The sequence below is a fragment of the Cupressus sempervirens genome, chromosome 6 (assembly GCF_028749045.1).
Source record: "Cupressus sempervirens isolate cs-2001-9-10 chromosome 6, ASM2874904v1, whole genome shotgun sequence".
NCBI lineage: Eukaryota > Viridiplantae > Streptophyta > Pinopsida > Cupressales > Cupressaceae > Cupressus > Cupressus sempervirens.
In genome coordinates this window covers 63,855,754-63,927,842 of record NC_143123.1, presented here as the reverse complement: position 1 = coordinate 63,927,842, position 72,089 = coordinate 63,855,754, and the positions used below count along the sequence as shown (strand labels likewise).

Sequence of the window (72,089 nt, the reverse complement as noted above, 5' to 3'; positions counted from 1 at the left end):
CTCTGGTTGATCTGACTGCTACTCAAGTTCTTCAAACTTGATAGGCATAGGCTCGGTAGCATCTGAATGTGACTCGAGTTCCTGCAACAAGGTTTGAACTTCTTGCAACTCGGTGACTGAAGATTCGAGAGTGGAAGTTTCCTAATTGACAGATGTATCTGGCACTATATTAGGTTCAATGAAAATAAAGCTCCTATAATCTTCTGGTTCCTTTTTGTTTTCTTCAGTCCTTTCTACAAACTCATCAACTTTCACATGTGCACTTTCTATGACTTTGAGAGTAGACTAATTCAAACATCTATATGTCTTACTTTTGCAAGAATATCCCAAAAATATTCCTTCATCACCCTTCACATCAAATTTACCTTTTCTAAATTCTTTCAAGATATAACATTTGCTTCCAAATACTTTTAAGCAACTTACATTGGGTTTATAGCCATACCATAACTCATAGGAGGTTTTGAATGAGTCATTATTCAACTATACTCAATTCAAGTTATGAACTATAGTGCTAATAGCTTCCTTCCAGTATTTCATAGCAATGTTCTTCTCAATCATTAGAGTCCTTGCACAATCCATAATAGATATGTTCCTTCTTTCAGCTATTCCATTCTGCTCAGGAGTTCCAAGGGCTGATACCTATTTTTTTATTCCTCTTTCAATGCAAAAGTAATTGAATTCATGGGAGATGAATTCATCACCTCTATCTAATCTCAAACATTTTAGTCTTTTCCCTATTTCCTTTTCTACTCTAGCCAAATCCCATTTGAACTTCTCAAATGCTTCTAACTTCTCTCTCAGATACATGATAGTCATCATTCTAGATTAGTCATCAACAAAAAAAATGAAGAACTTTTCTCCGGTATAGTTCTCAACTCCTATAGGTCCACACAAATCAGTACATATAATTTCCATAATTTTCTCAGACTGATAATTTTTACTTTTAAAGCTAGTCTTTCCCATCTTACCAATTTGACTATTCTTATATAGACCAACATCAGGTTTCTTTATACTAGGAATGCCTCTTACTTTTTTTAATTTGCTTATTTTCACTAGGTTATCAAAATTTACATGACATAACCTTCTATGCAACAACCAACTTTCTTCAACTTGAGTAATAAAACATGAACATTCACCAAGTTTAAGATAGAACAAGTTACCTTTTTCTATATGTCTGATCTAATCAGCTTTCCTTTGCCATCTAGTAGTCTTGCTTTTCCATGCATGAATTCCACCTTGAATCCAATATTGATTAGCTGTGCCACACTCAATAGATTGTGTTTTAGTCCTTCAACCCAATAGGCATTATCACATACAAGCTCTTTGGTTAGTGAGATTCTTTCTCTTCCTTTTATGCAACAAGGTTCATTATTACCAAACCTCACACTACCACCATCATAGTCTTCAAAATGTTCAAACTTAGTTTTGTCACTAGTCATATGATGAGAGCCGCTATTTATGATCCATATATCATTTTTTCTTACATGAGAGATAAGTGCCAGTTTATCTTTCCCATCATTATCAGATTCATGTTTCATAGCAATATAAATAATTTCATCTTCACTATTATCAAAATCCTTAAAATCTTTAGCCATGAAGCATGTTTTCTTACCTTTGTCCTTGAATGATTTGAAGTCTTTCTTGCCATTGCACTTGTGACCTTTCTTCACATCCTTGTATTGTTTGTTTGGGCATCTAGTAGCAATATAACTAATTTCCTCAAATGAAAAAAAAATTAGAGGAACTTTACCTTTGTATTTTCCTTTTCCTCTAGAATATTTCCTTGCAAGTAGAGCTTCAACCACCTCAAGATCATTGTTAGAACTTTGTTTTGATTATTCTTCACTTTCTAACTAAGAATCCTTTATCTTCTTTCCCTTTTCTTTGAGTGAAATCTTGGCTTCAAATGTTGATTCAATGTTCTTGGAAGTTGGAACATAGTTATCATAGTTATCTAGCTCAAATGCAGTCAATAATCCTACTGTGGCTTCTAAATATATCTTATGATTTGCTTCACATCTTCTTTCTTGAATTGAAGAAACTCTAATTGCATAAATAGGAAGCAATGTTCTAAGAACTTACAACTATTTCCTCTTTGATATCTCCTCCAAAAGCTTTGATTGCACGTACACTTGCTTTGACTCTTTCAACATATTTAGCAATGTTTTCATCCTCTCTTATTTTCATCTAATCAAATTGTCCTCTTAGATTTTCTATTTTGGCTCTCCTCACATTGTCATCACCTCCATAGATATCGTTTAATTTGCTCCACATTTAAAAGGCAATTTTGTACTCCTTGATATCATCAAATTCTTCATAGCTTAGGGCTGATGCAATGTCTATCATCATGGTGTTATGAGTCTTCTTCTCAGCAATGTCATTGATAGATAATGTACCAGAAGGAGTTACATACTCTTGATCAAGGTATTCCAATCCTATATCTCCAATGGAAGCTAGATGGAGTCTCATGAGACCTTGCCATGTTGAAAAGTTATCCATGTTAAGCCTTGGAATTTCCCTCTTGTAAGACATCCTGATCTTTAACTTAGATCCTTGAAATCCTTCTTGCAAGCACCAAATACTCTAATACCAATTGTTGGAAATATAGATGGAGTAACTAAGAGGGGGGGTGAATTAGTTACCACAAAAACAAATCCATAGATCCCTTAGATGTCTTATAAAACTAGTTACCACTGTCACTCGATAGCTACACAGAAAAATGTTGTAACTTGGTAGATGCAATGTAGGTTATCTTTAACAAAACTTAAACATTCATAGTAATTAACATGTAACCATAAGGAAAATAACATGAACACAAGAGACACCATATTTAACATGGAAACCCAATATGGGGAAAACCACCAAGTAACTAGCTACTGATTTTCACTCTTTTGAAGTGAGCCCTGTTAGGAGTCAACCCTGTTAAAGGTTTAAAAACATACTATTAGGTGTGATCTTGTTAAAGGATTTAATCACCCTACTAGGAGTGACCTTGCTAGAGGAATTTAGAACAATTCAATAGAACTGTCACCTTGTTAAAGGATTTACAAAATGGTTGTTACACCAACTGTGTTAATAGATTTAGAAATCACTGCTACAATGGTGAGAAAGCAACAATGACTTGACCTGAATGAGATGCAACTAAACTGCTGATACAAATCTATGTTTTTCTTCACTAGATCCTCATTGATTGAATACAACTTTGTTGCTCCTCAAGGATATATGATCCTTCTTCAAAATTCGCTCACATGATCAACACTTGCATGTTCGCTCATCACACTCATCCATACATTAGAATTCACAACTTGACCTTTTATTTATACCTTACAAATTGTCAAGTCGGCTCATTTACAAGTTACAATTACCAATAATCATTACATCAGTCAGCTACAATCATTACATGAAACAATTAAAATTTATTTTCCAAAATAATGAAATCCTTCATTGGCCAACCCTGCTCGATAAACATTGTTCCAGAAATGATTTATAGTGTTAACCAACTGAAGCTCGGTAAACATTGTGAACTCTACAAAATTCTTTGGAGACCAAGTGAACTCGGTAAACACTAACTTTCCTTTGTTGACCTTGTGAGCTCGGTAGAAACTAACTTCTGCCATAGAATCCTTCAACGCCCAAGTGAGCTCAGTAGACATTGTTTCCACACAATATTTTTCAGGAACGCTCGGTAGACTCTGGAATTTGCTTTGCTGACCAACTGAACTAGGTAGACTCTATCTTCTGACTGATATGACATTTGTGTAACATCAAAGACAACTCACAATTGAACAATTGTATCTAACAGGGTTAGTTCCTCCTTTCTTCACTATGGTCAACCCATAAATTATTTTCCATATTTGTGTTGATTTCTTCACAACATCCTCAATATTATTTTGGAGAATGTTAAAGGCTATGTATTTATGTGTGAACCTAACTGCATATTTCTTTACAGCCTTAACAATTTCGCCCTTAGTCAACTCTAGCATTGCTTGGACTAGTGTTGTCTCTCTGATTTGTCTTTCTAGATTTAGACAATAATGTCATTTTTTCTCAACAATGTCATATAAACTCTTGGGTATAGAGTTGGAAAACTCTAGTGGTGTTGTTTTGAACTTTGACATCATGGCATATAATGCCTCTTCCACTTGGTTTTTCTCTACTTTACCCAATTTATCAAAATCAACATGACTAAAACCTGATTAATTTGCATTGTTCTTAATATTTTCACATAAATTCTCAAGATCTAAGAGAGGAATGTGACTCACCGCCTTGAATTGGTTGTTTTCATCACTCCATCTTCTCTTCATCAAAATTTGGTTGTGCCACATACTTTTTCCTCTGTCTTTTCTTCTCATGTCCTCCTTGCTCTATTTTCTTTTTCTTTTCCTTAGCCTTTTGTGTTGTAGCATGTGTGTTGGCTCTAGTTGTAGGTGCAGTGGGTTTTGGTTGACTTGGTTTGACAAGTTTCTTTGTCCTTTCCACTAACTGTGCTTTTTCTTTCCTTTTCTTTTGCTATGCAGGAGTAGGTGCCTCCTCAACTTCTTCTCCCTCGGCACCTTCTGTCTCCTCCTGTTCTTTATCTTCTCGCATGCCCTATGTCAGTGCTAGAGGTTTTTGTGCTTGAGTTTCTTCTTCATCTTCATCCTCTCCCTCCTCGGCATCCTCTCCAAATTTTTCTTTCAACTTCTTTACCAGCTTGTCCTTTTTCTTGATAACTGATGCAGTTTTCAATTCCATAGTAATCTTGGACTTTGTCACTTCATAGTTTCCAAAAACTTTTGCAATTTTGTCTACTTCTTTTGCTAGTAGGGTTGTTATTGTTGTTGAGGCTTCATCTATATTTACCTCATATCCTAAGGGTCTCAACCATCTTACCCTAGGTGTGGCATCTTGTGCAAATGTGTAGTCAGCATCAACGAGAAAAAATACATCATTATAATGTTTTTCAACTAAAGAAACGGGTATCATGATTCTCTCCTTCATTGACTTCTTGGAATCTTCAAAGTAACTAGTCATTAAGGATTAAAAATTTTCTCCTAGTTACTCGATGTACTCACCAATCTGTACTGCAACTAATTTGTTAGTCTTCCATCCCACAGTACCAAATGAGGGGAATGTGTTTTGTACATAAAAGAATATACAAATCAATATAGAACCAAACTTGCATTGTGCACTCTTGGGTTTCTTGATTGCTCTAAGGTTCTCCATCAGTTATTGTAGTTGTAGCTCTGCTAGATCATATGTATGATCTTTCTTAACAATCTTATAACAAACATCCACAGCTATGTAGGGTACACTATTCAATCTATTGGATTGATAGAACTTATGTGCTATTACCCTTACAACAAAGTTAATAGAGGATCAGTGATTGCATCTATAGTCATACCTCTTTTATTCTAGACTGCTCCAGTATTCTTTTCAATCATCTCTTTGGAGTCACTTCTTAGTGTCTTAGGACAATCTAGGGTTGGGTAGCTAGTAACCCTATGAATTATTCTCTTGGTAATTTTGATAGGTCCACTTTCTAGCCATAAGGAACCATCATGAATTCAGCTCAGCACAATTCATATCCATTCTATCTTAAATACATTAAGAAAATCTAGGGCTTGTGTTAAACCCTTTTTCTCAACAATCTTGAATTATTCTTTCAAAACACCATTTTCACACAACCTATTCTACGCACCTCTGATTTCTATGTCACTAATGCTTCCTAACTTACAATTTTAACATTTCCTCACATCTTGTACTATTATCACATTTGGCAGGATCATTGACAATGCACCAGAAAAGGTCTTTTTTATATGTGATGTCAAGAATGGCTTTAAACATGGGCTACTTAACTTCATTATTAACTAGTTGAATGTTTAAAACTTCCTTCCCTTCAACATTTTTTGAACTTGATGCCATTGTGTCAAACTAGGGTTTATGAAAATTTAAAGTACATAGCTCAGCTCTTGATAAATACCTTAGAAATCTGATGAACTGACGTGAGATTACTGCTAAAATCCCTTGCAACTACTTTGAATAGATTTTCGAATCAGCTTTTGCTCTGCTTACTCTTTCTTGATTTTAAAAGGATGAAAAATGAGCTAAAATTGATCATATACCCTTTGAAAACCTTGCATTTAATGTTGAGTGCTTACACAACTATAAGTTTGGCATCAACCAATTTTAGGTTCGCTTAGCATCCATTGACATTTCCATCACTTGGCAGCTACTAAGAGCTTGGCATCAACTACCTAGTCTGGCAGCTCAGAAACTTCTAGCATTCCACTCAACACATATAGGAAACTTTTCATGCTCAGCAACAACATGAAAAACTTAAAAAATTGTCATGAATTTCTAACAACATCTTGCATCTTTATTCATGCTAATGTAGTCTTTTTAGTACTATCTCCTTTTGGAATTGATGCATGATATAGCCTTTATATATTAATCCCACATACCTCTTGTTTGCCTAGTTTGATGAGGTGTGATCACCTGACCCATTAGGTGAAGTGATCCCTTCTCCATTTGATGTGTTGCAAACATCTTTATTTTTTCATGTCTTATTCATCTCATCTCTGATGTGTTCAACATCTGCCTTACCTTACCATTATCAAACTCACAACTTGGTGCCTTTGACCTAGTTGGACAATACCTATTGATGTGACCAGTCTTCAAATAGCTAAAACATGTAGCTTGACTTAACCATCTTTTTAAATTACTACTAAAGTGTTTCCTAATACAATTCTCAGGAACATGTCCATATTCTTGACAATAATGATAGTTATATCTTGTAGTATAATCCCAATTATAAGAGTTGTCATTGTTCCTTACCTTTGTTTTCTTGTTTAATGACCTCATAGATTTGGATCTGCATTCAAAAGCTCTATGTCCATACTTCTAATAATTGTAGCAATATCCTTCAAATATTTGTGTATGCATGGTCCTGGTGCATTCATGTGCTTGATGAACTTGCTTGTTGCACTTATGATAATGAATCATGTTCTTAGGCTTGACATTCTGATTTTTAGTTTTTCTCTTGCACAAATTAGCAGTATGTCCTTTCATACCACAATTATCACTAGTAGGTTTGGAGTTCTTACCTTTGTTGTTTCTTTCTTTTGCACTTTTGGACGATTCTCCTTCTTTAATACTTGTATATCCTAGTCCAGATGTATCATTTTTGGATTTAAGGGATCTCAATAATTGCTCAAGGTATTTGATGGCTTCATTTGGTTTGTTAAAACTTTTAGCAAATTCCTTTTCTCTCTTTAGGTCACTTTGCAATTGTTCATTCTGCAACTTCAATGTAGTTATCTCAATGTCCTTGGCATTCAATTCATAGTTGGTGTAAATTATTTGACTTAGATTATCCAATTGCATGTTGGAAATCTTGGTTAGCTCTATTGACATCTCTTCCAGTCTGTTGACCAAAATCTTTTTGTCTTCTTCAATCATGGCTTTGTCTTCTATAGTTTTCTTCTTTTGTTCAGTTACCTCACATAGCAGTATAGCTTGTGATTCTTGCTCTAACTTGAGATTTTTAATTTCCTCAGCTTCAACTCTATTATTTTCCATTAGATCTACAATTGCTACAACAAATTCATTGGAGTTTCCATTTAAAAATTGCTTAGTAGTCTCTATCTCTTTGTATTGTGTGTCACTCTCTGAAATAGCAATCTCTTTCCTTCTCTTCAAGGAAATTTTTTAGGTCTTCTCTAGCTTGATTCAATTGATGTAGTATGAGATGTATCTCAATCTCCTAGTTCTCAATAGTCTTTCCCAACGTGTAGACTTCCATTTCAAGATCTTTCCTCAAAGCTGCAAAGCTTCTCTTTCAAAGAACAAGTATCTGATACCAATTATTGGAATTACAATAGAAAAGGTAAACTTCTAAGAGGGGGGGTGAATCAATAGTTTAAGCTTGAACTCATAAAAACTTTCATCACATATTTATCACATTGATTCAATGAGAAAATTGAAATAACATGTAAAGCATATACATCTAAATCATGTAAACATGTAAGCATTCACACACATAACACCAGATATGATTAACTAGAAACCCTCGAAGTGAGAAGGTAAAATTTGGATGGGGATGACACCCAAAAATCTTCACTACTGCAGTAATAAAGTGTATCCAATGAAGGTTACAATGTTTTTACCATGGAACATCACTTACCTTGTAAAAGGTCTGCCCTATTAAAGGCTTACAAAGATTGTTAGGTCTCACCTTGTTAGAGGATTCCAACACCCTGTTAGAAGTGTGCCTTGTTAGAGGACTTCAACGTACAACTAAGTAAGCACCCTATTAAAGGATTTCATACAATGTGTTAGGACTACTTTGTTAAGAGATTTGACTGAAACCACTTGTTAAAATGTCTCAGCATAGATCCTACAGTTGGCACTTGTTTGCCTGATAACAAATCACCTCTTAACAATGTCTTCTTGATCCTTCTCGATCAGATGTCTCAATGTTGTATCCTTTATTCTGTCCTCTGTTCTTCTCTAACTGATTCTATAAATCAATCTTTCTTCATAACTTATAAGTCACCATGAATGCTCTGCATGTGAAGTATCTTTTTAGCTGCTTAATCCTTCCCATTTTTTGATTAGCTGCATGTAATTACATAGGGAATCAAAATAGAGATTCATTCCAAAATTTGAAATACAATCTTAAGTCAGCTCAAAAATGGTTTACATAGTTGTTTGTGTCATTACAAACAAATATGTTCTTACTTGGCATCTGAAGTCTCTTATGCTTGACATGCAGTGTTCTTTATACTATGACTCGACACCTGCATTACTCAGCATCCACTGTCCAATCAGCTCCTAAATCACTCGGCATGGTCTATCTACTCGACACTCATTGTAACTTAGCATGGTCTAATATTTACATGTTATGATCAACATGTATTACTAGTTCAACATGAACTAAGTAAATGGATTAAGTGTGTTGACACTCACTTGTCAAAACCAATCTCAAATCAACAATAACTTGCCTCTCTGAATCCCATTTGTTATAATTTCAAAGAAGATGAAATTCTTGATAAATAGTCATTAAAAACAATGACAAAACAATTTTGAGGCAATTTCGATGAAATAGATGTAGAAATCTAAACGTTGGCACCACACGAATGAAATTAAGAACAACCAACAATCATAACAGTAGGATTTGCAAAAAAATGATAATCAATGGCTATTTAAAACTTTATGTTTCTATGTACATAAAGATTCATAAATCTGAAAGCCATATTACTTCACTTAAAGTGAAGTCATATCATTAAAAGCCACTTACCAAAACAATGGTTTTAGTTTAATGGAAAGTACCTTATTTTCTTCAAGATCTGGAATAAGGATTCATACGATAACTCATTGTATACAGAGGGGAGAATGTAGATTTGTCTTTCTATAAACTTATCTTTCCTTTGATTTGGGATTGTAGTGCGAGGAATGATCCTTCGATACCTCAAGCACTTCATTTTCTTATTCTCTACATCTAGCATTCGAACACTTGATCTCCTTTATATCAGAATTGCACCTTTAGAACTGAATTTACTAGAAGCATCTTTTGGGCATCTCCATAGAATATTCTCATATTATAGTTGGGTAGTTCTTCATTTTTCAAATCTTCAAAGAAGTAGCCTTTTATATTCTCTTAGGACGAAAAACCCCTCTAAAAGAAATGCATTTCAAAGGAAGAAACACTTTGAAGCATTTTTCCTGTTGTGATCAGATATCTTGAGATGAGTTATTGAACATGGATTCATTATTTAGGCTTAGATTAATTCCTTTTAGTATCATGCCTTGGTCTTGTTTATGCATAAAAACTTTTTAATTGAACATAAGCCATGTTGAATTTGGAAATAGAATAGAATGCTTTCATTTCCACTAGTTAGAAGTTGAAAACCCACATACTTGTTTCTCTTCATAGAAATGGATTTTACCTCTGATGTTTGACTCAAGACCTTTGTAGCTTTGACTTTCACTTTTCTAGATCTTTCCATCATAAATCAAGCAAGCATACATCTGTGAATACTATCATGACTTTTTTCCTCAAGTACATGCCTGATGAACTTTGCCAAAGGGAAAGCTAGTCAGATTATTCAGAATCTGAAGGAAATGAGAATGTTGGTGTAAGATAGAAGTTACGGAAACAAGGAGAACTCACCTCTCATTAGGAAGACACTTAAAACATATCCCAACCAAACCTAAATCATCGAAACCCCAAATGCATTAAAATGACAAGAAACCTACATGGATGGATAGGGAATGGTAAAGCAAGGGAGGTCTAAAAAAGATGCAAAGTGGGAGTCTTGGGAACTTGATGAGAAGTGAGTCACCTAAAGGTTACTTGACAAGCAATCTTGAACAAAATCTTAATGAATACCAACAACTACACACTCACAGGGGAAAAATTGAAAGTTGACAACACCCAGCTCTGATTGGGGACTTAGGCATTGCAAATGTTTGAGAAGGGGCCCAAAATCTCTGGTTTCACATAGCCAAAACGAAAAAATTATAGTGGGAAAAACTAAAGTAAGAACACAATGAAAAGGAACACTAACCTAAGAAAGCAAGAAAACAAAACAAGGAGGAAGCAGAAATAAAAGCCCACCTAGACTAACATTAACTGCAAGTGTTACTTGCTTTCAATTGTGAACTTGAAATAGCTTTAGATCCTAGCCATTGTAAGACAATGGCAAAATCTCTCATGTGGGATAGGCCATAATGAAAGAGATATTCTAATTTACTTGCATAATTTTGAAAGGGCCTTTCCAAAGAGAATCAAACTTATGATGCATACCTTTAGGTTCATGCCTTTTATCCCATAACAAGACCAGGTTGCCTTCCATGAATTTACTTGGCTTGGCCTTCTTGTCAAGAAAGGTCTTTGCGTGCTTTTGATGCTCGGTGATGTGGTCGAACAATTTCTCACATTCTTCTTCCATCTTAGTGAGGTACATGATTCACTTCTCCAAACCATTGTGGAATATTGGGTCCTTAATCGCTTGTTGTAGCTTGTAGATGGATACTTCCAATGGTAGAGGAAGGCCAACTTTGACTCTATATACCAGCTCAATTGGAGAAATGTTGACGGTCTTCTTATGTGTCACCCTATATGTCCAAAGAGCTTAATGTAGTCTTTAGTTCCAATCCATCTGATTCTTAGAGATCAACTTCTTCATGATGTTAATCAAATTTTTATTGCTCGATTTTTCCTAAGTATTGCCTTGAGGAAAGTAGTCTGAGGAATGACTGAGGTTGATGTTGTTGTCATAATAGAACTCTACAATCTTTGTAGAACAAAAATAAGTAGCATTATTCATGACGTGCTTTAGTGGCACCCCCAATCTCACCAAATGTTCTCTTTGGAAAACTCACAGACAATTTTAGAGGTGGTTCTCTTGGTGGGATTTTCTTCCACCCATTTGGTGAAATAGTTTGTAGTAGTGATAATGTAGAAGTGGCCAATAGAAGGACGATTAATTGGTCCAATGAAGTCAATTCCCCACTGCTGGAAGGGGCCTTCTATTACTACTAGCTTCAATGGTAGGGCAGCTAACTGAGGTTTACTAGCTAGAAAACATCCTACATTTGTTGCATTTAGCCACCCACCTATAAGTGTCTTTGAACATACCTAACCATTAGTAGCACTGCCTCAGAATCTTGTAGGTTGTAACTATAGAAGAAAAATGCCCACTGCAGGCCTCATTATGGAATGTCTAAAGCAATCTCTCTTGTTGAGGCTTATCCACACATCTTAAGAAAGTTCCATCAATTGCCCTCTTATACAATTGATCATCATAGATGACATGCTTGACTTAGTTTTGAGGTCTCTTTTCTTCTTGTATGTCAGTCCACCAGGTCAATCTCCGCAAGTGAGGAAATAGACAATATTTGAAAACCAAGGATCTTGGAGAGTGACCATTAATGCTCTTGAGGATCCATCCTCTTGACTAGAATCCTAATTTTCTTCAATTACTTTTCATGGGCCATTTCCTCGTACTAACTTCATTGGTTTCAAATTGATATCATATTCTTAAACTTTGGCTATCCATGTTCCTCTAGTATTACATCCTATTTCTTGTTGGGTCAAGATACTCTTGACAATCGGATCAGGCATATGCACAACAAAATGTGAGTGTAAAACATAAAACTTGAAATTCTCGAGTGCTCTTACCATTGTATATGTGTTCTTTTCCATCTAAAAATGACTTAACTCGTGCTCCTTAAGAGGAGTACTCATGCTCCTTGAGATTACTCATGAAAGCAATACGTACTTGAATACCTTCCCTATTTTCTTGCATAACTATTGCGGATAATGTGTGAGCTGATGCGTAGCAATATAGTATGATTTTTTTGGTATAATCCGAGAGGACCATGATATGAGCTTTAGCTATGGCGTCCTTGATTTGATCAAAATATTTTCTCCCAAGATCATTTCATTTGAATACTTGTTTGCCCTTCATCATGTCAACTATGAAATTGGTAATTTCAAAGAATTCAGGAACAAAGCATCACAATAAATTCACCTGTCCAAAGAAGGACTTGATTCAAGACTTGCTTGCAAGTAGATTCAGCTGTTGGATAGCTTTGACATGCTTATGATCAATCTTGATACCTTCTTGAGAAACTATGTGACCAAGAAACCTACCTTCTGTGACACAGAAGATAGACTTCTTGGGATTAATGGAAATGTCATGTTTCCTACATCTCCTTAGCACTTTCTCTAGGTTCTTCAAGTGACTTTCTCTTTTCTTGTAGAAGACAGTTAGATCATATAGATATATGACAATAACTTATCCTTGAGGCTAGAAAAGGATGAATTCATTTCTCTTTGAAAGGTGGCTCTGATGTTAATCAGCCCAAAAGGCATTCTATTATAGGAAAATGTTCCCCAAGGGGTAGTAAATGCTATTTTAAATTAATCTTCTGAGTCTAATTCAACTTGATTGAAGGTTAAAAAGCCATCTAACATAGACATCATCTCAGAGTCAACCATTGTTTGTAGTAGATGATCCATGTTAGGTAGGGCTTAGTTGTCTTTTAGAGAGGCCTGATTTAAACTTTGAAACTCCACACAAATTCTGATTTCCCAATTCTTTTTCTAGATAGGGACAATATTAGCCCAAGTTGAATGGTGTATTGGATAGATAATACTTGCTTCTAACATCTTGTGGACTTCTCTAAAGATGGCATCTGAGATCATTGGTTTATAATTGTGTTTCTTTTGTCTAAAAGGAGTTTCTTTGGGATTAAGGGGGTCTTGTGCTTAAACTCACCATTCCTAAAGGTTTTCAAATCCTCATATCCCCAAGAAAATACGTCTTCATTTGAGAAAATTCTACCAATATTAATCATTTTAGCTTTGTATTTAGTGCCAATATTCATCCCCTCAAACTCTCCAGAGGTTCCACCTTTCCTACCTTTTTCCCTTCTGATAAATGCATCATGCCTATCTATCTTCTCAAGAGAAATGAGGTCTCTAGGAATCTTGTTACCTTTAAGTTTCTTAGCACCAAGCTTCAAATCTTTCTTGATGTTAGGGGAAAACTCTCAACAGGCATTTTTGCTTCCTTCAAAGTATTGGTCATTGAAAGGTTCAGACCCCTCTAAGAAACATTAGATTTTTTATTGCGGTTAGAAACTTGCCATGATTCGGCATTGTTAGGCACATTGGGTCTGAAGAGAACTTCAACCTTGTATTGGTTATCTTTGAACTTCAGATGTGGAAGTAGAAGAAAAGAGGAGGAAGCTAACATATTTGCCCTCACATTTTGTTCCCTAGGAACAACTTGTATTGAAAAGGCATACAGGTCCTCAATTTCATTCCAGACCTTGTTTTTGTAGTTTCAAAGCCTTATGTTCTTCACAGTATATTGTCCTTGGACTTGCTTCACTATGAGCTCTGCATCTCCTAGGGCTCTCAAGATTTTTACCCCTCTTTGCTTTGCAACAGTGATACCCAACAACAATGCTTCATATTTTGCAGTATTATTAGTGTTCTTGATTTGTATCTTATATGCAAGTTATGTGAGATCTCCATAAGGGGAAATGAGTACCACACCTACTCTAGATCTAGTAGTAGCACAATTGCCATCAAACTCTAAGGTCAAAATCTTTTAATCACTAGGAGGATTTGTTTGTTCTTCTGAATTGTTGAAGTCAGAGAACTACATGTAGTTCCCAGATTCCATCTCTTGAAATAAAATTTGGGCCTTGGGATCATCAGATTTCATGACAATGAATTTGGCCTTCTCCTTAGGTTCAAGCTTAATATTTTTATTGCCGACAGGAATTATGGAATGAGACCAGCTCAGTTTGATTCCCCCTCCCATATCTCTGTAGAAGCTCCTACTCAATAGCATACCATAGCTAGCTAGAATATCAACTACCACAATGGATAATTTTATTCTCTTTGCAAGGTATGTGGCTAGGGCTACTTGTGCATCTTTTACCTGACCTTCAAGGGGAACTTGTTTCACATCCATGGAATAATAGCATCCAAAGGTCTTCGTTAGATTTAGGCCTAGGGCGCGAGAAATAGTAGAAGGCATGACATTGTCAAAGGCTCCTAGGTCAATTATACAATTACTCAGTTTGTGACCATTTACTTATAAGGATACATAAAATGGATTGGGTTTTTGGCTAGGAGAGGTAGCGAAAACTAATGACTCTTCTTCTTTAAAAAGCATAGACAGGACATGTTCTTCATCAATGAGTGGGCCATTACTCAGTTGATGTTAGTCATTTCTAATAGTATTATTGACATTAGGGTGAGTTTTATAGTTATCCTCACCTTTGCAGTAGTCTACTCATTTTTGTAGTTCAACAGGGTGAGTTTTCAAGTAATCAAGAGGAGAGACTTGGATACAAGCATTTTTACAATACTTAATGGTATCAAATGAGGAATGAGGCTTACCATTTGGTTCTAATTTTTCTTTGTCTTTCCTCCAAAAAGAGGAAGTAGATGCACTAGCTTTAGCTGGTGAAGAGCTAGAAGTTGTGTTCCAAGCAAGAACTGAGTTCACTTGGTTCTTGTCTCTTTGACTCCTTGTTGCTACAGTCATTTGTACTCCATCCAAGGTCGCAAAGCAGTCACCTCCAACATCCTAATCTGATTCATACTCCAAGAAAAATGTTCCAGAGTTGCTAGGGGGGGCAGAATCATCATCACTTTCAGGATATTTGACTATTAGCTCATTGCTAGTATTGAGTTGTTTGTATATGTTCATCTACAAACAAGAGTCACCATCATGATTCGCTCTCAAGTGAAATATACACATAATTTTCTTCTTGGGAGTTGCCTCGATGGCAAGCTTTTGTTGAGCAGATGATAATTGCAATTGTTTCCCTTCATGTTGCCTTCTTGGGATGTCCTAGTAAGGTTGCAGGAAATAGGGAATTGTTTTCCCCATTTGCCTTTTCATGGAAATCATCTCATTTGATAATTTTTGAAGCACCACTTCTGTGTTATTGGTTGTACTAGTAGCAGAACTTGTCAAAGTTTCATTTTGAAGCTCTCTCTTCCATTTTCCAATTGTTATCAAGTCATCCTCCAATTCTATTGCCAAGGTCTGAGCATCTTGGAGATTAGCCACATGAGCTCTTCTGATTTGAAAACTAATATTTGGGGGCATTGGGCTAACGAAAAACATTTTCTGGTTATTTGCAGTCGATCTACTCGCAACAGGAATCCGGTTGACCAATTTGTTGAAACTTGCAATGAAATTTCTCATAGGAACACTAGGTTCCTTTTTAACTTGTGTAAGTTGACACAATAGAGTATGTTCATCTTATGTACTCTTGTAACATGCCTCGAATCGATTTCACATGTCATCCCAAGTTGTAATACATCCCACTAGAAGATGTTGAATCCAATCAATTGCATTTTCAACAAGAATCTCTACAAATATCCTCACCGCTACATCTTTATGTTAAGGACAAACAATGCTACATGCAAAGAAAATAGTGATGTGCTCATCATCAGAGGTTTTCCCATCGTCATTGAACTTGGGGAAGTTCTTTCAAGAATTTCTTGGAAGGTCATCATTAGCAGCAAGTTGAAGGGGACCAATAGCAATTCCCCAGGGCACAACCATTGAAGTAGGAAGAAATATTGGTATTGGCTGAAAGGTGATGACAGTAAGGGCTACCACTCTATGAAGGGTGAGAGTGTTACACAGTGATGGGATTTGAGAGCAGATGATGGGAGGTGAAGATGAATAATTGTGTCTCTAGGAAATGGGGTGGGATGGTGGAAATAGAGCTCCATAGATACCTTGAAACACTGGATCTTGTGAGCAGGCTCTTCCTCTTCTTAGAGGATCTTCCAGTATAGGGAAATCAACTTTCTTTAATTCTTCAAACACTGGGTCAATTTTTCCTTTTCCATGAACACTTATGGTATACTTAGGATCTAGGGTGGATCACTTAGTTCACAATGGGAGTGCTTCTCTCAATCATCTTTCCTGCAACACACCTTCCCAATATTCAACATTTGCTTCCTCTCTTTCTACTGAAAAGCTAACTCTTCGATACTCATCAAGGGATTTTTTATTCTTCTAGGCAAGTGTATTTAGTTGGTTTATTATGTCTTCTTGTTCATCTTGGAAACTGAGGTTGGGTTACACTATTGGGATTTGACCTTCATGTGGAAACACCATTTTTTCTTATGAGCTAATAGGTGTGACTTGATGAATTTGAGTGCCAATAGAGATAGATTTTAAGTTATCCAGTAAACCCACAAACAAACATACTAAGAAAACTTAGGACATACCAGTTCGATCCCTAGCGGAATCACCAAAAACTATTGGTTAACAGTTTGTCTTCCTTAATTCTATGGTTTATAGCTTGAATCTTAGTGTGTCCAACGGCTAATGGAAAACAAAGAAGTTAACAATAGAATGGATCAGTGTAGTAATCTATCAAAGACCCCTGAATTGAAAGGTACAACTCCCTTTTAAATGCAAGATTTGCAATGGATTTGTTTTTAAGTTTTTGGAGGTATGCTCTTAACCAGAGAGTAGAAGAGGCCAACAACCAGATTGTTTAACACTTCAAACAACCCAATCAATTTTCAAAATGGAGACTAACACCTAATATGCAATTTATTCTAACTTGAATACAAGAATGAAATCATGAAAGACTAGCTACAACAATATCAGAGGGGAAGGAATGAGTAAATGGGAAAATTCCCAGATTGTTGAATTAACTGAGATTTGACAATACCCAAATTGTCCTCTTTTTAGCTACTACATTAATCAAATGTCGGACTTCTCATGCAATCAACTGAGCACACATAAACTAACACGCACAACACAAGGGAAAAGAATAATACTTATGCTGAGGAAAGTAAAGCTTACAATCTGCTGAGATGAAAGAAATAAAACCAAGTTTACTTGCAATCATTCAGTTTTCAATTACAACACATTCATCCCAAATATCATACATTAACTAAATAAGCATCAAAATTAAAATTTAGACTCACAGTCACACACAGTAGTCCTAGTTAAAGGGGTTCACCGAGAAAGTAATTTGTCGATTCTATTAACTTCTCAAAAAGTTACATAAATAGGCCTCTTCTAAATGGCCAGTTACATTTCATGATTGCATTGTAGAGAATCTTTGGACAGAAGAAGCTAAAAATAGGTCTTGATTGGGTCATCGTCCATTACAGAGTCTAAGCCTACATGGGGCATGCCAAAAATGGCTACAAAAGAGAAATAAGAGAGAAGAGAGAGAATGATAGATGTCTGAGAGAATATTAGAGCATCGTGCTTTCTTCAGAGTCAATGCCTTAGCTTTATAAGCCTTTGTTGCATCTGTTAATTCATCCAATTCATCGACACTTTGGATTATGATGTTGTCAACTCGAATCATACAATAGTCGTGCATCTCTATCAACTCGCCCACTCTGGTGACCTTCGATTGGAACTTTTCTGATGCTCACTTTAGAATGGAATCTATTGATGAAAGCTCATAGATCTTTGACATCTAGAAGTTGACTGGATCAACGGCCTTATCGACAAATGCTAGAAATTTGGCTTTCATTTGCTCAATGTCTACCAATTGGCCATTATTGGATAAATATGATTTCGTGTGCAACACTTTTAAGTATTCAAAAAGCTTCTCTATGACCTTCTACACTAGGCCATGTACATCTTTAAGTTTGTTTCTAGATCTTACAGAGCTTTCCACTATGAACCCCAAAGATTGTTTCTAATGAAATAATGGTTGTTGGCCAGTTTTGAGGATCCTATGGGAGATGGCAACGTTGATCTTCATATCCATCACCTCTTGCAATAGTTCCAATTGCTTTGCCAATATGTTTGTTGCATTGTCCATGATAGTCTGATGACTAGAAACTACCTCCCTCAACTTTTCAACATCTAATAGTATATTTCCCAAATTATTGATGAGTGGGGGACCTTTTGCCTTCATTTGACCAATCCATGGTGTACCAATTTGACCAAATTGTCTTTCCTCCTGCAGCTTTAAAAGAAACTTCGTGTTCTCTTCTACATTTGGATCAAATGTGCTAGGTGAAGTGCTTCCAAGTGTAGTTCTGATGTAGTCCATTAGTTCTTTGTTCAAGGCCTTGAGTACCTCTTTCTTTGCCCTCAATTCCTCTAGTCTGTCTTCTATCTTTTCATTGGTAGACTTCCATATATTAACCATGGAATCATAGACAAGAATACCAATGCTTACCATTCTGATTTGAAAGTCATTGGTAGTGAGCTCATGGAACTTGCCCTCCTTCTGAGGCTCTGCTATCTCCATCTCCATGTGACCAGTAGAAGGATTAGTGGCCAATGTTGCTATGAACTTTTGCTTCTTTGTCTTCTTCTAATGTGGCTGAAAAGAAGTCGCCTGTGTGATGAGGTTTTTGGATGGGGCAGCTTCCTCATATTTTTGCTTCTTCCACTCAATGGTCTCCTCCAACCATGACTTGGTTGAGAGGACATTGATTGCTAATTCCAAGGCAATGGGATCAAAGAGCTTGCTTGCCATTAGGGAGATAGGCTTAGCTATTGACTTCTCTTTCTCCTACTCTTTTTCCTTCTCCTTCTCCCCAACTTTTCTTATATTTGGAAGAGATACTCCTCCACAAGTAGGGGTGATCAGAACATTATTCTCTGGAGGTTGATCTCTGCCTTGGTCGATTGACTGGGTTGGGCCAATAGATGTTGAAGTGGTGGAGGCCACTGTAGTTGATTGAGTAGTTCCATAAGCCACTCCACTAGTGGAGCATGTGCTTCTTGTTCTTTTCCTCCTCCTTATGGTCCACTCCACCCATTTGTTTGTCCTCTTAATGATTATGTGCATTAGGAGCTCCATTGTATCAATGGTAGGACCAACAAGTGGGGTAGACACAATGGGAGTTCCTTTAATCTGCTCGTAAGGCAAAGGATGCATATAGGAGCCATCATATGCAAGATCAAAAACATCAATAGAGTCATTATATAATTTATTTACATCAATTGTCAACCGGGACCAATACTTCTCCGAGGTTTTATATTCATTGAGACATCTAGCCCAAAAATCTTCAATGTCTGGAATATGTCTGTGGTGTATCCTAGGTTCAATTGATCTATCACAAAGTTGACAGGATCATATTGGGGCTTGAGTACCTCATAATCAATCAACTTGTTCTTAATCTCAAAAATTTTAACTAGATTTTGAGCATCAGATCTAGAGGCACAGGAATAGGGTCCAACCACTATTAGGAATGAAATCTTGGTTATCTTCTTTACATTTGAACACAAGGTGTTCACTTCTAATATTTGTCAACACAATTCAACAAGAACAACCTTGTCCTCAGGGTACCTAGGAAGTCTTTTGGGAAAACCATTAAAAGCATTGATCTGTAGGTAGGGAAAACTCAGGAATTGGATGAAAGAGCATCTGAACTGGCTAATAGCCAAAATTGCTTCAGATGAAAATCTTCCCTTGGGGCAACCTTGCAATTCCTGGCACAACCTCATAGTGAAGGTGTTGTTCAATTTCACGTACTCTTCGAAGATCCTTTGCAGTTGAAGGTGTGGGTAGAATTCATACACCCTTGTATTTTCATCATAGTCTTCAATGTTGGGAAGACCCAGCCATAAGTGATGTGTAGCCAAGGCGTAGATTAAATATGAAGACATGTAAAATTGCTTCTATCCCTTAGCTGAATTCAACCATGAGGCAAGATCGTCGCATATGATTTGGGCCTAGCCAATCTGCGTTCCTTCGACACATATGGCTTGTACCAGGAAGAAGTGATGTCAATGAACTCCAAAATTTCTTTATTTCCTTTTAATCTCAATAGTAATGTCAGGATGCCAATGATTTCTCTTTGCAAATTGGTCCCAAAGAGATTTTTTGGCATCTTGCTCTTCTTTGAATGATGTGTTTGAAACTAGGTTCTCTGCATATCCTCCTTTCTCGAGGTTTTCTTCTCATTAAACATAGATGCGAAGGACCTGAAATCAATATCACAGTATTCTTCCTTCATTGGCATGTTGAATGTAGACTACATCAAGGCCTTGTTTATCGATAGAAGGATAGATTGATCAGGAATCAAGATTTGCTTCGTCTCCAGATTATATCTTTCCATGCATTCTCTAACTAGCTCTAGAGCAAGCACAACTATGGGAAATCTAGTAGCTTCCACCAATCCACTCTTTCAATTTCTGGGTAATCGAGTGGATGGGCAAAGAATTAAGCCTTCTATGAAGATCACCTAAGTCGTAGAACTTGAATGATGTATCAGTAAGATCTTTTAATTCACTTTCCAATCCTATAATTTCATCATAACCTGCTGGTCTGATTGCTATTTGCTATGATTTCAAAGAGGATGCAATTCTCGATAAATAGTCGTTAAAGACAATGATGAAACAATTTTGAGGCAATTCCGATGAAATAAATGCAGAAATCTGAACGCTGGTGCCACACAAATGAAATTAAGCACAACCAACAATCATAACGGTAGGATTTGTAGTAAATTTGATAATCAACGGCTATTTAAAAATTTTCGTTTGTATGCACATAAAGATTCATAAATCTGAAAGCCATATTACTTCACTTAAAGTGAAGTCGTATTATAAAAAGCCACTTACCAAAACAAGGGTTTTAGTTTAATGGAAAGTGCCTTATTTTCTTCAAGATTTGGAATAAGGATTCATACGATAACTCGACGTATATGGAGGGGAGACCCAGATCTATCTTTCTGTCAACATATTTTTCCTTTGATTCAAGATTATAGTGTGAGGAATGATCCTTCGATACCTCATGCACTTCATTTTCTTATTCTTTGCATCTAGCATTCAAACACTTGATCTCTTTATATCGGAATTGCACCTTTATGACTAACTTTACTAGAAGCATCTTTTGGGCATCTCCATAGAATATTCTCATATTATAGTGGCGTAGTTCTTCATTTTTTCAAGTCTTTAAAGAAGTAGCCTTTTATATTCCCCGAAGATGAAAAACCCCTCTGAAAGTAGCGCTTTCCTTTTAGTATCACACCTGGGTCCCGTTTATTTATAAAAGCTTGTGAATTTAACATAAGCCATGTTGGCTTCAGAAACATAACATAATGTTTTCATTTCCACTAGTTAGCAGCTGAAAACCCACAGACACATTTCTCTTCATAGAAATGGATTTTACATCTAAACTTCGACTCAAGATCTTCGTAGCTTCAATTTGCACTTTCCTACATCTTTCCATCATAAGTCAAGCAAGTGTACATCTATGAATAGTATCATGACTTTGTTCCTCGGGTACATGCTTGATGAACTTCGCCAAGGGGAAAGCTAGCTAGATTATTCAAAATTCGAAGGAAACGAGAATGCTAGTGTAAGATAGAAGTTACAGAAACAAGGAGAACTCACCTCTCATCGGGAAGACACTTAAAACATATCCCAACCAAAGCAAAATCACCTAAACCCCGAATGCATTAAAATGACAAGAAACTCGCATAGAGGGATAGGGAATGGTAAAGCAAGGGAGGTTCGAAAAAGATGTAAAGTGGGAGTCTTGGGAACTTGATGAGAAGTGAGTCACCTAAAGGCTACCTTGACAAGCAATCTTGAACAAAATCTTAATGAATACCAACAACTACACACTCACAAGGGAAAAACGGAAAGTTGGCAACATAACTCTCCTTGAAGAGTTTCAATGCCAAAACACATGAGAAAGCAAGGTATCTTGGCAAAGATCAAGCCCAGAATGGATTGTTTTTGCCCAAACACATATACAAAAACATATGCAAATCCTCCTAACATCCAAGTCTTATTGGAAAAACACATTTAAAAATGTATTTTAGAAAGGCATTAGCATGTCACAAAATGCATGCATTTCTTCAAAAAATCACCTCCTAGGGAGCTTAAGGCATTTCTAAACCAAAAACGAGCTTTAGGGAAGTTATAACATATGCTTTTTATTGGAAATTCGCCACTTCCAACCTTATAAAGGAAAACAAAACTTTTAGAGATAAGTGGATGAATTTAGGGAGCATGCTATATCATAAAAAAGAACTATAAAATCTAAACATGTTTTTGGAAGGCATTCACATGTTTCAATCATATGCATTTGCTTAGAATATCACCACCAAGACTTGGGGATTAATGACTTAAGCGAATAACACATTTTTAGAAAGCATTTACATGCCTTCTCATATATCCAAACCCTTCAAAAATCGCCATCAAGTATTAATGCATTTCTTATAGGCATTTACATGTGTTTGAAACATATGTAGTTGGCCTTAAAATCACCACTTTTGCCTTGGGCTTAAAAGAGAGCAATTTTTTAAAATAAAAAACATATGTATTTGGGTCCAAAATCCCCACCTCAGCTTAATATGAATAAAGAAATCATTTTCAATTCACATTTACATGTCAAAATGACATGCAAATGTATTTCAAAGGCCCACTTTAAATGGTGATTAAAAATACATATGCATTTGTTTATTAAAAATGAACTTTAAATACAATAAAACATGTAATCACATTTTTAAAACACACTTTTAATGATGTCGGGACTTCAAATTTATTGAGAGTAGGTTTTTATAAAGTGTTTTGCATGTGGATATTTGCAACATGAAATAAGAAATCTCACTCTACACACTTAAGTTGTCTTAACTTTATCGTACAATTGCCAATAAAAAAACCACTTTTATGAGGTTTTTAATAAAATATGCAGTTGATCTAAAAACCTCACTTTTTCACTTATAACTAGAGCTAGACAACTCTTATTTGGATTTAAGTTAGCCGAAATTCCAAGGGTTATTAACCTAAGACAAAAACAAGACCAAAAACTATTTAAAATGCGAAGGAAAACAAAGAAAGAACATGAAGATTCACTAGAAATTGAGTGTTTGTAGTATGAGAAGGAACTCTCTTACCAACAAATAATTGGGGATAATCTTAGTGGAAAATCTTTAAAAGAACACATAGACAAGACTACGCAAAGAACAATTCAAAGATAATGAATTGTTTTTATGATGCCTCATCAATGCATTGAAACATAGAGGATGCGCCTACAAATTCATGAGAAAATTGCGTGAGAACAACAATGTTACATTAGCTACTAATTATTTTGTCACATCAAAATTTGATCCTGATTTCTCACCTTTAATTTTTGCTTGTTTTTGCATAGCCTTAAAAGGCTGGATATTTTTAACAATCCACTTGTTTTGGCATTTTTCAATAAAATAACTGAAAGTTTGTCTCAACTTTATTCCAAATTTGACTCGAAAAAGAAAAAATCCAAGAAAACACTAACTAAAAAGCAGCTCGAATTGGCCTTCAAAACTAAAGAGCAGCCACTAATCTCAACTAGGGGGAGGACCCAATACTTGAACGCCCTAACTTCGCGCTTATCAAAACCCTACCTAAAAATTTCAAATCACTCTGAATTTTTTACAGCAGCTTACTTGGCAAGTCGCCTACTTATAACTAAGGTTTCAAGTCCACATCACCTGTTATGATGTCACATCAGCATGGTTTTTGCCAAGTTGTCCAAAACAGCCCCAAAAAAAAGTGAGACCAATGGCCGTGCATAAAAGGTACCCATAGTTGAACAGCTGATGTGGCATCACATCATTGGTTAATTTTTATAACTAAGGGTACATTTTATTCAGTTTTGCGCAGTTAGCGTTGTACTAACAACTTTAAAGTCACAAGTATTGGTACAATGTTGTCAAAACAATTGGATATTAAGTCAATAAGTGTAGGTATCAAGTGAACAACTCCATTCACAACTACTGGAATGCATTCAAGTATTGGGTCCTCTCCTCTACTCTGCAGTTGCCGAATTTCTATGTACGCATCAACGCCTTGCCCACATTATTTTATCCTTCTAGAAATACGTGAGCCCCAATATAACTAAACATGTTTTAGAGATCCTTTTGTCAATCTTCAATAAGTGGTTTACTAAAATCATTTTCTTGTCCCCACTCGGGGGTCTTTCTAAGTTCAATCATGGCCACCTCCTCTCATGTTAGGCTAAATTTTGATCGGGCAATTTATAAAGCTACCTGAGATAGAAAAACAAATCAACAAGATTGAAATTTTGACATTCTACTGATTTGAACGAATGAAAGATTTTAAGGTCAATCTATAGGCCCCCCTAAAATAGCACTCACCCATAAAGAGGATGCCACAATCTGAAACAATTCAAAACTTCTTTAAATCTGCTGCTGATATTCGGGTGATTTTGAGATTATATTCTGATTGACAACATTGTATTAGCTATCACAAACCATTGCCTGTGATTACCAATAAATCAAGAATTGAGATAACTCTGTCAAGCTGCTAGATTTCTCAACATATCTTGAAAACAGAAGAGTTCGCTTGCCCATCAAAAATAAACTTCTAAGTAAGGACAAATGTAAGTTCAGTTTCAAAATTCCGCTAGATTAATTGCATTTAAAGCTATGATTAATTGCATTTGTCTAAATTAAGGAGCTCAACAGATTTTGCAAAAAGAACTGCCTTATGCACCAAATATAAACTGTGAAAGTAAGGACAAATGTAAGCTCCGTCGATTGCATTGGAATCTATGATTTTTTGCATTGGTCTAAATTTAAGGGGCCCAGTAGCAAATCAAGATAGACTACAACCCTAAATTCAGATCTAAACATGCAGTGCTTGCACGCCTAGGAATTTCAAGCATTCAAATAGCCATATTAGACCCACAAGACCTAATTGTATGAGGAAGGCTGCTTTCTATCAAAATGTATATAGGAATTAGAGGCAAAATGATCCAATACAGAGAATATTTGGAAGAGAAAAGTGGATATAACTAAAAAAGTTCATCCGAGAATATTCAATGGGTTAAATCAACCAGCTTATATTTAAGCCATAACAAAAACGAGAAGATCCACAAATACATACGTCAGTAAGCATTTTTTGTGCCATGAGAAGATTCAGATATAAATACTACAAGCTAAATGCTTTATTCCAGATCACGAATAATAGTGTGCCTCATAAACCTTTTTCGCTTTGCAGTTTTATCAGTGCATAGATATCACCCATACAGACAAGTTAAGGTGTAGAGTATGCAGTAACATTGCATATTCCAGAACAAGGCATGTGCGAAATAGTAAGCAAAGAAATTTACAATAAGGCATTGTAAAAATGATAGATACCTAGGCTACAAGATAGTAGAACCAGAGAAAAGTATCACTAAGTGCTCAGTGAGATAATTGCTTCTGGCACATCAGAGTTTCTCATATACTTGTTTGACAATCACACCCACTGAATGCTGCTTAGAGGTGAATCCAACTGTGTCTAGAGTCTAGACAGTATCAAATACCAAGATTAGCAAAAGACTTTGACGAGAATGTTTCAAAAAGAATCAATGCACAGCATGCGGACAGTTATTATTATTAAGTTTTACCAATGATCTTAATGTATAAAGACCAGAATAGTACTTTCATTATACAACAAATGAATATTACGATGGGACACCTTCCAAGGTGCTCTTGAACCAAACTGAGAAAACCCATGGAGTAAAGGATCAAAGGAGTGAATACATGTACTTGCATATGGGAAGATGTACACTTTTTGTGTGAAAGCAAAGTGCAGCTGTACTTTGTTAGCTCAAGACTCCATACAACATCGTCAGTAATAAATTACCCAGAAAGGGAACCTTGGACTGATTTCTCAATAAATCAGCAAGAAGTCATGAATCTCACTCATATGTCAGTGAATTCACTTAAGACTAGTATACCGAGCACTTTGTCAATTTTATTATTGAGTGAAGGTTGACAGAACCAAACACAATATATTCACAGGAGAAGGTATCCCCCCTTATGTACTTCATTTCCTCTCTTTGCAAAGGATTTTCTGGTGCTTGACCATATTCTCTTGCTTGCTTGTCTCTTTCTCCATGCTGAAAGACGTGTATACAAAGGAACTGACCCAAAGATCACCAATAGCAACAATAATATTGCCGCACAGATCAACAGAACATTGATAAATCCATCTTTCAGATCAGGATTATTTTGTTTGGTCCATGGTACACCTCCAACATTCATTCCAAACACTGCAATAGCTCACATTCCATTCAAAATTACTTTTCAGCTTTCTACTTAGTTTGCTGTAATTTTAAAGCACTGTGAAATATACACATAGAAAGACCAAAAGCTAACTAAAAAATTTAGTCAAAGTTACAGCTGTAACTGGAAAAAATGTTGATCTCATAGCTGCTCCTGAATTTCAAATAAATAAATATATTATTGAAGCCAACTCAACACATAATATCATCTTATTTGTAGCAATGAAGGGTCAAGACAATTTAATATATTCTTCTAGGAGGAATTCATTGAGGATTGATTGATATCTTTTACTTTCGAAGAGATTGATACTAGGAATTATTATGATCTGCATTATAATGGGGAACGTAAGGAGTAGCTTGTTTGGTTGTCATTGATGACAACTAAGTCAAAACAGTCAAGTTCTATCATTGGTGAAGTAGGGCCACAATCAGTGAGAACATGGCATGTCCCCTCTTTTGTCTGACTAGCAGAGTTAGTGAGTTAGCCTATCATGGGGATCTCGAAGGCTAGCACTTGTGGATAGAGACTCATACAAGATATTTTGTGACCGGGCTTGACTTTACAAGTAGTTGGGAGCCAGTTGGGTGCAGTTTCTTGATTTAATGGGGTATCACTACATTTTAGGAGGACATGGCAATTTCCAGATGTGAGGTTCCACGGGACCATTCCATGGTTTCAGTTTCAAGATGACATGGTGTGTTCCCTAGTTTCTAGGAGCACCCTAGATTATAGGGAAGGGACTGCCAGTTGACCCATCTTGTTAGGATAGACAGGTGACATGGTCAATTTCACATTTTTTTGGTTGGTTTAGGCTTTCAGAGGCAAAATGGGAATATTTTAATATATTTAAATATTTTCTAAGTTAGCATTTAAATAATTTATAATAAGGCTATTTATATAGCCATTTCGGAGTAATAAGAGGAATATGTTCCTTTGTGTTATAGCTCGTTGGAAAGGTCTTGAATTATTATAAACTATTTTCACTATCTGGAGTCTTTCTAGCACTATAAGTTATGACATTTTAATAAAATAATGTTTTTCCTATAGCCTGGACGCCTTTATTTGGGAAAATGTTATTTTATTATAAAGTGCAAAGTGTAATTCTCATTTAGGGTTCGATTTGCACTTAGGAGTTATAAGGAGATGAAGACCTAATTTTTCATTATCTTTTGGCATTTTGAAACTTTTGAATTGTGAAATTGCTCTGGAAGGGCGATTTTGTGGCTTGGGACAAAACCCTCAAGTTTGGATTGTTGGGACGCAAACCTCAACAAGTCTTGGTGATTGGAGTTGTATTTCATTGCATTCAAATTGACAGAGGTGGTCGATTTATCTTGGCATTATCATTTGAGTGGAGTAGGGCACTTGCAACTGGGTGGCCAACTTTTAGCAATGGGCATTTCATTGCAGCAGCTCACGTGGGGCTTGGAGAAGGTATTTTCTTCATCATTGGATGCCATAGCTTCCCTTTGGCATTGGGCAGTTCACTGCAGCAATTTCTTTAGGGTTGAATCATTCTCAAAGCATCTCCCTGTAGTTGGTGTTAATCCCTATTTAAGATAGTATTGTATATTAGCAGTGATCTCTTTGAAGTTAATATATCAAGTTGTTGGTTGGTTCAGGTATGTACTATTTCAGAATTCAGTAATGATAAAGTTTGCAGCATATGTTTACATTTCTGAAGTGCTATTTATTTCCTATTTGTTATGCAATTATTTTATTTCCGAAAAACTCCAAAAAACTGAAAAAACAAGGAAAAGAAAAAAGAAATTAGAATTCAGCTAAGATCATTCAATGGAAACAAAAGCTGGTCATAGATTCAAATTTTGAAACAAACAATAATTTCTACGGTCACCAAATTGGGAATCTTTCAGTGTTATCAGAGCCTTGATCTTGCCAGCCTGTGAATTTTATTGACACTTCTATGCATCCGAGTAGAGCTGAGATAAGCAAATTTTACACACGTAGGAGAGCTCAACTCGAGCAAGGGTTTGGAATTGAACAAGAAACTATTATGGCAGATGAATAGAGAGGTGCCAAACAGAATCAAACGAAGGAGGAAGAGAGGGAGATGATGCGAACTCTCATCACTAAACAGCCCAGAATAGTTCAAACCTTGGAAAGATTACAAGGTACCTTGGAACAGATGGAGTTGGATAGATAGGGAGGCATGCATGAGAGACAACGACGGAGCATATCAATTTCAGTCGCAAGAAGTCAACATAGTCATAGATTACACACATCAGTTGGAAGCTCCCTTCAATCCAACAAACAAGCATGCCCTCGTACACAAGGTAGGGATAGACCCTTACTTTTGCAGTTTGTACCAGGTGAGCAGCAGGCACAGGTAGAGCCACCCAAAGTGGGATTCCAAGATTCAGTTATGGCAACCACGGATGAGTGGAGAGCCCTACCTTTGAAGATTAGGGATGTTTTTCCTCTTCCCTAGTATTGTGCACAGCAGAGAGATGTTGCCAAGTTCAAAGGAGACAGGGGTCATAGGCCACAGCAAAACAATGACCTTAGTAGAGCTACTAGGAAGATCACATTGGCTACATATGATGGTATTAGTGGTACGAGTGCACAAGCTGGATATATATCTATCTTTGAGACCCATCCCTGAGCATGATACTATTCAGTTTGTGGTCTTGCATTTAAATGCGGTTGCCTATGACTGGTGGCACTATGGATTGGTCACACAGGATCACGCCATGGTTCACTCCTATGCAGAGTTCACTAAGCATCTCATTACCCGATTTGACCGTAAGGACACAGAACTCTACTATAGGGAGTTGGCGCATCTTAGACAGACTAGAGATACAGAGGCGTATGTTAATGAGTTCTAGCGCATTGCAGTTTGGTACCCGATATGCCTCAGAGGCAGTGTGATGTTATTTATTGAGGGGTTGTAGGATAGGCTTAAGGGATTGGTACGTGCTTTCAAGCTGGCCACTCTCCAGGATGCCATTGATGTGACATTGAGACTGGACACCACCCCTACTTTTTATCAGACAAATAAGAAGCCATTGAAAGACTCATGGCCTACACAGAAGGCCAATACCTCACAGAATAGAGGTGGACCATCAGCTAGACCTCCCAGGATGGACCAGGAGACGAGGAATAATTTGAGGAAGCTATGCTTCCCCTGTAAGAAGCCATGGGAGCTCAAACATTGTTGCCTTGGTAAAGGCAAAGTTCATTTGATTGAGGTGACATCCGAGATGAGGAGATTCCTAACACCGATACTGAAGATAGTGTTGAGGAGATTGAGCAAGAGCATCCGAAGTTGGAGTTAGACACTTCTGAGCCCTTTGCGTCAATTAAGGTTACCATGGTTACTCTATCCAGTTATCCTAAATTTCACGCATTTCATTTGAAAAGAACACTTCAGGCCAACATGTTATGAGCTTGGTCGACACAGGCGCCACACACAATTTTATTGATCAGAAATTAGTGGATAGACAAGGCTTGTAGTATGAGGTGTTTGCTAGTTTTGGGGTGAAGGTTGCAAATGGCACAATATTGGATTGTACTAGGAGGATTCCTCAGCTTAGCATTTAGATGGGGGATTATACCTTGACAGATGATTTCAATGTACTCCCACTGGAGGATTATGATGTGGTTTTGGGCATGCGGTGGTTACAGGGTATTGGATGGTACATTATTGTCCACCGCTATATGCAGTTACAGTTCCTTTCTAGAGGGATGAAGACTATCTTGAGGGAAGCATCAAATGGTGGACCTAGGGAGGTGTCTTCTCGCAGGATGGAGACTATCATTAGACATCATCCCGTGATTTGGACTACACATTGTTATGTAAAGTCCAAGACACCTACACCTCAGAACAACAAGGCATTTCATGTTGATATACAGTCAGTGATGGATCGGCATGGTCGGGTGTTTGGTGATATACCCCTGGGTGTACCTCTTGATAGAGGATTTGAGCATGGGATAGTTATGGAGAATGGAGCTAAGCCAATAATCACCACTCCATATTGTCATCCTAAAGCATACAAGGATGAGATTGAGAAGACCATTCATAAATTGTTAGACATGGGGTTCATTCACCCTAGCTCTAGTCCTTTTGCTTCTTCTGTGGAACTGGTTAAGAAGAAGGATGGGACTCTGCGAATGTGTATAGATTATAGGGCCTTGAACAAGAAGATGATCAAAAATAGATATCCCATTCCACGCATTGATGAGTTGTTGGACAAGCTTCATGGAGCTATCTAATTCTCTAAGATTGTTCTTCGTTCAGGCTATCATCAGATACGTGTGCAAGATGAGGACATACATAAGACTGCATTTCGTTGTCACTATGGGCATTATGAGTTCTTGGTGATGCCTTTTGGTCTCACAAATGCTTCGGCCACTTTCCAGACTTGTATGAACCATATAATCAACAAGCAGTTGAGGAAATCGGTTCTAGTGTTTTTCGATGATATCTTGATTTATAGTTGTACTTGGGAGGATCAACTCAAACACCTAGAGGTACTTCGCATCATGGAGAGTTGGTCTCTATTTGCTAAGCTATCCAAATGTGAGTTTGGACTCAGTGAGATTTTATATTTGGGCCATGTGATCAATACTGATGGAGTGAAGGTGCATGAGGAGAAAATCCAAGCAATTCGGAATTGGCCCTACCCTTGGAACATTACTAAGTTACATGGATTCCTTGGCTTATGTGCATATTATTAGAGGTTCATGAGGGAATTCTCTCGATTAGCAGCACCCTTGACAGATCTCATGAAGAAGGGAGCCTTTAGATGACAAAGCAGGCACAAGGAGTCTTTGAAAGACTCAAGGAGGTTATGAGCACGTTTGATTTTAGCACTCCCTGATTTCTCGCAGCCTTTTGTACTTGAGTGTGATGCTTCAAGTGAGGGTATTGGGGTTATTTTGATGCAGAACAAACATCTCATTGCCTACGAGAGTAGGAAGCTACGTGATAATGAGAGCTTGTATTCTACTTATGATAAGGAAATGCTGGCTATTATGCATGCATTAGTCAAATTCAAACAATATCTTGTTGATAACAAATTCGTGGTAAGAACTGACCACAATAGTCTGAAATATTTCCTTGATCAAAAAGAGCTCAATGATCGTCAACAAAAGTGGGTAAGCAAACTTCAAGCCTATGATTTTGACATAGAATTTATTGAGGGGAAGAAGAATATTGTTGCTGATGCACTTTGTAAGAAGCCTTCAATTGCTGCCCTATGTTCATTAAGTGAGATTTCAGCTGATTGGAAGGCTCAACTTTTAGTTCAATATTCCAAAAATCAGCATGCTTGTGAGATCATGGATGGATTGATATAGGATAATAAATACAGGGTGATTAATGATGTCATCTACTACAAAAACAGAGTCTACCTTGTTCCTGAATCACAGTTAAAGGGACAGATTTTGCATGCTCTCCATGATAGTCTTACAACAGGGCACCCCGGCTATGGTAAGACATATAGAGTGGTACGGAAGAGATTCTCTTGGAAGGGTCTCAAGGATGATGTCTTACACCATGTTCATGAATGCATGACTTGCCAGCAGAACAAGACAGTGCATACTTTCCCAACTAGTTTGCTGCAGCCCTTGCCTATGCCGGAACAGAAGAGGACGGGAATCTCTATGGACTTCATTACAGGTCTTCCTTGAGTGTGGGGGAAGGATTGTATTTACGTTGTAGTGGACAGGTTGACTAAATATGCCCACTTCTTTCCAATTACAGTTGATTTCACAGCATTCCAAGTAGCTGAGTTATTCTTCAAGGCATTCAGACTCCATGGTCTCCCTAAGACCATAGTGAGTGACAGGGACAGTAGATTTTGAGTTCCTTTTGGCAAGAACTTTTTAGGCTTATAGGCACAAAGTTGACACCCAATGCCAACTACCACCCTCAGACGGGATGGACAGATAGAGATAGTTAATATGTGGAATGAGGGGTATCTATGTAACTATGTGTCGGGGCAGCAGAAGGCATGGGTGTGTTGGTTGTATTTGGGCGAGTATTGTTATAATACTACGCACCACACATCCATTGATATGTCTCCTTTGAAAGCTCTTTATGGCTACGATGCATTAGCTTTTGTTGATCTGGCTTTGAGTGACAACAGAGTCACTTTGGCACAGGATTGGTTACAAGAAAACCAGGATATCATGAGTTCTCTCAGGGAGAACTTATAGCATGCACAGAATCAGCAGAATATGTACGCTTATCAACATAGGACCAAGAGGGTATTTGAGGTGGATGACATGATTTTCCTATGCTTACAGCCCCTCAACAGAGCACCCTTAAAGGTGGAGGAACTGAGAAGCTCAAACCTCGTTTTTACGAACCTGACAAAGTTCTCAGGCGAGTTGGAGAGGTTGCTTGTGAGGTTGAGTTACCACCTAATAGTAGGATGCATAATGTGTTCCACATATCATGCCTAAAGAAGGCACTAGGGCAGCATATTATAGCATGATCCAATTTACCTCCCTTGGATGAGGAAGGTAAGTTGACTTTGGTTCCTAAGGAGATTATTGAAGTGAGTAAATGACGACTGACAAGTAGGGTGATTTGGGAGTATTTGGTACGCTGGAGAAGTCTATCCATAAAGGATACCACTTGAGAGGGTGAATCCATTTTGCAGCACCCAACATTGCAGTTGCTTGTGGGCAAGCATCTCCGAGAAGGGAGGAGTATCATGTCTCCTCTTTAGTCTGACTAGCAAAGTTATGTGAGTTAGCTTATCATGGGGATCTTGCAAGCTAGTAGTTGTGGATAAAGACTCATACAAGATATTCAGTGACCTAGCTTGACTTTACAAATAGTTGGGAGCCAGTTGGGTGCAATTCCTTGATTTTAGGGGGTATCCCTACATTTTAGGAGAATGTGACAGTTTCCAGATGTGAGGTTCTACGAGACCATTCCATGGTTTTAGTTTCAGGATGACATGGTGTGTTCCCTAGTTTCTAGGAGCATCCCTAGATTATAGGGAAGGGACTGCCAGTTGACCCATCTCGTCTCGTATCAATCACAGACATGTAACATGGTCAGTTTCACATTTTTTTGGTTTTTAGAGGCAAAATGGGAAATATTTTAATATATTTAAATATTTCCTAAGTTAGCATTTAAATAATTTATAATAAGGCTATATATATAGCCATTTCGAAGTAATAAGGGGAATATGGCTTCATTTGATCAGATGTGCCCTTGTGTTATAGCTCGTTGGAAAGGTCTTGAATTATTATAAACTATTTTCACTCTCCGGAGACTTTTTGGCACTATGAGTTATGACATTTTAATAAGGTTATGTTTTTCCTATAGCCTGGATGCCTTTATTTGGGAAAATGTTATTTTATTATAAAGTATGTGTAATTCTCATTTAGGGTTCAATTTGCACTTGAGAGGAGTTATAAGGAGATGAAGACCCAATTGTTCATTATCTTTTGGCATTTTGAAACTTATGAATTGTGAAATTGCTTTGGAAGGGCGATTTTGTGGCTTGGGACAAAACCCTCAATCTAGACTGTTGGGACACAAACCTTAGCAGGTCTTGGTGATTGGAGTTGTATTTCATTGCATTCAGATTGACAGATGGGGTGGTTGATTTATCTTGGCATTATCATTTGAATGGAGTAGGGCACTTGCAGCTGGGCAGCCAACTTTTGCCAACAAGCATTTTATTGCAGCAGCTCACGTGGGGGTTGGAGGAGATCTTTTCTTCATCATTGGATGCCATAGCTTCCCTTTGGCATTGGATGGTTCATTGCAGCAATTTCTTTAGGGTTGAATCATTCTCAAAGCATCTCCTTGTAGCTGGGGTTGATCCCTGTTTAAGACAGTATTGTATATTGGCAGTAATCTTTTTGAAGTTAATATATCATTAGGTTGCTGGTTGGTTCAGGTATGTACTATTTGAGAATTCAGTAATGATAAAATTTACAGCATATGTTTACATTTCTTAAGTGCTATTTATTTCCTATTTGTTATGCAATTATTTTATTTCCGAAAATTTAAAAAAAAAACTGAAAAAATAAGGAAAAGAAAAAAGAAATCAGAATTCAGCTAAGATCATTCAGTTGTAACAAATGCTAGTCATAGATTCAGATTTTGAAATAAATGGTAATTTCTACAGTCACCAGAATTGGGAATCTTTCAGAACAATTTATGATCAATAGTCCAGGCAATCGACTAAGTCCAGAAGACCAGTAGATAATGTGGACAGCACTTTGGTGGCAATCATTGTCAAAGTGGAATTATGTAAAGCAATCACATGTACAGCATCAGTATGGTTAATTGTCAGTATAGTCACAACCGCAACTCATTTGGTTGATTGGTAAAAGAGTGTGTGTTGTCACAGTTATTAAGACAGATAAGAACACTTGAGTTTTTGAAAACAGATAGAAGATTCCAGATCGGAGCGGTATAGAAAGTGTGATGATAACTGTTGACATCATGATGAAGATTGGAGGTCATGATATGATGAGTTGGCATTTTTGGGATCATTGGAAAAGGAATAAGGCAGATTTGAGGCGGTCCAGTGGAGGAGTCAAAACGTGTTTGACTACCTTAGAAATATAACAGCCAAATCTTACTGCAGGCTGATGCAGTCATGGTAAAACGAATTACGACATCAAGATATGTCAACTACTTGTGGTATTTGTGCAGAAAAATTGGAATTTGAATGAATGGCAAGGATTAAGTGGCAAAAGTCATGTCTCTAACAAAATTGTTCATAAGAAGCAATGTGATGAGAAAAGAGAGGATTCAATACAAAGTGCTAAGGTTGTGACCAAGATATTGAGCAAGAAAGGAGCAATGAGCAGTTGAGACTGCAGAGAGCAGATTGGATCTGATAGGCAAGCAGTGCCACATCCAGATCATTTATCTAGTATCCTAGCAGTTGCAACAAGCAAATCCCTTAACTGGGTGAACTCATTGAAAGGATTTTGAAATCCTCTTGCGAGGTAGATCTTAGTAGATCTGATTGTGCTTCTAACAAGGTACAAATAACTCCTAATAAAGTGAACCCTCAGAAAGGGTTATTATAGCTCCTAACAGGGCAAACTCATTTACTGCAGTAGTGACCTTGTGGGTGTCATCCCCGCCATGGTTACCTTCTACCCAAAGGTTTCCAAGCAAAAATATGTGTCATGTGTGATGGTTTTGTGGATGCTTGATATTGTTCTCTTTTATTTTTTCTTATATCAGTCACATGCTTCGTGGTTTGGAAGTTGACATAGCAGTTGTGCAAATTGGGGGGTTTAATTTGTACGTCAACGTTTATACTCATTCATAATGTCTGTGTGTGTGTGTGATATACTTGTGGCTGGGTTTTGTCTCCCTCAAGTTGGAGGGTTTTCCCAAGACAATTCGTTGTGGCCATTGTTGTATCTGTTGTGTCTTATTGTGCACACTGTTATTTCTGCATTGTCTTATCTTGAATGATAAAAAATCAATAAAAAAAGGACCACCAAAGAGACAGGTAAACATACATAAAAACCATATTGTTTCGGGGAAAACTTAGTAAGATCATTATGAATGTCCTTGAATTAACCATATTTACCAAGACCTGATAAAATAATGACAGCCAAGAAAATACCATAAAGAAATAATGCATTTAGCACAACAAAACACAGCAAAAGATGAGAGTATGAGAAATCATTCATTAATTAAAAAAGTGAGAGGGTATGAACTATCTTACATCCAGTGACTATGGACAATGGAAGAAATATCATTGAGAGAAACGAAAGGTAATACAGCCTCTTATTGATTTGTTCTGCCTGCCAGCTATCAAGCCCAGCCTGACTTGCAGTTACACGGTTTGCAATAAAACCCACATTCTCTTTGAGCCTCCTCAAACGACCAACCTGCACTTCTAGTGCTGTAATGTCTTCACTTGCAAACCAAGGTTTTGAAGCACATTTCTCTTTCACTCTAGGGAAAACTTGCTCCCCATGAGCAATAACCTGCAAGAAACTATTTAGTTAAATTTATCTGTTAATTCAATAGGAACATTCAAAGCTTCAGTGCACTTCAAATGATTACTTCCATAGAGTGGGGGAACCCAACCTGCAAGAGACGCTGTAAGTTCAAATGCATCTTAGGAAATCGTCTGTCATCTAACATCTGTTTCTTCAATATAAAACCACCTACAATCATAGAACAAACAAAAAAACCATCAAGTCTTTCAACGATTAAAATTAATTATGTGTTTAAATTACTAGATACATTATCTGAAAACAATTAGGGCATAGTTGTCCCTAGCCATGCATGCAAAAAAGGGAATTTTGGGTGAAAAACTTCTACAAGAAATTCAAATGATACCTGAAATTTCATTCACTATCTAAACAGAAAGCAATGCAAAATACAAACTTTAATGCAACAAACTAAAATAGAAAAAGAAACAATATATATGTCACTGATATTGAAATCAGGCCTCTGATCAGTACCAGAGAATTTTGTTTGTTAGGAAACTCCAAATGAAATCCGACTTAGATATGCATCTTTCTACTTGTTGGAGATCATAATCTTGTCTTGCACCTGTTTCCTATGGGCCTTCTTGTGTTAAAATATCTTGTAAACCTTTCTCTGGGCTATCGAATCTCTTATTTTGGTTGGTGCCTTGTGCCCTTCAGGGCCAAGACATGTTAGCAAGACCAGATAAGGTTAAAATCATATCAAACTGGTATACATGCCTTGACTAAGTCAGTCTATCCTCTTTTCAAGGGTAGGAATGGTGTATAAATAGAGGGTATTGCACTAACCACTTCATTCAATCCATCTTGATTTCATCATTTCAGTACCTAAGGGCACCCCTGGTATCAGAGAAAGTCAGATGTTTCCTCCAAAATCTTCTCATACAATAATTTTGTCTTAAGGCTGAGTTACCAGATTCTCTCCTGGACCTAGGAATTCCTGGTTCAATTCTCTTAAAAGTCTGGTCCTTGTCAGATTCTGTCAAAAGTCTGCCACAGAGACAGAATTTTGTTGGAAATTCTCTCAAAGGAACCCTGGCAGAATTCAGATGACTTTTGAGCAACTTTGGATTCTAGCATAGAAACCCGGACAAAATTTCAGAAAATTTGATCAAAAAACACCTTTTTGTTTACTTTTTCAAAAAGTTTTTAATGCCAAATTAGACTCAGACTTAGAGTAATAGACTCAAATTACTAATCATATTTAATTTGAATTAAATACTTGAGAAGAATCAGGATGTATATAAGTGTCACACATCTATTATGGATTGTATGTAATACACCATAATTTGTACATATAGGCTTACATGTATAGAAAACTATGGATTGAACAAAATCTAAAGAGATCTTTCCTGCGGTTCAATCTGGATCCAAAGCTTGTTTTCTTGGCTTCATCCAGTCTGATCCAAAGCTGCTTTCTTTGAATCATCGAGTATGGCAATTAACATGTGACGCTTACAATATGGCACAATCACAACATTGGCCTTAAACAGGCCTATAGCATTACTTTTTGTGCTTCTAATTTGCAACAGCAGAATGATGATGATGTGCTTTATGGTTTTTGATGATATTTGACCATGATGGCTAATTATTAATGTTGACATTATTGTTTTTTAACTGAAACATTGATATGGTGGTGTATTTTGCTATGTTGATTTAAAATTCACTTAGTGGTGTATGAACTTATTTGCTGCTGCATATTTGTACACACACACATACATATATATATTTAAAAACATATATTCTTGTACAGACGAACCCAAAATGAATCTAAACCCAGCCCAAAAAAATTGAACTAATCTCAAACCCAAATCCGTACCCGAATCCACACTGGTAACTTAGTCTTAAGACTATCACCATATCTATTCATACTCTTCTCTTCATTTTGAAGAACTTAAATTCTATAAAAAAAGGAACATAGCTTTGTTCCTGTAACAGATGGTTATCAAATTCTTCAGGAATCGGTACTATAATCGTTCTTTCTAGCAGGAGACATATAAGCTTTGAAAACCAACAAATGATATTTGAACAGTAGATCATGCTTGTCTCTACAATTATCATTCTTTTTGAAATGAGATTGTTTTTGTGAAAACCATGTTATTTTAATTTAAAACACAGGCAATGAAGACACTGTTATATTAATTTAAAACATAGACAATAAAGACATGTTTGCAAAATTGCTACACAAATTTGTGTCTTAAACTATCCTAAAACCGCCAATTTCTATGGCAATTGCATTTATATTGGAAACTGGTGGAGCGTGTTCTTAAAAATAAGCACTCTTTCCTAACTCTTAATCTTGCAGTTTCTTAGATGATGGTTTCCATATAAGTTTAATGAATTTTTTCAGGCATTTCTTGGTTTTGAGTACTCCAGAAAAACTGGAAGGTAATTACAACAAAAAAAAATTGCACAAACTAAAGGGCATTTGGGAAAAGACACAGATCAAACCACTATAAGATCCAAATGTGGAAACTGGCAATTTAATAAACACCCCAGATAAATAAGAGAGCAGTCAATAAAGCCAAGCGAGTTAAGGTATTTCATCAGTTGGTTTACAAAATTGTAGTTTTTAAAATGCAATATACAACTTGACCAAAAGAATATTAAAAATAAAATCCAGGACTGAAAAAGTGAAAATAAAAGGCATTTAGTAAAAGACAGATCAAACCACTGTAACAACAAAATGTGAAAACTAATGAGCATATAAAAAATTCACAAAACAATAAAAAAGCAGTAAATAATCTCAAATCAGCTGGTTTTCAAAATTCCAGTTCTTAAACTACAACCTGCAGCTTGACTGTAACAATCTTGAAAATATATAATCCAGGATCAAGTAAACTGTAATTGAAAAACTGCAGGATACTAACATGGGGGTGACCATCCGAGTATGTCTAATATATTTATGAATCAAAATCTTTCGCTCAATTGTTAAATAATCTTGTTGACACTTTTTGCATGCTCCCCACTTTTTCTGCAACTTCAAGTGTATGCTCTGCAAGGAGTTGAAAATGCATTTAATGGGATCTTTTGGCCTTTTAAAGCAGCATGCTTAATTTCCGGTTGGTTTTCTCCCCTTCTTTGGCTTTGTTGCAACAGTTCACATTTTGTGAGGACGTGAATAAACTAGCTTCCCTTGTTTGCTAGAGATTTCTCCTAAATTAAGAAGGCATCACTGCATCTGGGAACAATTTCCCTTTCAATCTACAAAAAGACATAAAAACACCAGCTGCCAGGAGACATGGATGGAGGCACGGAAGCATAATATTCAAATGGATGTGGGAGCAAATTGATATTAGTTCACACATATTACACTCAAATAAAGCCACCAAGAAATTGTGAGTTCAGGAAGGAAACTGAAATTCCTGGTAACCACGCACAAAACTCTATTACAATAAACAAAAATAGCATTGCATTAAAGAAGACAAAAAGCCTATTGTATGGAGCAAGTAAAAACGATACCAGTGTTGGCTCAAAAATAAAAATAAAAACTATATTCCTTGATTGTTGTTTCAAAAATGAATAAATTATATTCCTTAGTGCTTACCATTATCCATTTCAATTTCTGTGGCATCTAACTCCATCTCAAGCTTTGCCACAATATCTTGAAGGTGATCCACATGCGAATCAATAATATGTACAAGCAAATAAGACAGCCTTGAGGGCACGGGGTTATCAGCTTCCTCTGAATGATTCATGGTAAGTAGAAATTCTAGCACATGCTCTCTGATGACGGTCACATTTGGTTGTTGTTCTTGACCCACTATTTTGGATCCCTCCTCTGCACCTATCACTGAACCCCTTCCGTAGTGAGGACTTTCCACACTTGGAATATCAGAAAGAAGAGGTTGCTGCCTTGTCGTAGAAAAACCAAGCCTCGGCACCTTCCCCAGAGATACGGTAATGATAGTATTCTCAGTGATCCTGGCTGCAAGCCTATGTGTAAATTTGCTATTCGTGGGGCCTGCAGAATTGATCCTGAAAACAAGAGCCCCATCAATATTCCCAATGAATGGCCCATTGCTTACAAGGGCCAGAATGTCGTAAAGTTTCAGAGGAGGGCAGAGCACGTCAATTAGGTATTGAGCAGCGAGGGCCAATTTCTGATTAGACCTCGGAAGCTCCACATGGTACCAACAGAACTCCTTTCCCTGCCCTTCTGTCAGATCCCACTCCTTATTGAAATAATTTCCTTCGCCATCAAATCTATAAGCACTTGTCTTGACGGCGCCCGGGAAATGCGTGGTGCGTTTGTCTCTCTTTTTACTAACCATGGGAGTCTCCATGTCATTCTCCTCTGCATCAGTGCTGGTTTCTTCGACATTTAGTGAATCCATAGCTCTTTTGACCTAAAATCTGGGTATGACTAATTCAATAAACAAAAAGTTTCAAAGAAAAAACCTAAACTAGGTGTCAATAAATCCAAAATCCAAAATTGGGGCAATGAAATCAGCCGAAGTGAGCTATAATTCGCATTGGTATTTCCAATTCCACCTGAATATGAATGCTTCTAGCATTGAATCATACAGAATCCTAACTCGGTGTGACTGAATTTAAAAAGAAATCCAACAAACGAACAGAAAACCGAAAAGAGATCTAATTGGTATAGACAAAATCGCACAATGAACAAATTCAAAACGGAGAAACACAAAGGTCCTTGTAAAAACAACCTAATTGGGTATGGATTAATTCTCCAAAAAGCGTATAACTTTCTCATGGGCGTACCGTAATCGAGGGATCGTTAGCAATTATGGCTCATCCATCAGTCTAAAATGTCTGATTCGGCAACTCAAGTTGGTGAAATGAGCGAATTAATTAATGTAGGACGCAAGGCAGCATCATATTCGGCGTAGGTAAGAAGAGTTGAATTGAATTTTGAGGCACCCCAGCACTTTCCTCTCTGCTTCCTGCCGTGCATCTGTCTGTTCTTTTTGAGTTCCGACCAATTCAATGGCGTTCGGTTCTATTGGCGTGAACTCTTATATGCTACTCTTGTTCCCTTTTACTGAAGCGACAGCGCACACATTACCAATATAAGGTGCAATAGTGGTAAATACCAAAGTGCATTTTATGATATGTGGTGGGGGTTTGGTATTTTTTTATTGTTTTTTTTGGTGAAAGTGGCAAGTTATGATATAATATTTATAATAATTAATAATAATATTTATAATAAACAACTAGTTTAAAGACTTATAGAGGAAAGAAACAAAAAGAAACTTTCAATCATTATGGAATACAAAAAAAAAAGAAAAAACGAAGATAGTACATAAGAAGGGAGACTTGTACAAAAGCCAAACACCTATTTAAGCCCATGGAATGAGTAAGAAAATTGGCTTTAATAAATGGTTTTATAATCACAATAAACTTAAAATCCATGAACAAATAACTAAAACATAACCTATCAATTATCATACATTATACAACAATATATGGGATAGTACCCGTTCAACTTTCGAATACAAGTTGAACAAAACCCTATAAGATACCCATCCAGTATGCTACATTATACAAAAAACTACCTGATCAACTATAAAAGACAGATCTGCCAAGTAGCCTGAAAGACTATAGCATATAGATAGATAACCCATCACATTAACATAGCACTAGGGTCTTTGCACTTATTATTAAATACAAGGACACAATTTGTTATATTTGTCATGTTATTGGTTTTGGAGGTCAGTATAATAATGCATTTTTTATGTTGGTAACAAGCAAATTAAAAAGATAGTTGGATAGTGTAATTAATTAAGGATTTCATGTTTTTTCTATACAAAATTTAAGATCAATTCTTTCTACTTGGGCTTATTCCATGATAATGACTTATGGGCACTTATTGTTATCTTGAAGGAAAAGTAGTCTCACCCTAGAAGAAGTTAAGTTCAGGGATGATGAGGGAATGCCCCTATATCAAAAGGAAAATACAAACAAATTGATAAGATAACACGATGTAAATATTTTGACTAACTTCTTTGATATATTTTTTTAAATATGTATTATTACATAAAGTCATTATGTTTGTCATTTTACTAATGGATAAGAATGGTCTTATTGTTTTATGTAAGCTATTGAAGTGTTAGAATATAAGAAAATGTATAATTATATTGATGGCTACGTAAATAGTATGACAAATTTCTTTTGTGGGTTATTTAATGCATTCATTTAATCTAGATAAAGGTCTTCTCAATATACCTTAATATAAGAGGTATTGATGCAGAAGCATCCTGGGTTGCCTTGTTATCCTGCTCATTTTTGTTCATTCTGCAAGTTGGTGCCTAGCAAGTCCTTCATGTGCCTAGCAGTCCTAGCAGTCCTTCATGTGCCTAGCAGTTCCTTCATGTGCCTAGCAGTTCCTTCATGTCCCTAGCAATTCCTTTATGTGCCTAGCAGTCCTTCATGTGCCTAGCAGTCCTTCATGTGTTGAGTTACTGTAGCAATTCCTTTATGTGTCGAGTTACTTAGTGTATGCCAAGTAATTTTTCATGTGTCAAGTCACCCAGTGTATGCTGAGTGTTTCTTCACGTGTCAAGTTACCCAGTGTATGCTGAGTGTCAGTAGTTAGAAGTGATTTCTGCAAGCCGACTTGCGAGATTTATTTCGATCACAACATTTATGTTATGATATTTTCTTGGGATGTGTCCAAATCGTTGTTGGGTTAGCCTTCCTCTTATGTAATGTTCTAGAATAATTTGTAAGCCATTTTGGCAAGTATATATAGAGTGTTTAGGCTTAGAGTTAGGCAAGTTTTAAGAAGGAGATTGGAGAGCAGAACTGAAAGTGCGAATTTGCAGTTGGATCTTTGAATATGAATGTATTTATAATTGGTCGTAACCCAAAAGGCCTTACAGCTCGGCATGTGTGTTGAATATTTGAAGAATCAATAAAAGTATTTCATTCTTCTTCCTCCTTTGATTGATGTTCTTTGTGTTTGCTTCTGTTGTGTTAACTCTTACAAGGTGGTTTGGATAGTTGGGTGAGCCTTTGGCTCTAGTTATTCATCCTTTGCCTGCATTAGGTATAAATGTTTTGGTTGGTGCATACCTATGTAGCATTAATTCATCAACGTACCTATTTAATTTTAATGAGAATTATTTTTCATAGTTCTCCATATAATAGGTGAAGAGGCTAAGGCAAAGGTAGGTTGTAGGGAAAAACTAAATAAATTAAGAAGGTAGTACAATTAACATATTTTGTTTAATTTTATTTTTTTTAAATTCCAAATTTATATTAAAACATAAAGTCATTGTAATTGTCATCTTATTAATGGATAAGAATAGTTTTATTATAGGGAAGATCCCACAACACAACGGTAAATTGTGAGGCTCGAGTTAAATAAATAAATAAAAATAATTAATTAAAAAATACATTATAATTACTCTTGGCTTCGACCTCTTACCGATCAAAAAATGAAAATGAAAAATATATTTTATTATTATATATAATCATAGAAGTGTCTAAATGTAAGAAATAATAAAAGTTTTGCATTGATGGTTCTCCAATAGTACAATTAATTCCTCTACACTCTTTAATACATGCATTGAGGCCTTTCCGTTGGCATTAATATAAGAAGTATAAATATTTTGGTTGTTGCATTACCTTTGTAGCACCACTTCTTCAATGCACCTTATTGATTTCAGTGGGAAGTCTTTTACATAGTTATGTGCATTATAAAGTAAAATTGTTATTGCATGCAACTTAAATCAAATCAAATATACTTACTATACTTTATTTTTTGGAACTCTCTCTCTCTCTCTCTCTCTCTCTCTCTCTCTCTCTCTCACACACACACACACACACACACACACACACATCTGTCTCTATGCCTATCTCTAAGATCTCTCTCTATTTAAAACATCTCTCTCTCATATTCTATCCCTTCCTGCTCTCTCTAGATATTTAGCATAATCACCTTGTCTCTCACTCTTTCCCCTCCCTCATATCACCATCATCTATCTCTCTCTACCGCTATCTCTAAAATCTCTCGCTATTGATAACATATGTTTTTTGGTTCATATTAGGGTACATGTATAAGGTTAGAGAGAAGTTTAGGATAAAGTTTTATATTAGAGTTTAAGTTTGAGGTCAGGGTTATCGTTAGGACTTTAGTTATGATTATGGTTTAAAGTTATAGATAGACCTCCTGCTCTCTCTCAATTAATTAAACATAATTACGTAATACCTAATATATTAGACAAATAGTAATAAGTGTTATCAAATACTATTATGATATTTATATTTTTTATTATATTTTTTATAAAAAATATATTTATATATTTGGTTTGGGGTTGAGGTTCCATTTGGTTTAGTGGTAGGGTTAGCATTCTATTTATTATTGAGATAAGGTTTAAAGTATTTCTACATTAAGGTTAATATTTGTTTTGATTAAGGTTATGGTAGAGGCTAAATTTGATTTATTCTTTAGTTAGATTTATGATTATGGTTTAGATTAGTTTACTATTAGGTCTATGGTAGATTGTAGTTTTTGGTTGGGGTTAAATTTTAAGTTTATTTAATATTTATTTAGGATTAAAGTTAGAGTTATAATTGAATTTATTTTAGGGTTATTAATATTAGAGTTGAGTCTCAATTTTGTTAGGTAAGTCTCTATTTAGATAAGTAAGTCTCAATTAAGGGTGATGGTGTGATCTAAACATTAGTTCAAAAATATAATAGTTATATTTAAAAAACAATTACAATAGATTATGAATTAATATTTTAAAATATTTGATGTTGGCTTTCTTTCATGATGAACTTATTAAATGTATTTTCAATATTGAATTGTTTTTCTCTAAAATTTATTGTTCATGATAATCTAATTACTTTCACAAAGGAAGAAATTATTATCATTAGAAAACTAAAAAAATTATATATTATTTTTTTACTTTTCTAACTAAGAATAATGAAATTTCTCATAGAAAATATAAAGAGAATATAAAAACAACTTTATTGTAAATTTTTTTTAAAAAATTATGTATTTTTTATTTTATTTTTCTATTATTCCTTTTAGATTAATATCTTTCTAATTAATATTTATTAAATATGATAAAGACTATTTAGTTATAATCTTAGGTTAGGGTCTCATGGAAGGGAGCTTCCTTGTGAGATCTTTTAGAAATATTTTAAGGTGAACAGTCTCCTAAAGTTTTTTACTTTGTTTCAACATTAAAATTTTAGCTCCTAAATTTAAGGAAGCTAGTGGTCTCATAGATTTTAAAGTAGAAAAGGTTAAGATTTTAAATTTATGGTGTCATTAATTTATTACTATCATAATTAAATTATTAAAATAATGAACTATTTGTTGAGATCTAGCTAAAAAATTCCTAAGTTGGTGGGGCTATTTAAGCCCCACCCCATCTCCACCCACTCAAATTAAGAGGGCCAAAAAGTTGGGGCTCCTATTTTACAGGGAAAGATTTCAAATAAACCTTTAGTCCCCTTAAAATGTTTATCATGGGGCCACTTGCTCCACAAAAATAGAGTCCAAGCCCCTCCCATACAACCTCTACCTTAATCTCTTGGAATAATTAATCTTAGGACTATATATATATATATATATATATATATACGAAAAAAGCAAATTCTAAAAAGAATGTTTGAAAAAATAAAATGTCATTTGGTTTTTTGACTTTTTCTAATGCCATTTGGCATTTTGATTTTTTGAATGTCATTTGGTATTAATTATATTAATTCTACTTTAAAAAGAAAAATCATGCATAATTGACCATTAGTATTTTTTCTTTACATGACATATGACATATTCTCATGTTAGTATCTTGTGCGCCCATTGTAGAATACTTTTCCAAGTAATTATCTAATTTCACTTCACATGAATATTCTTGATAATTATAAATTCATTAGAGGGGACTGAATATGAGAGTACATTTTTTAATTGTGTTTCTTACTTAGACAAGTGCTCTTGTCAAGTTGGAGTCCCTACCTTTTTTATATTGGTTTTAAATATAAATTTATGATTTTAGCTCACTGAACACTAGGAGACTGTGCTAAAGGAATGAGAAGTGTGTCACTTTCACCATATTAACCTCTCATGTTGATTATTTATATGTAATATAGCTCTACCCTTCACTTTATACTCAACTTTGACAACTTAAATGGCATTCCAGTTCCTGTGTGTTTACCCCATGTCTCTATGTGACTATGATGAGTGATAAAGGCCCAAAAATTATGTAAAAATATGTGGTGGACCCACTTACATGTCTAATCATTTTAGTTGGCTAGATGTATGTGCATTACCACTCCTGGACACTAGAAATATCAACTAAACTGCAAAATATAAAAGAATACTTTGAAAAAATAATCCCAAGTGTTCCCCTCGGTAAGATATGTGTTAAGGTGTTGTTTAGAGGTTTCCATTTTAAAATCTTTAATTTAATTTTTGTTTAATATTAAAATATTTATATATAATAATTATTTATAATATATTATCTATTTTATTTTTTCTAATCTATTATTTTTTAATTAATTCTAAATATTATATCACATATATATCTATGAAAAAATTCACATACTATTGTATAACACATATAATAAATAGTCAAATAGTTGTAAGATATACAAATATAAATTTGAAATTTAAACTTGTACCTTTATTATAAAATATTGAAATATATGATTATATAAATTAACAACATTATTTTTTAGATGTAATTATATTAATTAACAACTTACTATTATTAGTTGCAGGAGAAAGATAGTAGGTGATTGTTTCCTCTTATGGGATGGTGTAAAGCTAACTTTGATGGGCAGCTAAGGCTAACCCTGGGCTGGCTGGGTGTGGGAGACTGGTAAGAAATCAATTTGGTCATTGTCTTGTTGTTGTGGCACTTCCCTTGGGGAAAAAAACCACCATTATGTAGAGTCGATGGTGACCCTCCAAGTCACTAGACTGGCAAAAGACATGGGAGTATCTAACTTTTGGTTAGAGGGAGATTCAAACAACATAATAAATTTCTTAAAAGGAAAATCTAAGCCTTCATGGTCTATTGATAATATTGTTAATGAAACTTTGGATATCCTAAGAACCTTAAACAATTATTGTATATCCCACATATATCATGAATCTAACATGGTTGTTGATTCCATCACCAATGTGGATGTGAGACTTAACCAAGAGATGAGGTGGCAGGATGACATGGCTATTCCTATGGAGGTCATGTTGTGTATTAATTATGATGAGATACATGGAAAGGAAGGAGTTATTTTGAGTGATGAAGATAGTAATTTGGAGAGATGAATTTATGATTACGAGGAGTTAGGACGATTATAAGGATTGATTTGGCAATTATGTCACATTTATCCCACATGCTCTGTTGGTATTTTTAGAGGCCCTAACTTTCATTATTTTTCTTGCCAAGTTCTTTCATGGAAAGTTTGTTCACTAGTTTCCAGTGATTGTTCTATGGTGTGCTTGTGATATGGGTGACTAATGGAAGAGAAGAGAGTTGTCAAATTGTGATAAATGGTGAAGGAGGGCTAAGGTGTGGGAAATTATGAAGAATGGGGTTTAACTCCTTTCAAAAAGAAACTACATTGGGGAAAGCTTGAGGTTATCAAGATGTTTCTTAAGGGCTAGAATCAGGGTATGTTGAAAATTTATGAGTGGACTTGCACCATTGCTAAAGAGTTCATTTCCCAAGTGGTCAACATCCCAATTATTGAGAAAAACATTTATAGAGATAGGAAAGTCTTTGATGTTGTCGTGGATGAGTTTCCTAAGGATGAGGAAGAGTGTTCCTTTGGTCAAAAGGAGGTAAAACCTATTACCATCCTGAGTGTATTAAAAAGTTTTTGATATTTTTTTTGAGAGCTATTGTGTATTATATTACACTTGATGGTAGATTCTCGTGGGTTTACACCCATCACTTTGTGATTCTGAACCACTTCAAGAATATCATCAGAATTTCCATTTTATTTTATCTCAACACTTCTATGAATTCTAACATTCATGGGATTAGGGAAAAAGTTGTTACTAGCCCCCCTTTGCATGATGGCTTAATGCTCTTAATTGATGAGCATACTGTGGCCCATTGTGTGAGTAAGTCCATTGATGATGAAGGTGACCTATAGGTGGATTCTAAGGACTCAAATTCTCAATAGGATTGGTTAAATACAAAAGACAGTGAGGATATGCACTCAAAGGAGATTGAGATCTTGACCTACAAAAGTAAAGGAAAGGAGTCAAAGAGCCCCATGAAGAAGGTGAAGAAAGAGTTTAAGGGCTTTAGTTCAAAGAAAAAGGTGAATAGAATGGCCATATCCTCGAATGAGGAGTATAATGAGAACAATGATGACATGGAGGTGGACATTGAGGAGTTAGGAAAAATTATTAGTGAGCCCACAAACAAAGAAGGGAAGAAATGTGGCTCGATATCCCCAATTAAGAGTTCGCAAGAGTCTTCTTGGGAGCTTCCTAAGGCTGGTAGAGAAGGTAAAAGGACGGTGGGTGAATCCCTATTTTTTTAGTTCAGGGTCCTTTGCTTGATTTGTCAACTAAATCTTCAATGAGGGATACTCCTACTAACGAGAGGAGAGTTGTGTGGAAAAACTTCAACATAGATTTGGTGTGCCTGGGTATTGCTAGGGAGAAGATTGAGATGGAGGTCAAAAGGGATGAGGGGGTGATGTGGATCTTAGGGAGCTCATTAATCTATATATGATTATTTTAAGCGATACCAATAAGGAGCTCGCCTTGGACATCCTCAATAATGCTAGAAACAACAACTTGGATAATTTTAGATCTATCTAGTGGCTTTAACATGAAGTCATTGATATGAAGGATAGGACGAGCTTCCTAGAAGACAAGTGAAACTCTCAGAATACTATTGATAATGAGGTTGGGTATGGGGTTAACACGAGATCTCTTATGAACATTGTTACTTTTTACAGATTAGAGGTAAAGGTGCTTGAGATCGATAATATGACTTTTGAACTAGAGAACACATTGAGGAACATTGCTGACTAGAGCTACAAATTTGTGAAAGCCTCTAACAAACATATTAAGATCTTGATGAACAATATAGAGGGTTATGTGGGTGAAAATGCTACTGTGAAGATTGTTAAATATAAAGAGGACCTTGTAGATAGTCACGATGACCCAGGGAAAAGCACTAGGTCCAACACCAAAAAGAAAGTTGTTGTAGCCAAGGAGGAGGTGAGGAGAATCAAAAAGCTCGCTAAAGGTGTGGATCAATTGGAGTTAGAGGTGGTGAAGCTTCTCAAGAGTGTTGCCTAAGTGGCCTTTTGTTGTGTGGTCTATGGTCTTTGTTTTAGGTTTATGTTATGTGTTGTCTTTCAATGGTTGTCTTTTGTTGGTTGACTTTTTTTCTTGTTACTAGCTTGTTTTGTTTTGTCTATGTGGGCTTAATAGTATAAATCTTTAGCTTTTTGTATAGGGTTTTAGGGCCCCTTCAAAACCTGTTTTACCTAATCAAAAACTTACTATTATTAATTTATTTGATATTTTATTAAAATTTAAATAGCAATATTAATAAAATTTTGATATTATATAAATATCAAATTAATTAATTAATTATATATATATATATCATAGTTCAAGAGTATAAATAGACTAGACAAATTTTTAAAATAGATTAAAATTCTATTAAAAAAACTAAATTATTTATAAAACTAATACTACATGGGTGTAACATAATTGTAAAATATTGTTTTGGACATTGCCACCCCTTAGTATGTTTCCTCCACAGTTTAAGAAAACCTTAACCTTTTTTCCAAGGCCATTGGTTGGCTTAAATTTTGGATATATCACTTCCAAACAAATGTGTCCATCATACTATCACCATTTGCAAGTTCTTTTTGACATATAATTAATTTGTGCTTATCTATTTTATTTCCTTGATTTTCTAATTTAGAAAAAAACTTAATGCCCAACAAATTTCCCTTGGGCAAATCAAAAAATGAAAATGGGTTTTCAATAATTGATTTTAAGAATACATCTCTAGAAACCTTAGCTTATTTAATTTAGTCATATTTTTAAGAAATTAATTGTGGAGGTCTAACGAAAATATTAGTTTCCTACCTTATATAAGGTAGGGACTAATGATTATAGTAAGTAAAGCACTTATAAAAGGAGTGAATCGATTTGTAAAAGTACCCATATTTTTTTATAATTTTGTGAATAAGATTATGTATCGCAAGTAGCCTAAGTATATCATATGATTGAATAAAAAGTAAGCTTATATCATGTGTACACATTATTTTTTTGGTTGGGTCTATTTATTTATTGATTCTCACTTTTTGTTAATTTATGAACATTAGTTTATCATAGAAGATATTAGAATTGTTATTTATACTTAAACAAACATAAATTGTAATATGGAAATACTACCAAATTGTTTTCTTAGAAAGGTGCATATAATTTCAATTTATGTTATTTTCATTTTGGAATGAAGACCCTCATCAAAAAATTATCAACATAAATAAATCTATAAATAAACACAAAATCTTAATTAATTAATTACCACGATTTCATCTTATATTTATATTTTCATACCAAAAAATGTAAACAAAATATAATATAAATTCACTACATGTCAATAAAGAAATATATAACATCAATATGAATTGTAGAAATAATTTAGTTATAATAGTGTTGTTTTTCCTAGTGAAAGAAGAAATTGGTGAGGTTTCTTCCCTTATTGTAATTTTTTTTTTAGTAATTTTAATTGTTAAACTGTATCCTTTCCTCTTATTATTATTTATATAATCAAAACTTTATGAAAATTATATTCCAAGAAAATTCATTCTAGAAATATAAGTATAATTTTTAAAGATTGGCATAAATCAAAATTTCAACTTAAGTTTGTACATTATCAAAGCATAAATTTGATCACATGCATTCGATCTTGATTTTATACTTTATTAATGTTCATTTAGTTTTTGTATGAAATTATACATTTAATGATAGGATCATTTGTTGAAAAATAAATATCTAACAATTATATGAAAATCCAATAAATAAGTCAAAGGAATAAAAAACACATACAAGCTAGAACAAAAGACACAAATATTTAGCATGGTTCACTCAATCCTAGGCTATGCCCACCAAACAAAGAGTCCAATCTTATTATCTAGTGAATCAACCTGATCATAATCTCCAATTCCTTGCAACTCAACAGTGATGCAAGAAGCTACTAATTTATTATGAAAAATTCCTAACCCTAAGCCATTTTAACAAGACTTATGTTAGTTACAAAATTAGGGTTAGAATATGTCAACCAATACAAAAAAAAACTCCTAACGCCTTTTATAATTATAAAATCATTTTTGGCTTCATGAGGTATTACCCCTTAACCCCAACTATTATCCTAACATAGAACACACTAGGGGTTGTACTCTTAGACCACATAAGAGGTGTTTCCTCTTAATCCCATCTTAGGGATGTTTCCCCCAAACCATCATAGGAAACTTTGGGGGTAAACATGTTGGCAGTGGGCCAACGTCCCTAGTAGGATTTAGGAAATGGCTTAACTACATGCTATGGTTCTATAAGACTATTGGGGCATTGACAGGTCGATCTTTTGGTGCAATGACAACCCTGGCCTTATTAATAATTGGTATCAGAGCATGGTCATAGATTTGAATCTCTCAAACCACAAGGAGTAATGTTGGGAGGGGTATTGTTGGCATTAGGCCAGATTCATGACATGACTAGATTCATGACATGGCTTGACCACCTCCTATGGTTCTGTAGGACTATTAGTTGTATTAGGCATTGAGAGGTCGATCTTTTGGTGCAACAATAACCCTGGCTTTTCTAACAAAACCATGTCAATAAAAGTGAGGAAAAATAATTAGGCTCCATATAAAAAGGTCAAGTAGTATAGCTACACATTCCCTATGAAACAATGGAAATATGTGTGGACTTTAAAAACACAACCCCTTATATCGAAGAATCAATAACTTCTAATCATGCATTTGCATCCAATAAGATATTAGTAAATTGGACTTATCACTGAAAATTTGTTAGCTTCATTAATATGTGGAGGAGGGGACAAGGTGTATGGTATTTCAAAAGTCTTTCACACTAATCTCTTTTCTCTATATGGGCATTTGGAGTGCTTTTATTTTATGAATTATATTTGTACTACTTGTTATGGGTAATACCATTAGTTCTTCATATTGCATGTTACCACATATAAACTTGCTAAAACAAAAAATATGTATATGAAAGAAGAAACATGGGTCTAACAATGTTTACTTAGTATTCAAAACGTATCATCTCTCAAACTTATTATTTTAGATTATTAGCTATTAGAACATAACAAGTAAGGCTTGAGATTACATACCTTCTTGACCATTGGTTATGTATATTTTTTAATCATTAATTATTAGAGAAGAAAAATTAAGACTTGAGATTACATACCATCTTTACTATTGATTATGTAGTAATGTGTTTGATAAAACAAATTGTTTAGAGCCATAATGCCTCAATACTAATATCTCGAAACTCATAAGACATGAACAAAATAGATTTTATAATGTTCAAAATTCTTATCTAAGTCCTTCGAACTATTAACATAAAAATATCTTAATTTATATAACTTTGAAAAATTTGTGAACTTTGTGTCTCTTATGTGCTTTGCTTCATTGCTTGGTTGTCTTTGTTCGCTATTGGGTTGACATATGCAAATGTAGTTATTTTCTTGCGGTATCTCCATTAGTTTATTTTCTTTATCATTATTAATTGTACACACACACACACATTTGGATGACTAGTGAGCAAGTATTGCAATAATAAACAAGGTTTTTGAATAAAGAATTTATGTTTTTGGGCTACCAATGGTAGATTAGGATAAGTGACTGATATTGGATGATGTGGTGATTACTAGTGAGTTGGTTATGATGTGGTGACTTGTCTTAATGATTGGAGGTGATGATCTAGAATTCTAATGATCGATGCAAATGTATCATGAAGATTCTAAAGGGTATGTTTGGTCAAAACATGTTAGACTATTCTTCATGAATCCTAATGTAAAATTATTTATGGGATGAAGCGGTATATGAAATTTGTTTTTGCATTGATATGTGTGTTTGAGCATGTGGTATATGACTACTATGTTTAAAATTCAAACTGAAACATGTTAGGGTAAGTTTGAGGTAGTAGAAAGTTTTATGGTTTTATGAGCATTATATATTTGATGAAGGTGAGAAAATTATGTGTTGATCATGTAAAGGTAATAAAAGTGAAGGTATGATCAAGCGATGAGGTAGTTGAGTATGAAGTGAAGTATTTGTGTGTTCTACATTGGATTTGATTAGACAAAGGAGGTGCTACTTTATAGATCATTCTACATTTTATTCCCTAATAGTTGCAGTAGTAAAATCCCTCAATCAAGTCAATCCTAATAGGTACTTTGTTGTAAATGCTTTAACTAGGTTGCACTTTAACTATTTTTCTAAGTCCTCTAACAAGGTTACTCTTAATAGGGTAAAGCTCCTAAAAGGGTGAAAGGTGAATCTCTTAATCAGGTATGTGTTTGTGTGTGTACACACATGGTGTCTTTGGTTGCTTGTTATTCTCTATGGGTATATATGGTAAATATTTAGGCTACTTTATTTATTTTTGAGCTATGAATCTGAATTTTTCTCTATGAACAATAACAAGGCTTTTCTAGATCTTGCAGTATCTTTGCTTGACTGCACTAGTATCATACATACATAGATATAAGCACTAATTACCTAATATTTGTATGCTGACATGAATTTATATTTCCACTAACAATTTTATGTATGTGTTTATATTCACATATGTGAAATCTGAATATGCATGGTATGCTCAAGGATAAATATTTATCTTGTTCTTAAGTGAATGATATCTTTGCATTCCTAATATGAATGGAGCTTCCTATTATTATAGTACTATTGGATGTCTATGATGTGCTAATGATTTGGTTTATTAACAATTAGCCTAGAAGTTGGAGAGATATCGTGATTGTATGCAAGTATGGACATGTTTAACATGGACAAAGGGAGGTGTGTTAGGACTAACGAATTTTAAAGGGTAGTGCTTACAATTGGGAAAGAATGAAAAGTGGGCATGATTTTAAAGGGAAGAGGTTATAATAGAGAAAGAATGGAAAGGAAGCCCAAAATCCTCTCTCTTGTAAACTAAAGCATGCAATGTACAATCTTCTAAGTTGGTAAAGGACAATGTATGTAAAATATTTGACGAGAAAGTATGAAATATTTCCTAAGCTCGATCCTTTCCAGTGAGGATCATAAATTCAGTAATGTAAAGCCACTAAGTGAGGCTTTGATTGCATGTAAAAATGAGTGATATTACAATCACTAACCCATAATTGTTAGAAGTGGGAATCATAAACTTGTAATAATCTAAACTTTTACAAAGTTCTAGGATATACTAATATTTTCTTTACTCAGTTCTTTCCTCTCATTACCCACATAAACTAAGTAGTAATATTTTTAATTTTTTTAATAATTAAATTATTGACTACAACCTATTACCCACAAAATAAAATAAAAATAAAGTATAAAACTCAATACAAGACAAAAATTTAGAAAATGACGCATTCCTTCTTGTCACATTAACACTTGAACATTGTAATAATAATGTTTTATTATAAAACACTAAAATGAATCAAAGGTGTACTCATTGACTTTTAGCTTCTAAATACCATACGATAAAAAAATTAGAAAATAACTTATTCATTCCTATCAAATTATTTCTAAAATATTAAAGTAATAATAGATCTCATCATAAAACACTACATCAAATTAAAATCATAATCATTAATTGTTGCATTGTAAAATTTATTTAATAATAAAAATAAAAAATTATAAGTGACATCATGATTTATTATATCTTTGTATGAAGTGGTTTTCCATTTTAATAGATTTGAATATGGTCTTTGGGTCAATGAATTTTTGGTCTGATGGTGAAGATGAAAGGTTCTTAATTAGTCCATCAGTAATCAATTATTGTTGAGTGCAATTATTCAACATCATAAGAAATGAGGTCAAGGTCATATTTAATAGAACATATACCTATCAATCATATATTTAACTAAAGAAGATGAATAATCATTTATGTTATATATGTATATATTTACATTGAAGGCATTTTTTATTTGAGAATGCCAACCTAATAGACGAAATTGATGGCTCACATTTAACAAGAAGCATCATGGAGCATTATAATTATTTCAACCCTTGATCTTCTTGGGATTTGCTAAAATTTTCCACTGACACCATCTTTATACATTTTCTCTTCTTTTAAACTTTTTGTCTCTATTTTGTGGACAACGATTAGATATTTAGAATGTCTTGCAATGGTGAAGCTTCATTGTCATGTTAGATGTTTTCATCTCTCCTTTTTTTGCATTATTTTCCCCATCCCATGTGAAAATAAATATTATGAAGCGATGGAAGTGTTGTTGTTGATATAAAAGTAGCCAAAACAAGGGGGTTGGTTGTATACAACAGTAGTGAAACTACTAGCAAAAAACTAGTAGAAAACCAAACAGACCCCTTAATGAATTACATAAAAAATAGAAGTAAAATAAAGTTTCTAGAGTTCATGTTCTTATAAATAACAAAGTTTAACAGATTAACAAAAGGCATGTAGGTGGTTAGCGCATCGTACCACCTACAACCCAAAACCAAGTTCCTTAGAAAAACCAAAACCATCTAAACTAGATGGAAAGAAACAACTGGCAGATAACCAAAAGGAAAACATTGGGCACTAGAAAGGCCACTAATTGACATCTTTTTTCTTACCTTTCCCAACTGACAGAACCTTAGCCTAGTCCTCCACAAGGAAATTGTAGAGCAGTTTTGAATCATCTTTACCAAGGCCTTCTTCTTCCTTCTTGTAAGACAATAGCTGGAGGGTGGTTGCTACTGCATGGGTCACCTTCAAAGAGAATTTGGAGAAGAGGCTGAACCCTTCCTCCAGTGCTTGACACCAATCCTTCAGTTCCTAGAGGTCATTGGGAGAAACAACTACCTCCTCTGTAGTACCTATCTTTAGTTCTTTTTTGCAATTCATGGGAGACTTTCTCTTATCCTACACATCTAGAATGTTAGTGGGAGCCCTTAAGATTTCTAGACCATCATGCCTTGCAAGGGATTAAATTGTGTTAGGGGAGGCTTTGTCAATCTGGTTAGCAATAGATAACAGGGTGAAAATGGCAAAAATATGAGTGGGGTCTTGGGAAGGGTACTTGGTAGGGTTTTCCACCTCAAAATCCCAGGTGTCATCAATAGTATCATCCCACTTCTCCTCCTCTTTCTTATTAGTATCCCAACTTTTCCTTATCATCCCCCAAGGTCTTAGCACTCTCCTTCAAATTAGTTTCTTCTTCCTCCTCCTCCTATAAGAATCTGGCCATTTGTTTAAATGTAATATCCCCATCTTTTTAGCATCTTAGTGGAGTTCTTAGCCTTTACGTTCTTCGAAGCCTAAGTGTAGAAATAAGGATAAATTGATTAAATTAAATTTTTATAAAGTTATTTAATTATATATATATAGGGTGACTTTATATTTAATTAATTTAATCTATTAGAGAGTGCATTAATTATTGGAAAGGGTGAAGCCTCTAGTAATTTAATTTTTCTAGAAGCACAATTAATTATTGTATTGCAAGGGAGAAGCTTCTAGAGAGTGCATTAATTATTGGAATGGGGAGAAGCTACTAGTAATTTAATTTTCAAAAAGGACATTAATTATTGGAAAGGGAAAAACTTCTAGAGAATGCAATTATTAAATATTTTATTTCCTTCTAGAAGGGTGAAAGAAAAGTATAAATAGAGGTGAGAGCTTCATTGTTTATCATCTAATTATTGTGAATTGCATTTGATATTAAGTTGGGAGAAGAAACTAAGGTTTTTGATTTTAGTCAGCCATTGAAGAACATCAATTCTTTAGTGTTGCAACCATTTGAGGTGGTGAAATATTTATTGAATTTGGTATTCAAGCGAGCTTTAATTCAAGAGTTCTATTTGTGCTTAAATTGGAAAATAAATTTTGGCTGCTACAGTACGCATGCATGATGTCACATTGTAGTATCTATGTTTGATTCATTTCCATTCTTGGGCATCACTATTATCAGGTTCCTCTTATAACTATTAGCAGTTATCATTGTACTTTATAAGCATATGATTTTTTTGTGATAATTCATAATCAAATTTTGGCATTACTGTAGTCATTATTGTACATCAATTGTTTGTCAAAATGTCAGTTGGTTGTAGGTATACATTTAATATCTAGTTTCCATGTATTTGCATTGAAAATACCAAAAGGATTGCATTTGCATATTAGTTCCTTGTAAGAGGATATTACATTGGTATCAGAACTTGCTTGCAAAGCATTTGACAAAATGTCAAACAACTAAACTAGAGAAGATTTTGGTGTTTGGAGAAGTTATAACCTGTTGGGGTTACCACATTGGTATCAGAGCTAAATTTCTACCATCCTGAGGGTTTAGCAATCACAAGCCACCTAGGGTTGGCTCTCATAGATTTTTCAATATTGGGTAAGCTTTTTTGATAGGGAACAAATTTTTATCAGGTAGCCAGACACCATGGGTGACAAGAAAGATTGTAGCCCACCAAGAGAAAATAGGAATGATGATCCAAAAACAAGAATTTTTTTTAGAGAAATGGTTACAGGACAAGAGCGAATGACACAAGCTTTGTAGGCACTCACCACAATTGTTGAACGCATGAACTCATAGTACAAATATAGGAGGGCTAACAGTTCTAGAAGTCAGCGGAGTAATGAGGAAGTTAGCCCAAAGATGAATGCTCTGTAGGAAAGTATGGAGAAACGTAAGTTTCATCAGATTGAGGGAGAGCTTGTCAGATCCAGAGATAATTGAAGGGCAGTGAGGTGTATGGTTTCGACCTTTAGAAGGCCAACATCGAGGTTACAAGGAAGGAAGCTTGAGTTTTCTCTTACAAGAATCCTTGATGTAGATGTACCTATATTTAGTATGACACTTTCTAGCCCTATATATAGAGTTGATGATGGACTTAGTAGCATCGAGCTTAAACAAGTTGAGGCTCGCAGAGCTATTGCTACAGATAGGGTAGAGACAATTGATGCAATTGTTATCGCCAATACTTTCGGCTCTCTAAAGGATAGAATTATTATTGGAGATTTATATGTGAGATCTCATGGTGTTTCTATAGTGTAGGAGGTAGTTGCTTCCTTAGGTGGGACATAGGCACATATAGAGGCACTCAGTTGTGATGTTAGTGATGTGGGTGTCTTAGTAGAGTCAACAGATGTGGGTTTATGCTCTAGTATTACTAATTTGTGGCCTAGTGTTGAGTCATGTGTGCAAAGTCAGGAGTCCATAGTTGAGGCTTTGTCAAGAGATGTCAATGTAGATAGTATGGACACATTTGATGATCCACTTGATGATGCTATGAGATGTTTTGGGTATGACACCCCTTGTTAGATATTGGGTGATGACTTTGAGGAGATTTTGGATGGGTCCCACGATTGATGCTTACAGGATCTTACTATTGAGGTGGAAGTTGAGACATGTGACAAGATTAATATGACAAGGGCTTCTATTTCTTTGGATGAGGAGTTTGTAGAGGCACATGGAAGTTGTATGTCAAATGCAAAATTGTGCAAGGAAGATAACACACATATAAGCAATCTTGTGGTGGAGAGGCTTGATTCAGTTTCCTATCTCAATATAGTTAGTGAGACAAAGAGCTTGCATAGGAGTTAGGGATTATGGAGGCATCATGCGACTTGTCAGCTAAAGGTGAGTGATAGTAATATTTCTTTAGCTCTTGAGCATTATGATGCTATCCATCAAATATTAGCTATATTTGGTTGGGGTGCTTCTATGTTTGATGAGCATGGTGATAGTACTCTTTCTCTAGCAGAGGTTCATACACTTCAAGAGACTGTTAGGATCTTGAAGCATAGTTATTCTCAATTAGTATTTGGTAGGGACTACCTTCGAGAGTGGGGTAGCACTTGCTATGAGATGTTTTTGGGGAAAGAGGAGGAGGTGGTTGAGTACACCCGAGAGCTTGTGGTGACTGTGGATTCTCTCAAGTATACTTAGTTGGCTCTTTAGAAGTGACAATCACAGTTGGATAAGGTTACCAAGGAGTTAGAATGGGCACAATCAACACCAACCCCAAATCCTATTCAATTACATATTGTGGTTGGTAGTGAGTTTTCTTCTATAGTTGAGGATGAGGGACGTAATGATGTGGCAAACACATTCATCCAGGATATGAGTGTAGTATGTATAGAGGAGGTGAGAGCATTAGTAGATATGATCTCTCATGGTGATTTACTTCCTTCTATTGAAAGTGATTCTATGTCTTCTTTTCATACAACTGGTAGCATTAGACAGTTGGCATTGTCGCATTTTCAGAGGGATCAGTTGTGGATTGTGGGGGAGCAGATTGATGCTTCCACATATAATTTCTACTATACTGAGTCATTCATGAAGTATTTACTTGAGAGCTTGGATAAGCTGGAGATTTCATACAGTATATCTGAGGGTACTTTCATTTGAGGCTCTTGTGCTATACGATGATTGGTGAGGAAGATTGTAGAGACCTTGGCTACAATGCTTCCAAATAGGGATTTTGTGGTTGGGTTTGTTGAGAGGGTTGCCCAAGATCTTGCTCAACCAATAGTTGAGAGTCATAGAGTGGAGCCATCTTCTAATTCCCAATTTGATGATGATGAGATTGAGATTTTTTATCAGCATTACACTGTGAGGAATGCTCGTCACTTTTCTTTTGACCCATAGCTAGAGAACTTGGTTTTCAACATTATGGATAGTGATAGAAGGTTTGACTATACCCACAAAAGGGTGTACTTCTCTGCCAAGGGTTGAATATTCTGAGATACAGGGTATTGTGAAATAGTTGGATGTGCTAGTGAATGAGATGAATCAAAATCACAAATGGATGACACAACTAATTTTGAATCCAAGATTTGAGCAGAGTATGATATCATTTTTTCGAAGAGTGAAATGTGATGACATAGTTGCGACTTTATATTTGTGAGACATTTCTTATAAGATACTACATGAGTTGGGCACAATTAAGGTGGAAGGTGATGAGAATTCATGTCCTGTTAAGTCAGATGATGCATTTTTTGGCATGAGTTCCCTGGATTGTGTATTTGATGGCGATGTGACAATAGTGAGAATATGAGCATGCGAGGATACTATCATATCAACAACCACTCCTATGTTAATTGAACCATCCAACAAGGAGTTTAGCAGAATGCATGCAGTTGTTGATGTGTGTTCTGATGATGGCAGACATGTTGATGATTATGAGTTTTCATCAACTGTAGATTCGATTTAGTTTTTTGTTATGACAGTTAGTATTGTTCCTGTGTCCATATATTTTGATGTGGCTACACCTATTGTTGATACAGTTGGCATGAGTGCATATGGTTCACCTATATTTGCATCTTTTTCAATGCATGTTGGTGATGATTAGGATTCCAGTCTAATACATATTATTTGGGTGGATATAAGGGAGGAGAGGTTTCATAGATCTTCTACGGATTTGCCTTCTGGTGACGTTCTAACTTCTACATCATCAACACAAGTTTTGGGTGCTAAGCTATAGGACATGTGGTTGGTCTTGATGATGCTAGCTTGTAGTTGGTTTAGTGTCCACAAGGATGTCACATACTACTTCATTTGGGATCCAAGTGGAGTTTGGAGTTAATTGTGTTGCCGAATTGCTTGAGGACAAGCAATTTTAGGGAGAGCAGATTGTAATGTCCATATCTTTTTAGCATCTCAATGGAGTTTTTAGCCTTTACGTTCTCTGAAGGCTAAGTGGAGAAATAAGAAGAAATTGATTAAATTAATGTTTTTAAAGTCATTTAATTTTTTTAAAAAATAGGGTGACTTTATATTAATTAATTTAATTTATTAGAGAGTGCATTAATTATTGGAAAGGGTGAAGCCTCTAGTAATTTATTTTTTCTAGAAGCACAATTAATTATTGTATTGCAAGGGAGAAGCTTCTAGAGAGTGCATTAATTATTGGAATGGGTGAAGCTTCTAGTAATTTAATTTCCTAAAAGCACATTAATTATTGGAAAGGGAGAAACTTCTAGAGAATGTAATTATTAAATATTTTATTTCCTTCTAGAAGGGTGAAGGAAAAGTATAAATAGAGGTGAGAATTTCATTGTTTATCATCTAATTATTGTATCTGATTATTGTGAATTGCATTTGATATTAAATTGGGAGAAGAAACTAAGGTTTTCAATTTCAGTCAGTCATTGGAGAATGCCAACTCTTCAATGTTGCAACCATTTGAGGTGGTGAAATATTCATTGAACTTGGTATTTAGGAGAGCTTCAATTCAAGAGTTCTATTTGTGTTTAAATTGGAGAATAAATTTTGGCTACTACAGTACGCATGCATGATGTCGCATTTTAGTATCTATGTTTGATTCATTTCCATTCTTGGGCATCACTATTATCAGGTTCATCTTGTAACTATTAGTAATTATCATAGTACTTTATAACCATATGATTTTGTTGAGATGATTTAGAATCAAATTTTGGCTTTACTATAGTCATTATTATATGTCAATTGTTTTTCAAAATGTCAATTGGCTATAGGTATACATTTCATATCTAGTTTCCATTTATTTGCATTGAATTTCCTTGTAAGAGGATATTACATTGTTATCAGAGCTTGCTTGCATAGTGTTTGAAAAAATGTCAAACAACTGAACTAGAGAAGATTTTGGTGTTTGAAGAAGTTATAAACTATTAGGTTTATTAAATTGGTATCAGAGCTTGCTTGCAAAGTGTTTGACAAAATGTTGAACAACTAAACTAGAGAAGATTTTGGTATTTGAAGAAGTTATAACTTGTTGAGGTTATTACATTGGTGTCAGAGCTTGCTTGCAAAGTGCTTGACAAAATGTTGAACAACTAAACTAGAGAAGATTTTGGTGTTTGAAGAAGTTATAACCTGTTGGGGTTATCACATTAAATCTACCCTTGGTCTTAGTAAGCCTACCTAATCTTCTTTTGTTCTCACAACACTCATCATCTGAGTCCTCAATCTCCACCTCCACCCTTTTTCATTTTAAAATTTTTTATTGGTAGTCGCTCCAAAACTAGGGTTTTGTTTTTCCTACTCTTGACTGGGGTTTGACATGGTGAGGGTTGTGGAGTAGGGGCATAGCTACCACCTGAAAACTCAAGATGAAGGGGGGCACAAATGGGGAGGAAATTATCAATGGCTATGACTCTAGGAGGGAAAATTGCTAGGTGGAACTCAAATAAATGAAACATGAGCCCTTGGTACAAAATGGTGAATTAGCCCCTTTCTTTTGTTTCTCCCTTACATCCATAACTATCTCTTCTAGGGCATGCACCAGAAAAAAGGGAATGTAGACTAACTCCCTATTATGAAAGTGATTAAGCAAAGGGAAATAGTAAAAATAATACACATCATATCTGCCCTCCAAGGTGAGATACTTCATTATGACTAGGCACATGTCATCCTAGGGCTCTGGTAACTTATCCCTCCAAAAACCACCATGATACCTATCCGAGGCTTCTTCACCTCTAAAAACACTAGACAAACTAGCTTCATCTGTCACCTTTGTGATCTTCTACCACTTCCTTCCAATAATGTTAAGGCCCATCGCCATAGTTATGGTCTCCTTCTTTACCTAGAAGGTGATACCATTTATTGTGACCCTTCTATCCTTCCAACTGCTAAAGAATTATCATAGCTAGCTATGGCCTACTGTATGGGACAAACTCCCCTTCCTTCAACATTATCCTAGTTTTCTACCTTTTGGAGAAATCCTCCATCTTCAGGGGCTCCAGTCTGTTAACGTCCCCACCCATGAAAACCTGCTCCTCAATGATATCACTTTCTATGAGCTTGATAATTTTCATTTGCAAGAGAAACACCACCTAGGAAATCATAAATCTAGGCTAAAAATGGTGTGTCTGGTGGTTAAAATGGCTTTTGCTTTACACTTCATGGGGATGTAATATCTAGAATGTTCAAGCCATTAAAACATCATTATAGTGCGTGTAAATGATCCAAGCATAATACCTTAATAATCTAACAATAATAATAATGATGACTTTTTTTGTAATCGTCCCATACCACAAAAAAATGATGGCTCTTTTTTTAAAGTCAGGGTTATTAATTTCTTTCCTTTTATCGTGCCCGTGTGTGATGAAATCCACATAATTGATCCTTGCTAAATGTCTTGTCATATCTAAGATGATCTTAACCATCATATTATTAAGAAAACCACAAAGAATGCAAGTTCTCCAAATTTGAATAGTCATCAAACATAGTTTAGAGGAGTCTTTTCCCTACTTATGAGGGAATTTATGTAATTTGGTAGCATTTTAATACTCATCCAACTTATTAGGCTATCCAATTCAAATGCCAAGCTTGCCATAGCATCTGCCATTGCATTTCCTTCTTGAAAGTGAGCTATAACTCATGTTGATCAAGGGCCATTAGGAATTGCCAAATGTCCCCCATTATGCACTATAAAGTCCAACCCGATTGAGTATGCTCTTGGACAGAGTCAATGATAAGTTTATAATAACCTTTTATGGTTAATTTCCTAACCTTCATCTCCATGAAAAAATTAAGGCCCCAAAGTAAGGTAGTGGCCTCCGCCACATTATTAGTTCCCTGCCTCAAATTCCCCAAGTAGGCTAACAACACTTTTCACCTAGCATTTCACAACACACCTCCAGCGGCTGCCAAACCATCTCTCGTAGCCCCATTAAAGTTGAGCTTGATAGTAGACATTGTTGGAGGGATCTAGTGGGTACTTTTTCTTGCTAAAATTTTTGAGTCATCAAAGTGTTAGAAGTTGTGGAGAATGTTCCAATTTCTATCAATCTCCCCATCCTTCATGCTTGGAGGTTCCTGTGGAGCTTTGTACTTGGGTACCATAACATTCTCCATAACAAGCTTCCTCAATATCTCTCCCACTACCTCCTCCCCCCTTTCTTCATCCCTGAAGGTATAATTATTCCTCTCCTTACACACACCCTAGAAAATATGTGGGGGGAGGATATTCCAAAGGATTATGAGTTGGGAGTGGTAGAAGGGATAATTCCAATTCTCCACAAGTTATTCCATTCCTTTCTTCATGACCCAATCCAACAAGAATTTGCTCCAAATGTAGGACCATACCCTTAAAGTATAGGGGCATTCAAGAAAGAGATGCACTATGCTTTCCTCTTCCTCCTTGCAGAGATAACATCTATTAGTAATTGGTATGCCTCTCCTCCTTAGGGTGTCAATTGTTAAGATCATACCATGCATGACTATCCACTAGAAGAAATTGACTTTTGGCATCAAGTGACTATTCCAAATATTTGTCCAACTAATGGGGGTATGATCCTTTTCAAATATAAGGTGGTAGGCAGAATTAACTAAGAACTAACCATTAGTCCTCCTACCCCAAACCACCTTAGTAGGCCGAGCATGGAAGGGGAGTTTGTGGTAGCTTATTAGTTCCTCCAATTCTTTAACTAGGGGTCCTCTCTATTAGGAATATTAGTAGTGGATAGATGTTTCCATTTCCTTTGGACATCAATATATTCATCCAACTTCTCTCCCACCATTCTTTTTAAAGGTTCATGTAGAATTTTGAACTTGTAGATTAGTGGTTTTCCCCCTAGCCAGTCGTCCTCCCAGAATCTTATTCCTTTACCATTTCCCACCAACAATCTCACCCCTTTCCTTAGAAGAGACCTATTCTTAAGGATGCTATTCCAAACCTTAGAACTACTGAAGAGGTCATTATTGAGGAGATTATACTTGAAATGGGTGTTGGCAAGGTATTTAGCCCTGATGATTCCCCCCCCCCCCCCCCCGCCCCAGTCTTATTTTTCAACAATCTCCACCCCTTTTTGGTGAGCATTGCTTTATTCAGATCAACAACTCTTCTTATTCCTAACCCCCCCTTCTCTTTCAGTTTACAAATAGTCTTCCAATTAACAAGGTTCAACTTGTTTCTCTCCTTCCTACCTGACCATAGGAAGTTCCTTTGTAGTTTTTCAAGTTTTTCAGCCATACTATGATTAATCTTGAAAATGGAAATAAAGTAGATAGGTATACCTTGCAGAGCTGCCACTAGTAGTTGGAGTTTCCCTACATTGCTAAATATTTTACCTTTCCACCCAACAAGCTTCTTTCACATCCTTTCTAGTACAGTGTTCTAGAAGGTCGTGAAAACATCCTTGATCGTCAGGAGGAGACCCATGTAGGTGTCCAAGAGGTTCACAAAGTGACATACTAGGATATTTTTAATCTTAGGCTGTGAGACTTTAAGAGTGTTAAAAAAATAGACCTTACTTTTTACTAGGTTAATTTGGTGACCTAAACAATCCTCATAGTTAGTGAGTAGATTCCTCCAAGCTCTAGCCTCTTAGATAGAGGATTGGCCAAATAGGAAAGTGTCGTCCACAAATTTCTATATAATCTCAGGAGGTAGTGTAGTAGTAGGTTGGATATCTTTTATGTGGCTTGACTCTGCCAACATGCAAATTGACCTTCCCAACACTTTAGCCACCATAATGAAAAGGTAAGGGGATAGAGGGTCACCTTGTCTCAGGTCTCTGCTAGCTTGAAAGTGTTTGAATTCTTTAGAATAACTAAGAAAGCCGGGGGGGCGGGGGGTGTGAATTAGTTATCCAAGGTATAAATGTACAAATAAAACTTTTCACAGCTTAGTGAACTATGCATGCATTTGTTAGATCGTACAATGCTTAAACTTAATAGATTACTACCCTAGGTCAAAATAACTTTGTAGAAATATAAACATGAAACATAACAGATTTAATAACACATTTGACACATGGATTTTATGTGGAAACCCAATTTGGGAAAAACTACCAGTAACATGCTACTAATTCTCACTCTTTTGAAGTGATGCCTTATGAAAGGCTAACCCTATTAAAGGCTACAATACATACTATTAAATGTGACCTAGTTAGAGGATTTAAATCACCCTGTTAGGAGTGAGCCTTGTTAGAGGACTTCAGATCATTTGCTTGGAATGTCACCTAGTTAAAGGATTTACAAATGACTGTTAAGTCAACCTAAATCCAAAGGATTTTTCGTAGACTGATATAATGATTAGAAAGTAACAATAAGGCTTAATTCGATAACAAATTATAACCCACTTGCAAATTATAGATTTTTGTTTCAGTCCTCTATTCTACTTGGCTTTCACACACTTCATCTCTAATAGCTTGTTCACCCTTCAAGCATTCATATTCTTAAGCCTTCTTGCTTTGCTTACCAATAGCAATTTCTTCTGTTTGACCACTAAATATAGCAATACCACAGACTCCTTGTCTTCCTTAGGTTCTTGCACATGACAACCTTTTCTTTTGACCAACTCTCTCTATAAATAGAGATTTAAGATCTTTTGTCGTTCAACCTCAACCATCCATTTTAGGGTTAGGTAGGATTAGGTAGGATTCAATAAATCTACCCACTTTTTCATTTGGTTCCTCTAGAAACTTCTTCCTCAATCCTCTTTGAATTTGCCTCAAAATGGTTTATGTTGAGTTATATGCCAACAACTCATCATAGTTATCTTCCACATGCTTCAAACAATTCAAGAAAACAAAATAGTCTTCTCACATTTGTCAAATCTATGATTTAACATGAATATTGACATTCAACATCAATATGTTGTTACTCGGCTTCCATACTATTCTTCCACTCATTTTCAACTAGTTAACTCAAAAAATACTAAAGTTTATTGGTGCTTGACATCAACTAAACTTTACTCAAGTTACACTAGGTTCACTCGGCATACACTAAATCTTCACTTTTCTCGGCTCCAACTAATTTTCTTCTTGGCTTGCACTAACTTTGCTCGTCACCTACTGTCCACTTGGTCAAGCTTGGCAAACTCAATTTTTCTTACTTATTCTTCTTGACTTAGTCAATGTGTCCAACCTTTGTAGCCTCAAGTAGATAATCAATACACTATGTCATCACTATCTTATTTGATCTTTGCCCTCCATTTATATACCATAACTAAACCTTTCTTCTAAGTGTTCTTGTTGTCATATTTGACCAAAACCTCCTCATCAATCAAACAAATGATAGTACTCAAATCAGCTTAGCAGTTTTCTTACCAGCAAGTAGCAAGTTTGACATCAGTGACAAAACAATGATTGAAACATTACAATCTCATATCAACAATCTCAATCTTATATCAACAATCTTTCTCTTTTGCATTAATGGCAAACCATACCAAAAACAATAACAAAAAGAAAATAATTCCTTGTATTGAAATCTCTCCCTCTGTCAGCAACTTTCATCTTTTGTATAGGCTACAAAATTATATTATGATCAATAGACAATCAAAACATCCTTATGACTCCCTCTTGATATTCATGTATCTTTGCACTGTTCTTATATCTCCCTCGACATTATCTCCCTCCTACTAGGTAGATGTATTTCTTTGTTGTTATTTTTTCTCTTTGGTAAACATCAGGTACACTATCTCCTTCTAAGTAGATATTTCAAGTATTTCTCCCTTTGATTGGTAATTTGTTCTATAATTTTCCCTCTTTGACAACAATGCCAGAGACTGGTCATCTCAACATGTAGATATGAACAATTTTAGTTTCTCCCTCTATTACCTTATTTGTGACTTATCTACTATTCTAGTTCCCTCATTACTTTATGTAGCTCCTAAAGTAATATCCACTACATCAATGTGTAAGATACAACATTTAGCTCTAGCTGATGTAGGGCACTAGTCATGCTTCTCAAGAAGCTTTAGATAGGGGTAGCACCCCTAGTTTACCTCTTAGATACTCATGAGCATCTTTAGGTATTGCTTTTGTGAAGATATTAGTTATCTAGTCCTTTGTATTCACATATTCCATCTTCACCTCTTTGTCTTGAACTAACTCTCTTAAGTAATGATACTTGATTGCAATGTGCTTAGTCTATGTGTGCAACACAAGGTTCTTTAATTTATTAATAGAACTTACATTATCATAATAAAGTATTATAGGTTTAGTCATTTCCTTTTTCATACCTTTGAGTAGTTGTTTCATCCATATAATGTTTGTACATTTTACTGTAGCAACAACATATTGAACTTCAGTAGATTGAGATATGCAATTTTGTTTTTTGTTGGTCTAGGTAGCCAACCTCTTTCCTAAGAAAAATGCTCCTCTACTAGTGCTCTTTTTGTCATCAATGTTTTCAACCCAATCAACAACACTGTAGGTTTTCAACTCAAACTTATCATTTTTCTTGTAGTATAGACCATAGTCTTATGTTCCTTTTAGATATCTCATTATTCTCTTAACAACCATCAAATGACTCTCCATAAGATTAGTAGAGAATTTTGCAACTATCCCAATAGTGAAATGTTAGGTTTGCTATGTACTACATATTGCAATTTGCCAATCATAGACCTATATAATGTTTGATTCACATCAACTGAATCATCATTCTTTGACAACTTGTGTCCTATCACCATAGGTGTGCTAACTAGTTTTGAATCTTCTAATTCAAAAGTTTTTAGCATTTCCTTCACATATTTAGACCGAGTGATGTATATACTATATTTCATCTAATATACTTGCAAACTAACAAAGAACTTGATCTCTCCAAACATAGACATCTCAAATTATTTCTTCATTTCATTTGCAAATCCCTTACATAATCCATCTTGACCTCCAAATATGATATCATCAACAAAATTTCAGCTAGTAAAATAGCTTTACCTCCTTCTATCTTCAAGTACATATTGTTGTTATCATTAGTCCTCTCAAATCCAATTTTCACAATATAATTGTGAAGCTTTTCATACCATGCTCTTGGTGCTTTCTTTAAACAATATAAATCTTTTTGTAGTCTACATACCATGTTCCTGTTGTTAGTATCAAATCCTTCTGGTTGTTCAATGTAAACTTCTTCTTCTAATATGTCATTTAAAAATGCAGATTTCGCATCCATTTGATAAACTTTGAAACCTTTGTTTGCAGAGTAAGCAAGAAAAGTTTTTAACCCTTCCAATCTTGCAATAGGGGCAAATATTTCTCCATAGTCTATCCCTTCTTCTTGTGCATACCCTTTGAAAACTAATCTTTCCTTATTTCTTGTGACTTCACCATTCTCATCTAACTTGTTTCTGTACACCCACTTGGTTCCAATCATTTTTTCTTCTAGTCTAGGAACTAGAGTCCATGTCTTGTTCTTCTCAATCTGGTCAATCTCTTCTTTCATGGATTTACTTTAGTCCACATTGTTTAAGGCATATTTCACTAACTTAGGTTCATGCATGCTCAAAAAACATGTATCATTTCTTATCTTGATCCTTATCATGGGTCTAGCATTTTTGTCTCCAATATTTTTTCAGTAGTGTGATGTCTGTTTACATACTTTGACAATCTTAGTTCTGCTCTATTTTCCTCATTAGGTATGTCATCTTATGAATCAATATATACTTCTTTATCAGGTAATTCAATATCTCTTTCATGTACACTAATCTCAAAATCAAAATGTGTCTCATCTTTAGTCTACAACTTGACAATTGACTATAGCTCAGTTCTTGAATGTAGCTTGACATTCATTGTATATGACTCAATAGTCACTAAAACTTGATGCTGATTTGCAACTTGATTTACAACATCTTCATCAACGGGCATACCTTCATAAAAGTATATAAAAAATGTGTATTCCTTTGGTTCCTTCATAGGTTCAGCCTCATGTACCTTTGTATATTCATCAAACTTCACATTTGAACTTTCCACAACTTTATAAGTGTTAATATTTAAACACTTATAAGCTTTACTTCTTGTGGAATAACCAAGGAATATACCTTCTTCACTTTTAGCATCTAATTTACCATTCCTAAAAATCTTTAAGAATATAACACTTGCTTTCAAATACCTTAAAATATTTTACATTGGGCAAGTATCCATACCATAATTCAAAAGGTGTTGAATGAGTACCTTTCTTGACTTGCACATGTTTCAAGGTATAGACAGTTATACTTACAGCCTCTCTCCAGTATTTCAAAGAAAAATTATTCTCCATCATGAGTGTGTTGGATACAATTGTTCAATTGTGTGTTGTCTTTGATGTTACACATATGTCATATCAATTATCAAACAGAGTCAATCGAGCTCACTCGGGCATTGAAGGATTCTATGACAGAGGTTAATGTTAATTGAGCTCCCAAGATTAACAAAGGAAAGTTGGTTTTTACCGAGCTCACAAGGTCAGTGAAGGAAAGTTAGTTCTTACCGAGTTCATGTGGCCTCCAAAATATTTTGCAGAGTTCATAGTGTTTACTGAGCTTCAGTTGGTTAACACTGGAAATCATTTTTGGAGTAGTGTTTACCGCACATGGTTGGCCAATGAAGGAATTCATTATTTTGGGAAATTAAGTTTAATTGTTTCATGTAATATTTGTATCCAATTGATGTAATTATTATTGGTAAATGTAACTTGTAAATGAGCTGACTTGACAATTTGTAATGTATAAATAAAAGGTCAAATTGTGAATTCTAAAGTATGAATGAATGGATGTATGAATGAGCGAGCAAGCAAGTGGGAGTGAATTTTGAAGAAAGATCAGATATCATTGAGGAGTAGCAAAGTTGTATTCGATTAGTGAGGATCTAGTGAAGAAGAACAAAGATCAGTAACAACAAAGTTCAATTGCATCTCATTCAAGTCACTTATTGTTACTTTCTCACCATTGTAGCAGTAATTCCTAAATCTCTTAACAGAGTTGGTTTAACAACCATTTTTGTAAACCCTCTAACAAGGTGGACAATTATATTGAATTGTTCTAAAGTCCTCTAGCAAGGCCACTCCTAGCAAAGTGATTAAAATTCTCTAACAGTGTCACACCTAACAATGTGCTTTGTAACCTTTAACAGGGTTGGCTCCTAATAGGGCTCACTTTATAAGAGTGAAAATTGGTAGCTAGTTACTTGGTAGTTTTTTGCATATCAGGTTTCCATGTTAAATTTGGTGTCTCTTGTGTTGATGTTATTTCTTTTATGCATGCATGTTAAATTTTTGTGAATACTTAAAGATCAGTAATAAGTTAACATCTACCGAGTTACAACAATTTTCTATGTGGCTACTGAGTGATAGCAGTAACTAAATTTTTCAGACATCTAAGGGATCTGTGGATTTATTTTTGTGGTAACTAATTCACCCCTCCTCTCAGTTACTCCATTTATATTTCCAAAAATTGGTATCAAAGCTTTTGGTGCTTACAGGAAGGATTTCAAGGATCTAAGCTAAAGATTAGGATGTCTTACAAGAGGGAAATTCCAATGCTTAATAGGGATAACTTTTCAGCATGGAAAGGTCTCATGAGACTCCATCTAGCTTCCATTGGAGATACATGATTGAAATATCTTGATGAAGAATATGTGACTCCTTCTAGAACACTATCTATCAATGATATTGCTGAGAAGAAGACTCATAACACCATGATGATAGACATTGCATCTGCCTTAAGCTATGAAGAATTTGATGATGTCAAGGACTGCAAAACTACCCTTGAAATGTAGAAA

At 35.3% G+C, this 72,089-nt stretch overlaps 1 protein-coding gene across 1 annotated transcript; it reads right to left on the bottom strand.

Moving 5' to 3' along the window:
• Nucleotides 1–25,818: 25,818 nt before the first annotated feature.
• Nucleotides 25,819–41,448, bottom strand: LOC149551140 (Magnesium transporter CorA-like family protein). Its single transcript, XM_089786710.1, has 5 exons — nucleotides 41,219–41,448; nucleotides 40,041–40,849; nucleotides 36,588–36,667; nucleotides 36,220–36,484; nucleotides 25,819–26,520 (listed from the first exon to the last, which is right to left on the bottom strand). Exons 2-5 carry the CDS (start codon nucleotides 40,828–40,830, stop codon nucleotides 26,264–26,266), a joined length of 1,392 nt encoding a protein of 463 aa, XP_089642836.1. The 5' UTR covers nucleotides 40,831–40,849; nucleotides 41,219–41,448; the 3' UTR covers nucleotides 25,819–26,263.
• Nucleotides 41,449–72,089: the final 30,641 nt, after the last annotated feature.

Excerpts from the sequence above, each read along its gene's own strand:
- LOC149551140 (XM_089786710.1), bottom strand. The coding sequence starts at position 40,830 with ATGGATTCACTAAATGTCGAAGAAACCAGCACTGATGCAGAGGAGAAT. Across the intron at positions 36,668-40,040 it reads AGAAATTGAAATGGATAATG|GTGGTTTTATATTGAAGAAA; the intron begins GTAAGCACTAAG and ends CTATGATTGTAG. Across the intron at positions 26,521-36,219 it reads ATTGTCCATAGTCACTGGAT|TGTTTGGAATGAATGTTGGA; the intron begins GTAAGATAGTTC and ends GAGCTATTGCAG.